A 72,089-nucleotide genomic window follows, 5' to 3' on the forward strand; every position below is an offset into this window, starting at 1 on the left:
AGTCACTAACCCCTCGATCGTTCCACTGTAATAACCCACACGTGACGGAATTGGCTTTCTGATCACGCTCCCTTGTCAAACATAAATAGGTTAATAACTTCTTCATTCCGATGGGTCACAAGAAATATCCACCAGACGACAAGAATGTGATTCTCCGCTGTCAATTTGCTTTAGCTGGCCCATACTCCAGTCTCTAGTCGTGTAATTCGCTAATGGGTTTGAACAATTTGCTAATGACCCCCCCCCCTTGGGTTAGACGCGTTGAACCACGTATAGTCATACCGGTCTCGACCTGCTCGGGTTGGGGTATCATTAGGTTAAGACTTCACGGCGGTGTTCTGTGGCTGCAACTGGGAATATTGTGTCAATATTGTGTAACCAGAGAATGGTACATCATATGGGGAGAGGAACTAATCTGTTAAACTTAAATGTTGCTTTTGAAAAAGTCTACGTCATGAAAATAATCCAAAATTTCTGTAATCACAATATTGACGTGAGTTGTCCATTAATGTTTTTGCCCTGGGTAGACCCCTGCATTCTCAGAATAGTAAGGAGAGTATACAAACAAACTTGGTGTTGACGTACATACATTTTGGTTTAATGCAGCGTCTAGTCGTTAAAGATAATCTTCTTTATTTTATTTTTACAAACAGCAAGGTGAAAGGGAAAATTATTTAAAGCATATGCGTAACATTGGTAATTATTAATGAGCGGTATCCACACATGTAAACCCTCTGAAAAATAACAAACCTATGAAAGTTTAAGCTAAATCGGTCATTGGAGTCACGAGAAAAAAAGAACAACTTTAATGTCTACACTGTTTTCAAACATTTAGACTTGCACGATCAAAATCGATTGTTTTACTCAGTGCTTGATAAAACTTCATGAACGAACTATTTGAAAGGGGGTTTCTTACCATGATCAATTTTGAATTTATTAATGAAAGATGTTGTAAAAGTAGAATACAATGATCCACATAAATATGCCTCAAAATTGCGTGGTTTTTGTTTTAACTAACACGGTCGGCCATTTATGGATAAAAGGCCGACCGTGTCAGTTCGCGACGTAAAAGGAAAACCGTGCAATTTTGTGTGATACTTGTGTGTATCATAATATTCTACTTTTAGAACATCTTTCTAACCATATGCGGTTTTTATAGACCAACTGGTCCGATCCAAGGCAACGAGTTCATCTAAGCATCGTGCAAATAATAAAATATATGACAATTTATATTGCTTATTCTTACCAATGCTATACACACCCTTTAAATTATAAAACATGGCACAACTTTCATGTTTGTCTTGTGGGATGTTTTATTTCTGGGTGATTGTGCCACATCGATTACCTCTCATCACTAAACCCCGAGTAGAGATGTACTGACAAACAATACTGATTGGCTCCTTAAGCTGCCAACAATTAGACATGTCACAAGATAAATAAAGAAGAGTGAGATGATACCAGTTATGGAGGCTAGACCGTACTGGATCACTACTGGAACGAGGTCGATTCAAACCCTCCAGTCTGCAAACGGATTTGAAACATATTATTCTGCTGGCACTAATTATGGGTCCTCGTAGTATAAAGCTTGCGAAAGCTGCGCGTAAAAGGTTTGTTTTCTTATCGGTTTCCCTACACAAAGGCATTATTGCATGCCAATAATAATCACGGCTAAATAATAAAGCAACATAAAACCAAGCCAACCTCCTCATCCGTCAAATCAGGCCAGTGCCAGATTAATTAAATAAACTAATTGAAAATCATTCATTTATCTTTTTTCCCGTAATGTTGTTTTATGTGTCACTCCTCTATGATAATTATTAAACGTGTGCGTAGACTTCGACAAGTCTATGTACTTAATCCACTTGACGGGGCAATAATATGCCAGTGTCATGTTTGAAAGGTTTTCAAAAGAGCATAATAGAACAAGGCTACCCATTAGGTAAATGATTAAGAAACTGTTCGTGCTGAAAACAGGCATGATAGCCCCCTTCTAGTACATGAAGGTTGTTTCCTTCTTATTGTTGTCCTGTTCGGTGCCATTCTCAGTGGGTAACCAAACAAATGCATAACTACTAGCCCTAATTGTTTACAATGCACACTCATGGTTTTCTTTGCGAATTATTGAAGATAAGCGATATGTAAATTTTAATCTAGGAGAAAAACTCAATGCTATTTTCCCCACAATTTTGTGGAAGCCTCATACAAAGTTTTGTATGCAATTTATTTCTCGATCATGTGAATGCAATTATAACCATTTTTGCAAATAAATCTCTCCAAACGACCATCTTCGTGTAATAGTCTTCTATTGGAAGAACAACAAGACAAATTCGAGGTGTTTTTCCGATCGAGTGAGAGAAAACATCTTGATTGTTATCTTCCGTGGCTCTCCTGCTTTGGCTTCTGTGACGGAAAAACATTGAACTTTATGGGGTGATGTTTTCATCATACCAGTCTGGCTGTGCTAAAATGCTGCTTCGTTTCAAAGACGTAGACACCCAATTCGATTAGACAACAAAATTACTCCCTAGGATTCTGCAGTTCATCCGAACCCTTGGAGATGGGTGGGGGTGTTATCATAGCAGCTACCGTTTGACAAGCCTTGTCAAAATCTGCTAATCTACTCATTTACTTGACTATTAAAAACACCCCTGCCGCCTGCAGCATCGATGGGAAATCGATCCAGGGGGTTGAGGGGAAAAACAAAAAGAAGGGTTGCGTTAGAAATTATTTGGAAAGAGGTCGGGTAGGGAAGGAGAGGACGAAGGACTCTGTAAGACAAACTGGGTCAATATATGTTCTTTGTCTTTACACATATTAAACGCCTGACTGATTGGAGACGCTATGAGGCACACGGTTGTCTATAATGAAGAAAGCGTTGATTGCTACTAGGCAAGTACACAAACCGCGGTCCAGACATTTTGTTCAGAAGTCCGAGTGGTAATTTACGCGTGACTTCTTCGCGCCAAAAGGAGTTCCATCTCGTCTTGCGAATCACACTTCATTATTGGACTTTTACATTCATCCATCGTTTATAACTCAATGAAACAGAAGGGTGAAATGAGGTCATCTTCAAGACCCCCCCCCCCACCCCGTCAATGACGTCATCACCAGTAGTTTGCAAGAGTACTTGGATTGCAGTGTGTTCTACATACACTCTGGTTCCTCTCATCAGTAAGGCAATGCGTTTATAAAGCGCTTGTGATACTGGAATGGCTTTCGTCGGTGGCTTTCGGGCTGCTGTTTAAATGCAAACAAGACAAATGAAGCTAGCCACAGTCAGAGCCGTATACATCTTAAACTCTGTTGTAATAACTGACACCCAGATAGTGTTATTATGTGTGTCAAAACTGCACAGGATCGACACTTAGAATGAGAGACCTACAACACAACTGATGATAAGATATTTAAGTGAACTGATCATCACGAGAAAAACATACACAATCAAGATGTTTGTGTTTGTTAACAAAAAGTAAACATTTTTTTTGTATTATTTTAAAGGTTCCTCAATCAACGGGTTTCAAACTGTGTTCTTGTTTAATTTTTTAATCATAAAGGGGAGTGATATACCGGAACCCTAGGGATAACAACACGGGGATAGCAATGTAATAAACCTTAGGTCCTTACTGGGGTAATGAGAAGATGCCGACGGAAATGTTGAAATATAAACCCGTCTCAACCTTCGCTATTTAATAAAGCAACTTCAGCAATGGGTCCTCCAGTCACCGATATACGGGTAATTATGTTAAGGTCGTTCCAAGTCGTCTAATTGTCTGAAGTAGTCTCTATCCAACCCTCACACAGTAACAGAGTCGAAGTAAGGAACGTAGAAGGTGCTTAATGATTGGTGTTGTCTATTGACGAGAAATCATTCAGTAAATCCAGTGCAGTTTCCACGCCGTGTGTGTGGTCATTGCCACAGTACGTGGTGTCTAGGTGGTGTGAAGTGGGTGTTCGCACCACCTCAAGAGGGCGTACCTGAGGAGGGGACGCCACTTAAACCACCCTTAACGAGCAGTCGCCTTTAAGTCTGCTGCCGTGTCTCGTGTAACGTGATGCCAGGGACTGGACGCTGCTTCCCGGTGTGGTGAAAGTCAGAGAGTGCGAGTTTAAAGGAGAATTCTCAAGCCGTCGACCCTATCCTGTCTAGAAATCAACAAGGCAATCGACCTTCTTCCATCAAGGGGATGCTTCTTAAAAGGCAGGGGGGGGGTTCTTTGGCTGCGTGACCACAAGCTGGTGAGCGCTTCAGAAGGATAACATGGTCAAGGAGACTAGACTTGCCATGAAAAGCAATATCCTACCCCAGTATAGCGAGACACGTATATACCATACTACACGCAACGTAACACCACAAGATAGAAATCCAAGCCCTACAAGCTTATTAACTTTGTGGATATTTTATGAAGTGCGGGTGATGAACCCTTTTCCCTTCTCTGTTGTAAATTGACATTAGAAAAGATTTTCAAATAAAAATGAGTGCATCTAAAAAAATTCTTATATCATTTGTGTAACCTGATAGGAGGAATGCTCACAAATTCGCATCCCATTTATCAGATATAACCTCATAAAACTGAAAAATGAACGGCAGCATGGCAGGATATGAACTTTGATTGATTTAATTATTTTCATTAAAACGGTGCGTGCGGTAAAACAAATGATAAAACACTGATGGAGGGCCATGATCTGGCAGATGAAATATCATACACTTTCAGCCACATTATTTGGAATGGGCGTGCTGTGATAAATGGCAAAATGTTCCAGCCTTTCCACAAGGGGCATAATCTGCACAATCTTGAAGGATGAAGGAATCTATCATTTGGAAAAGAGGTGAAATTCATCTTATTCATTCCTACTGAAGTTCTGAGGCAATAAGAGAGTGCACTTGTGTTGCTGTGACTGAAGGGGTATTTGATAAATCGCTCGATTTGATCCAGGATAGAATTATTGTTCAATTTTTCTTCGCATGTCGCTTTTCGTGTTTTAACATTTCAATTGTGATTCAGTTATATGTTTCCTATTTTTGACCCAAATCGCAGTAACTGCATCAGCGGAGTGTCATGCAATGTGTCTGGTTAAATTCACACTTTAAATGGGGTAATGTTCACAGATCTAAGCCTGCAAAGAAAGTGAGAACAGGTGAGAAATTCCACATCAAGTATTTTTGCTTGAAATGCAACACTTTTGAGAAATTGGTAACTGATCAGTTTTTATCTCCAAAACTGTTATAATTTTATAATCTTTAAGGACCCTTTTAAATGTGTTTTCGATATGGGCCTACTACTGTCTTCAATATCCCAAACACTATTCATAAAACACGCAGTGCCTCAAAAACAAGCAGATAGCTAATTTGTAAATTCCTGACGAAAACCCAAACGAACAGATAAAAGGAACTAGTTATTACCCATGCACCGAAATCGTTTTTACATTGTTACAAACAACCAAATAATAATAATAAATTTCCACAGTGACCTATAACCCATGCTTTATGCTGACTGTTTTTTGTTCAAATGATTTATATTATATGTAAGAGCATTTTCCTACTTCTCCTCTTTACTAGGTCAAATACGTATGAATGGAGGAAACTGGGGTCCAATTATTCATCTCTGTATGGAATTGTTCCAATTCAGCCAGGGCCGAAATTCAGAAATTACTTTGAATTACCAAACCTAATTGAAAGAAATAGGTAGGAGGACCGAGGTAGGTACATGTCCCTGTACTACGCCAGGGGCCAAATCAACTGCAAACCCACTTTCCATCCCCCAATTCCCAAACCTTGATTTGATCAATCAAAATCGTACACTCTTAGAGAGAAAGAAACAAAACAAAACCCGCCCATCCTTTTTCTCTGCTGATGTTCGCTTTAACACATAGGCTTTCTCTAAATAAAGAGCCCCTTGATAGATGGAACGCACAGCTTGGAGAATAAATTTTCTCTTTTTTTAGGTTTATTGCTTTCCTGACATCACGTAAATATGAAATAAAATCCATCATGGGTGTTTTTATTATAATCGTAAGGGAACCTAGCTTGTGTCTTTCAACCTTATCTATAAAATAAAGGGACAACATGTGATTCTGTTGGCACAGACCGGAATTAAATTAAGGATTTCTCATATCATTTAAATATTAGTGTCATCCGGGCCCCAAAACTGCCATACTACCTGTAGACATTATCCTTTAGGTCTGGTCACTTGACGTGCATAATTTACATCGCAATGATGAATTACCGTAAACCAATATGAAGAGATAAATTATTCCGGCGTGTTGGCTCCTTTAGTTCCAGAAAGTCCGGGTCCCGATAAGAGGCTATAAGGTGCCACATGAATAACGTAGGTGTTAAGCAGACAGTCTCTAATTTGGGTAATTGGTAAAGACCGTGGTTCAAACTTGTTAGTTCAGTTTCACTGTATTGTGAAGTTATTCGACTGCTCTATAACATACTAAAAAAAACTGAGAAATATGTTAACGCAAAGCCCTCCAACGGTAAAAACAACCTTACTAAAACAAAATGATATTTTGAGAAAGCAAGTACAGATAAGCTGCTGTTTTGTCATAATATAAAAGGCAAGCAAGTGTAAAAAGGGGCCGAGAAGGGACCAATTCACATCCAAACATAGTATGCACTTTAAAATTAAAAATGATAAAACTCTCTTAATTTACCCTGAAATGGTCTGAAAGAAACCACAGTTTTCGAATAGAACGTTGTTGGCATGGAAGGTCTCTGTAGTAAGGCACTGTTGAGCTACGCAATTTCGCAAATCGCAGCGAGAAAGCACTGCCTGAATACGTCAATTATGAATCTTTAAGAAGCTCTTGTAGACATTAATGATGAGACAGGGGATATCACAAGGGGTTTCCCCTTGGGGCTTTACTGACAGGTAAAGACTCGTCTCAGTCGGAACTATCAATAGAAGTGAGAAGGCGCGTTCCTTGACAGTCTGGATGCCTTCTACCTCTAAGGATGTTTTGTTAGTCGTCGTGGGTCTGTAATAACATAAACACTAGAGACTAACTTGAGGGGGTGCACGTCCTAATATTATAGGAACAATTACCAAATGAAAACATCTTTCTCGACACTTCATTAGTGAAAACGGAGGATAGTTTCTGATAAAATTTGTTTGCTTCTTCATATTAACTTGACAAAATATTTATTTAAAGGCAGTGGACACTATTGGTAATTACTCAAAATAATTATTAGCATAAAATCTTTCTTGGTGACGAGTAATGGGGAGAGGTTGATGGTATAAAACATTGTGAGAAACGGCACCCTCTGAAGTGCCATAGCTTTCGAGAAAGAAGTAATTTTCCATGAATTTGATTTCGAGACCTCAGGTTTAGAACTTGAGGTCTCGAAATCAACCATCTAAACGCACAAAACTTCGTGTGACAAGGGTGTTTTTTCATTCATTATTATCTCGCAAGTTCGATGACCGATTGAGCTCGAATTTTCACAGGTTTGTTATTTTATGCATAAGTTGAGATACGCCAACTGTGAAAGCTAGTCTTTGGCAATTACCAACAGTGTCCACTGCCTTTAAACAATGTATGTCATAGAGGAATGAATATTTAGGAGGAGTAGCTCGTACATGGTGAAACGACAGGGGTCGAAAACCTTGCTCCTGTGTTTTATCCCAGAGAGAGCATTTCGACATTTCAATCACCAAACTTAACATACAATCCTCTGTGATTTGAATAGATGTTCCTGGTTGCGATAAACTTTGGTTTACAGCTTACCGTCCAAATCAGACAGAGTAAATTTGCAATGAATTTATTTTCTTCTGTCGATGGTTTTCTAATTATCGTGTTTACGATCAGTTGATGACCAAGGTCAAACATTCAACTGCCGTGTCCATAAATCTAATGTGGTTACGTTTATTTTGATTTTTTTGATTATTTTACCAGGTAAATGAATTTCGGAAAAGCGTCGCTGATTGTCTTTTGCCCTTCTGTAAAAAAAACATTTTGCATAATATGTGACTAAAATACTCTCATTAACATTATTGCCTTACTCCAGTCTTCGTTTTAGTTGCACCAAACAAAAACATCTAAGAAAGAAATTAAAAATGTATGAAATTGTATTCGTCTATGGCATCATTATATTACAGATTACTTTAATTAAAACGAACAGATATCTCGACTGATTATTACTAACAAGCGTCTTCATGTAGCCACAACCACGAATCTAAATGTAGCCCGAATCTACATCTCATGTAGTCACAACCACGAATCTAAATGTAGCCCGAATCTACACCTCATGTAGTCACAACCACGAATCTAAAAGTAGCCCGAATCTACACCTCATATAGCCACAACCACGAATCTAAATGTAGCCCGAATCTACACCTCATGTAGCCACAACCACGAATCTAAAAGTAGCCCGAATCTACATCTCATGTAGCCACAACCACGAATCTAAAAGTAGCCCGAATCTACACCTCATGTAGCCACAACCACGAATCTAAATGTAGCCCGAATCTACATCTCATGTAGCCACAACCACCAAACTAAATGTAGCCCGAATCTACACCTCATGTAGTCACAACCACGAATCTAAATGTAGCCCGAATCTACACCTCATGTAGTCACAACCACGAATCTAAATGTAGCCCGAATCTACACCTCATGTAGTCACAACCACGAATCTAAAAGTAGCCCGAATCTACATCTCATGTAGTCACAACCACGAATCTAAATGTAGCCCGAATCTACACCTCATGTAGTCACAACCACGAATCTAAATGTAGCCCGAATCTACACCTCATGTAGCCACAACCACGAATCTAAATGTAGCCCGAATCTACATCTCATGTAGTCACAACCACGAATCTAAATGTAGCCCGAATCTACACCTCATGTAGTCACAACCACGAATCTAAATGTAGCCCGAATCTACACCTCATGTAGTCACAACCACGAATTTAAATGTAGCCCGAATCTACACCTCATGTAGTCACAACCACGAATCTAAATGTAGCCCGAATCTACACCTCATGTAGTCACAACCACGAATCTAAATGTAGCCCGAATCTACACCTCATGTAGTCACAACCACGAATTTAAATGTAGCCCGAATCTACATCTCATGTAGTCACAACCACGAATCTAAATGTAGCCCGAATCTACACCTCATGTAGTCACAACCACGAATTTAAATGTAGCCCGAATCTACACCTCATATAGCCACAAACGCGAATCTAAATGTAGCCCGAATCTACACCTCATGTAGTCACAACCACGAATCTAAATGTAGCCCGAATCTACACCTCATGTAGTCACAACCACGAATCTAAATGTAGCCCGAATCTATACCTCATGTAGTCACAACCACGAATCTAAATGTAGCCCGAATCTACACCTCATGTAGTCACAACCACGAATCTAAATGTAGCCCGAATCTACATCTCATGTAGTCACAACCACGATTTAAATGTAGCCCGAATCTACACCTCATGTAGTCACAACCACGAATTTAAATGTAGCCCGAATCTACACCTCATGTAGCCACAACCACGAATCTAAAAGTAGCCCGAATCTACACCTCATGTAGTCACAACCACGAATCTAAATGTAGCCCGAATCTACATCTCATGTAGTCACAACCACGAATCTAAATGTAGCCCGAATCTACACCTCATGTAGTCACAACCACGAATCTAAATGTAGCCCGAATCTACATCTCATGTAGTCACAACCACGAATTTAAATGTAGCCCGAATCTACACCTCATGTAGTCACAACCACGAATCTAAAAGTAGCCCGAATCTACATCTCATGTAGTCACAACCACGAATCTAAATGTAGCCCGAATCTACACCTCATATAGCCACAACCACGAATCTAAAAGTAGCCCGAATCTACATCTCATGTAGCCACAACCACGAATCTAAATGTAGCCCGAATCTACACCTCATGTAGTCACAACCACGAATCTAAATGTAGCCCGAATCTACACCTCATGTAGTCACAACCACGAATCTAAAAGTAGCCCGAATCTACATCTCATGTAGTCACAACCACGATTTAAATGTAGCCCGAATCTACACCTCATGTAGTCACAACCACGAATTTAAATGTAGCCCGAATCTACACCTCATGTAGCCACAACCACGAATCTAAAAGTAGCCCGAATCTACACCTCATGTAGTCACAACCACGAATTTAAATGTAGCCCGAATCTACACCTCATGTAGCCACAACCACGAATCTAAATGTAGCCCGAATCTACACCTCATGTAGCCACAACCACGAATCTAAATGTAGCCCGAATCTACACCTCATGTAGCCACAACCACGAATCTAAATGTAGCCCGAATCTACATCTCATGTAGTCACAACCACGAATCTAAAAGTAGCCCGAATCTACACCTCATGTAGTCACAACCACGAATCTAAATGTAGCCCGAATCTACACCTTATATAGCCACAACCACGAATTTAAATGTAGCCCGAATCTACATCTCATGTGATCACAACCACGAATCTAAAAGTAGCCCGAATCTACATCTCATGTAGCCACAACCACGAATTTAAATGTAGCCCGAATCTACACCTCATGTAGCCACAACCACGAATCTAAATGTAGCCCGAATCTACATCTCATGTAGTCACAACCACGAATTTAAATGTAGCCCGAATCTACACCTCATGTAGTCACAACCACGAATTTAAATGTAGCCCGAATCTACACCTCATGTAGTCACAACCACGAATCTAAAAGTAGCCCGAATCTACACCTCATGTAGCCACAACCACGAATCTAAAAGTAGCCCGAATCTACATCTCATGTAGCCACAACCACGAATTTAAAAGTAGCCCGAATCTACACCTCATGTAGTCACAACCACGAATCTAAATGTAGCCTGAATCTACACCTCATGTAGTCACAACCACGAATTTAAATGTAGCCCGAATCTACACCTCATGTAGTCACAACCACGAATCTAAATGTAGCCCGAATCTACATCTCATGTAGCCACAACCACGAATCTAAATGTAGCCCGAATCTACACCTCATGTAGCCACAACCACGAATCTAAATGTAGCCCGAATCTACACCTCATATAGCCACAACCACGAATCTAAATGTAGCCCGAATCTACATCTCATGTAGCCACAACCACGAATCTAAATGTAGCCCGAATCTACATCTCATGTAGTCACAACCACGAATCTAAATGTAGCCCGAATCTATACCTCATGTAGCCACAACCACGAATCTAAATGTAGCCCGAATCTACATCTTATGTAGCCACAACCACGAATCTAAAAGTAGCCCGAGTCTACATCTCATGTAGTCACAACCACGAATTTAAATGTAGCCCGAATCTACACCTCATGTAGTCACAACCACGAATCTAAATGTAGCCCGAATCTACACCTCATATAGCCACAAACGCGAATCTAAATGTAGCCCGAATCTACACCTCATGTAGTCACAACCACGAATCTAAAAGTAGCCCGAATCTACAACTCATGTAGTCACAACCACGAATTTAAATGTAGCCCGAATCTACACCTCATGTAGTCACAACCACGAATCTAAATGTAGCCCGAATCTACACCTCATATAGCCACAAACACGAATCTAAATGTAGCCCGAATCTACACCTCATGTAGTCACAACCACGAATCTAAAAGTAGCCCGAATCTACATCTCATGTAGTCACAACCACGAATCTAAATGTAGCCCGAATCTACACCTCATATAGCCACAAACGCGAATCTAAATGTAGCCCGAATCTACACCTCATATAGCCACAAACGCGAATCTAAATGTAGCCCGAATCTACACCTCATGTAGTCACAACCACGAATCTAAATGTAGCCCGAATCTACACCTCATGTAGCCACAACCACGAATTTAAATGTAGCCCGAATCTACACCTCATGTAGCCACAACCACGAATCTAAAAGTAGCCCGAATCTACATCTCATGTAGTCACAACCACGAATTTAAATGTAGCCCTAATCTACATCTCATGTAGTCACAACCACGAATCTAAATGTAGCCCGAATCTACATCTCATGTAGCCACAACCACGAATTTAAATGTAGCCCGAATCTACATCTCATGTAGTCACAACCACGAATTTAAATGTAGCCCGAATCTACACCTCATGTAGTCACAACCACGAATTTAAATGTAGCCCGAATTTACACCTCATGTAGTCACAACCACGAATCTAAAAGTAGCCCGAATCTACACCTCATGTAGTCACAACCACGAATTTAAAAGTAGCCCGAATCTACATCTCATGTAGCCACAACCACGAATTTAAAAGTAGCCCGAATCTACATCTCATGTAGCCACAACCACGAATCTAAATGTAGCCCGAATCTACACCTCATGTAGTCACAACCACGAATCTAAATGTAGCCCGAATCTACACCTCATGTAGTCACAACCACGAATCTAAATGTAGCCCGAATCTACACCTCATGTAGCCACAACCACGAATCTAAATGTAGCCCGAATCTACATCTCATGTAGCCACAACCACGAATCTAAATGTAGCCCGAATCTACACCTCATGTAGTCACAACCACAAATTTAAATGTAGCCCGAATCTACATCTCATAACCACATCCCCTTACAATAATGTTACCCGACTCTAAATATAGCAACGAGCCTGGCTCTATCATTAGCCTGGCTTTAATGTAACCCTTGATCTAGGTGAAGGTTGCCAACAGCTGTATTGCCACAACTACTCTTCTGTAACCTCAATTATATCCGGCGTTGTAAGGATTGTGCTAGAACGGCAAAAGACTTTCACCAAAAACGTCAGATATTTCCCTCACATTCACATTTTAAAAATAACACAAATCATTTGATGACGACCAGAGCACAGCTGTTGCGATGACGACCAGAGCAACGCTGTTGCAACGTTTAGAATAAAAAGACAACGGGCTCGATCTTGAAATGAATTAATAAGCTTCCAATTATTGAGTTAAATACAAAAAAAAAAACTATACGAACTGAATTGGTCAATAGCCCATTTGTTAGAATAATTAAAAACAAAATACATATAAAAATTTTTGGCACATATCGCAAATACATTAACAGTTCTTCCTACAAATGTGTATTCGTAATATTAATAAAAAAACTTATTTAAACCGCCGCAACTACAGCAGTTGTCATGTCTCATTTCCATTAACAACTAAACAGCAAAACCACAAGACTTGCCATAATGCAATCGCAAGACCATCGCTGCCCATTCAAAGGCTAACTTAATACTTACGTGACGAGTTTGTTTTAAGGTTTGTGATTTAATGCTCGGCAACAATATAACCTTTAACAACTTTGTTGCCTATAAAAGATTGATCATTCAAAATATGTACACTCCATTTAATGATTCGGTATTCAGATTTCCCTATTATGGTTGCCTCTGCATCTCTTAACGCATTGCTAGACGCAAACTATCTCCATGCCCTGTTTATCAGCAGCTTGACCCGTATTCCCTTTTTTTATTCAATGGTCTTTTAACGGTTGCTTGCCTAAACTCATTACAGAATCAATAGTTCGTTCTAACCATGGCCTCTTGATGCTGCCATGCCAGAGATCATAACCTCGTCCCCAATCGCATTATTCCCTTTCTTTATGTACAACCATGGTACAACCAACACTCTCCTTCACGTAAAATCAAATGCACTATGAGGTGTCACGATGTCTTATAAATATAGGACAGGTTTTAACTGGAGTTGACTACGTTTCAGATAACGCGTCTTACAAGACGGAGTGGGTTTTCCCTGGATGAATATTCTCGGTGGTTTTCTTCCAACATCTTAAACTGAAACCTCATTCACTGCCTTGACTCCATGTGTTTCGTTGCTATGTATAATAATTAAGTTCACTCTTTTGAGAGTTCTGTAAGCTTCACAACCAGACGTGATAAATGAAATAAAACGAAATGAAATTCTGCAAAATGTGTTGTCCCTCTTTCCACACTGCTTACCACTCTCTCTCCCTATCCCTACGAGCAGCTCATGGTGAACTCTGTGAAAATCTCACAATTACTATTGTAATTGCGGATTAGATCAATCGGAAACTACAAAGACAAATTATAAAGAACACAACAATTTACATGATTGGTTTGTCCAAACTGCATTTTAAACATAATTCACAGTCACTCAATCTCTCTTTCCTATGTATTTCGAGAAGTCGACACCTAACTGTATATGAGCATATAGAAAAAAGACTACGGATAGGAGATAATAAGTAATCACATGCTGTCGTCATGTTACGTTTATAAAGTCATCCTCCTACAGTAAAGTATCTGAACATTTTGGATGTCATCTTTAAAGCTCCGTACTTTACATGGTCTCACCGCAGGACAACGGCTTCGTCAAAAGTCGTATTTTTCATTGGTGGGCAAAATTGCTCGCCTTAACCGGTCTGAAGATGGCTGTGTAAGTGAGCTATAGTCTGTCCAGAATATAACACTTCCCACTATCAAGAGAAAAGCGTTCTTTCAGAGCACGTCTGCAATATTATTGTGTGAAGACACACGTCTTGGAGTCTGACTAGGAGCTCTACAGTATTCAACAACCCACACACGCCATTGACACCTTGTATGTGGACCGGAGCAAAACAACAATCTATTTCTTGGGATTTGCAAACCTAATATAATAACGTGTAAATAAATCTTGCAGATTTAAAAGATATGTATTCACAAAATCAAGTGAAAAATATTTCTACATGTTTTGGCAAGAAACACAAACCAAACCATCCGTTTCACAGCGTCACCATTCTCTCCCATGTTGTTATAAAAACAAAACAATAAGCAGTCATAAATCATACACGAGGAAAAACAATTGAACATTGTCAATGTTTATGTTCGTATACTACACTAAGGCCTATTTAATGTTGAGTTCGTGATGACATCGTGGTCTGATAAATTACTTGACCTACAGGCGCCGCTAAACTTCATGAGTTACATTTTTGACCAATATTTAGGATTGATTGTCTCGATGACAATTCTAGATCCAATATTCACGTAATGATTGATAGACAAACATAAATATAAATTTGACAACAAATACATAATTAACGCATTTCCAAGGACTCACAAAAGCCAAGCTCAATCCTAAATTAGACAATTTGATTTATTAATTTGATATCTTAAATCTCTTTATATTAATTCGTCAGCAGGAAATGAACAGAACGTTGTTTTAACTTACAATTCCACGGGAGTTTAATAAAAAAATAGAGATTGTCAAATTAATTTCCCGTCATTTATATTCGTCTCCCATGAGCTAAACCAATTTTCTTTAAGAGTCTCGCCCTCTCTTTATCTTTATCTACAAGAGGCGGAATCGTTTGGTTTCCTTCACTGTATTATAATCATTGAACGTCTTGATGTTAAACACTAATAGGCCTTGCTGTCTCTGAAGCTCATTAAAATTCAATATGAATATTCAAAAGGCTAGTGAGCCATAGAGATTTTTAAACTGATATACAAACCTGACCTAAGATCATGTGTATATTCGTATATTTGCTTACAAAAAGAGCTTATGCGGTTTAATTTTACGAAACCCTATACCATGATCCGTTTGGTTAACGCTTACTGTGATATTTCTGTATCAAAACAGGCACAAAGTCTATTCTCCAAACCGTCTCTCAGAATGGGTTTTATAACCCAGTAAACAACTTGTCCTCATTCACCACTAGATTCCCTTCAACGTGTCCCAATTATATAAAACAAATCCTACCTGAACCAAGTACAGAAGAAGAAGAGAAAAAAAGAAGAAGCAAAAAAACAGAAAGCACAGGAGGTTGCAATTAATTTGGTTTTCGTTTTCTATTGGGTCAAAACACTAATGCTTTTTTTTTTTTTAATTGTAGCATATCAAGGATAGGTTGTTAATTCGAGTCTGCTCGCACTACATTGGGGAGATTCCCGGATGAGGATCAAACCACAGAAAGGATGTCCGTCTCCCGGTTTTTCTTTCAAGGTACCTTGATAAAAGAGGACCACCTCACAGTTCTTGGAAATGTATGTAACAGCCTTGATGTAATGAGGGTTTTAACAGGATCTTTGGGATTAAAGAATCACCAGACTAAAATGTTACCTGCGTGCTATGAGATTGTAATTAATATTGTGTTTATTAATAAATTTATCTAATTATTTATTAAACGCAGTCAATTCATGTTCTTTACTTTCCACGTCAGATTGTTATTTGGGAAATAGCAGTCCTATGTTATTATTATTATTATTAGTTATTCGACCAATACAAACAATCAAGTTATGATGTTGTTTCAGGACAATGCAATTGTAAACTGGTTCCAATTTGCCTGAAGTATCCCCTGTTTAAAAATGGTACATCCCTAATTCCCACATCACCCTAAAATGTTAGGTAATCCTTATTTTGGACGTTGCTCGATATAATGGAGTGTCGCTGCTCTGATGTAATATTTCTTTAACATCGTATACAATGTGTTGACTAAAATATATATATATACATATTTAAAAAACGTCTTATTCCAAAGACAAATTTTGAAGAAACTAAATGAAAGTGCTCGCGATTGATACCTTTTAATTCTAATAAGATAAGCCAAGTGCCGTTACACATGGTCCAATTCAAACAACACATAACTCACATAGACCTATACCATTTCCAAGTTTTGTAATTTAAAACAGCAATATACACGAAGGAATGGTTGGAAACCTTAATAATGGAGGAGCCAAAAGCATGTTCCTCTCCATGTTGATTCAGACAACTTGAGGAGCTGGATATACCCCTCAAGCTAAGAACCAACCTTGATGACACCGAGTGGGAAGACATATCTGTAACAGCTCAAGAAAGTGTAGATATGCATAGCATCGATGCGATGTGACTGGTTAACGACTAGTTGCTCTATGTGGGTAATTCATCAATTTTAGCGATGGTGAAATGGAAAAATGAAAATCATAACTAACGGTCTGAGATAGAGGTTGGAGTAGAGGAACGTATCGGCTGTTTTATTGCCTCGATCCACGAGAACCTGATCTGGACAAATAGGGAAATAGAGACGAAGGGAAGTCAGAGAAAACATGGGATGAAATTACCAACGGTTACAGGCGATTCGTAAACTGCTGAAGTAAATGTCCTTTAAGAAAAACAAGACCAGTCAGCTGTCGACGAGCTAAGGCAAAACTGACAATCTCCTCTCGCCAAATTAAACTGCTTTGTTAATAATTGATCACTGCATACTTGGGGTGTGATACACGGAATAACCTGAGGGGGAAATATTGAAAATTAAACTCTTGTAAAATACAAAAGAGGAGGATTCTCTGAGATTGTAAATGTATGGAAGCCGATCCGGCGCTATGTTCATTTGATTCCTGCGTCTTGACGAAGCAGTGTTTTGTTTCAAATGGCGAATGGGGACTAGCGTTCATAACTCAATCCTATCTGATGGGCTTCCAGTTCCCCTCTCCCGCTACACACTAATTGTGTAGAGCCACTTTACATGCTGAGAGCAATTTAGACATGCTGAGTCCCAATGTGAAATCACAAAATTGAAAATAATCGAAATGTTGTTTATGATCCCAATTATACGTCACTGCAATCCACCAAAGGCCACAATGAGATTGAAACATGCAGTAAGTTATACTATAGGATGGGTTAGAAAACTCGGATCGATCGATGGCACTGCGGTGAGTCTTTCAATACCAGCAAGAGTTGAGAAACATGCAGTCAGTGATAGGATGAGCTAGTAACTCGGATCGATAGATGGCACTGCGGTGAGTCTTTCAATACCAGCAAGAGTTGAGAAACATGCAGTCAGTGATAGGATGAGCTAGTAACTCGGATCGATCGATGGCACTGCGGTGAGTCTTTCAATACCAGCAAGATTTCCAGCTTTAGAAAATTTGCACAGAGACAGAGTTTGTATCAATATATCCCATTCACTCATAAGCTTATAAAATTATCAGTGAGTTGAGATATAATCGACTAACCCCGTATATACAGACGTAAAAGCTCAATAATAGTTTATTCTATCAACAACAAAGATTCAAAACCTCTTGGACCCGACCCACCTGTTTAATGTGGAATGGTCCATTCTGGGATATCAATTAAAATGGTTAAATGTGAAGAAAAACAAGAAGAAAAGCATGGGCTGTTGCAAACTGCAACCTACTAAAATGACCTGTGGTGTTGATCAATTATTTCGACCCAAATACAACTCACACAGTATAGTTCGACTAGTTAAATGAATAATTGTCTGTGTGTATTTTGTTATCATTAAACACTTTTGAGAAAGACTCTTTTATGGTCAAAAGGTGGGAACATCAATATTTCACATTATAAAAATTGTAGAAAAAAATACTACTATTCAAAATTAAATAGACATTGACAGATGGTGACTCATGGCCCGATAAATATTATACATAGATGGTTGATTTATTGAATTCGGTTAAAGGTCTTTTCTGAAGGGTTTTCAAGTCAAGAGTTATAAGGAGACAAGCAGTGAAGATGGATGATGCATTGAGTGTTTGGTGTTGGCAACGTAGTTTCCTGGATTAGGTCAGGAGAGGGTTTATTCTTGCAGATTGGAAAATGTAAATCATCAGTTTCAAATTAGTTGTTACTTCATGTGTTATAGTTTAATAACTACCATGGGGAAACTGCTAATAGATGCATTGGAATCATAGAGTTATAAGCCAATGAAAGCTCTTCACGCGTGCACAATTCATCAAAGATGTCGGCCAATGACGTATTGCAAACAATCTTTAAAATAAGAGCTAAGGTATACAACTAAACCCATTTCGTCTTACTCACAACAAGTTTACATCTGCACACATAACGGTTTCAACCTTTCTCTTTCAACCTGTTCTTTTATAGAATCGTATCCAACATGCCCATTCGCTCGATTTTCAGCGTAGCGCTGCACAGGTCACATGCGACCTTAACCTTATCTAAGGACTACACTACTAGAGAAGAGCTGACTCCTTCATTAATCAATGCAACCCAATGCATCCTACGTGACATACGGTCCTACTGGGACTGATAAAAGTCTAACAGATAACTTGGTATCCAGGCAGGGCAAAATGGGCCCGGGCAACCCTCCTACCCCCCCCCCTTCTCTCTAATCAAAACGTGGTGCCGCCAACCTCTATTGATAAAATCACGGAATGGGACCAGACAAACGATTATTAATGGTTGCTAATATTTTCAATTTCTAGACAGGTATTTTGATAAACCGGAAAGCACGATGCTCGTATTTTTTATTTTATTCTTAAACAAAATAATGTCAACACACAAGAGGCAAACAGTTTGTGGGTCGTTAATAATTAGTTAAATTGAAAAATGAAACAAAACTAAAACTTTGGACGGGGGTTGTTATGTTTTTGAAACACCATTTGCCAATCTCGCCTGAGGTAAATTTAATAATGAAAACATGAACTTCAAAATTATCGGTTGTTTACAAGTAACGGATGTCTTGGTTTATTCTCGAGTTGTCTTTGTTAATTTGTTAAAACTATTTTACTTTCATCATGTTCCAAACCAAGCATGTTTTGCTTACCAAGCATCATGATGTAACTTGTATAATAGAGATACTGCGTTAATTTCCTTAACTTAAATTCCCTACCGACATACAAAACAAATGACCTGTAACTTCAAGGAATTGCTCACAATTTAACCATTGTTCTATGTTTACCACGTCTACCTGGCGACACATCAGTAATAGCTAGTTAGAGAGGCATCTATTAGTCTTGGGTCATTTGCACGAAGCTACACACAGACGGCGATCCTCCGTACAACTTGTCGGACTTTACGTGCTGTGTCCGGAATCGTGTTGATTTTATCCTCTCAGGAGAGAAGTTCAAATACAAGATCGATTCTAGCCTTTTTTGAGTCCCAAACTCACTCTGCTTTTTCTCTCTTTCTCTCCCTCCATTTAATAATGTCAAGGTAAAGTCGGCATGTTTGACGGTACATATGACAGCGTAAAAGCACGTTTAGAGAGAACCCACCCAATTACATGGAAACTCAATTCACTTAAGGTTTACTGAAGGAAAAGAGCCGCAATTGTTCGAGTTAAATTGTAAGGAATATTAAGGATGTGAAGTCGTTTCATCCGCACCGTCCAGCAGAACATACAATCTGCCTTATGTTTACCGAGGAAAACAATTTATATACTTTTATATTTAGAATTCATGATCAATCATTATTTGCAAAAACAATAACCCGTTCGTTGAACCAGTCAACATGCCTACTTAGTTGTTTTGCTGCAAGGTCTTGGTTAGAAGAAAAAGATAAGTTTGGCGTTGGGGGCTCAGGGATGTAATACTGTTATGCGATCAATATAAAGATGAACCCGTCCTCCCAAAGTGCAAGCAACAAGGAGCGAACCCTCCGGGTGCTTTAAACATAATCCCCCCTGGACTCAAACCAACACTTCTACTGATCTCTTGAAGTCTGAACCGTCACTCCACTCGATCTGTCACCCTGAATAAATGTTTAGATGGAAAGTAACGGCAAACACCTGATGCAAATCCTTTAAATGTGAGTTGTGAATTAAGAGTCGGGGGATGAAAGACGGATGGAAAACTCGGGGTATCTCTGCACCTGCCTCTCTAGCCTACGGGGCTGGAGCGTTTATCAACGGCGTATGGTCTGTCCTTCGCCCGCTGACTGGAACCAACCCCTAACACTCCAGTCCATCTTCAACAAGAATTATTCAATAAAAGCTTTTTATTTGAATAGGACTGAAATCTGACGATGTAGAATACGAGACCGGGATATGGGGGAGGAAGGGTAGAGTGAAAGAGAAGTAGACTAGATCTCATTTGCTGTCTGCGTTGTGTATTAGTAGATTCATTGATGACGGCAGCATTGGCGTCCGCAACCCCGATTGCGGACGCAGCATCGCATCATCAAAAGTCGCCGGGTAGAAAAAGGAAAGACAGTGAATCGTTCCCCCTCTCAGCCTAATACATTAATCAATCGGTACTGTAAGTAGAATCAACATTGTGCCCGGCTTGTTCAGCTTTGCCGCTGTTTTTATTTTTGTGTGGATAGAACTCGCAATAATATTATTGCATTTTGAGCCGAGCGTAGTTGACTTTCAATTTAAAATGCCTAGTGTATTTGGTCTTGAGACGTTAACTAAGCCAATCAGTTGCAGAACTCATTGACAGAGGCTTTCATTGTCATGTCAATGCACTTTTGAGGTCTGGGTAATATTTACTTTGCGCTATTTCAAGCCAATTAAAGGCACTTTAAAGCGCCTTAAATGATCACTGCCCGTCAGCTGGTTTTAAGCATGATGACGCTATTTCATCGACTCTGTATATCAATAATAATATTATTGATAATAAAAATAAAGCTCCTTAGAAGGAGGCACCGGCAATATATTGGAAGAGGGTGTCCATTTTCAAAATGTTACCTAAATACAATACCAATAATCACCCATTTTGTCGAGACGCAATAATAAACAGTTATATAAAACGCATCAGACCCCGATGTCCATAGTAAGTCCATACTAACTTTTGTGTGAATTGTATAGTTCAATGACTTACTTAAGGACACACAAGTGCAACGACCGGGACTCGAACCCTAACTCCAACAACGAACTCGAAAACCTGAACATGATCCTTAATGTTTATGGAGACGCTTGGCTGCACTCCCCGTTTACATGAACTCTTGAGCTTGCATATCGTCTCGTTGAGAAATCTGCAGCGGGGCCTATTCCATTCATTCATACAACAACAGGTCATCATCAGCTAAATAATCACATAGAAGAAAACAAGCTCTGAATGGGTTAGCATTTGGCCACTACAATTCTGATAACCCGTTTCTACTAAGCAAATTCCTTCATGCTGAGCGACACTTTTTCTCTTCTCTGATTTGGAGGTGCCTAAAGCTAAACCACTGCCTTATTACTTAAAGGTACAGAATATAACTGTGGTTTCGCAAACAAAACAGTTGCTGGCAGTGTAAGCAGTTTATATAAACCACCATATACATTAACTGACAAACATGTAAAAGGTTGGAATCGATCGGCCATCTGGGTCAGGAGTAAATAGTGAAAAAAAAAAAAAAAATTACACATTTTGCACGGCATTGATTTAAAGGCAGTGGACACTATTGGTAATTACTAAAAATAATTATTATCATAAACCTTTCTTGATTACGAGCAATGGGGAGAGGTTGATGGTATAAAACACTGTGAGAAACGGCTCCCTCTGAAGTGCCATAGTTTTCGAGAAAGAAGTAATTTTCCATGAATTTGATTTCGAGACCTCAAGTTTGGAACTTGAGGTCTCGAAATCATCCATCTAAACACACACAACTTCGTGTGACAAGGGTGTTTTTTCTTTCATTATTATCTCGCAAGTTCGATGACCGATTGAGCTCAAACTTTCACAGGTTTGTTATTTCATGCATATGTTGAGATACACCAACTGTGAAGGCTAGTCTTTAACAATTACCAATAGTGTCCACTGCCTTTAAATAAAAAATGAATAAAATGCTAATTGTGCGATAAACTCCAAACGGGACTACGTTTTAATTATTTCTCATCAAATGTGATATCTAGATAGAAATACTTAATTTTCTATGTAAATCTGTGAGTTTTAGACGAGTTTTTGTTTCTCTTTGTAATGTTCCATTAAATATCAATGTTTGAGAGTATGTTATTTACGCTGACGTGACAGAGTGCATTATTAGCCTGTTTTAATCATCATTTCACGCATTGGTGTCAAGTTCTGCATACTCATCACTTTGGCGATTAGAACAGTCATAAGTCTATGCAAGATAATGAGCTATAAAAATGACAGTCGTTGTATGTCTCTATACTGGCATCAAACCGCACAACAAATCAGCGAATCCCGAGCCGAAGGAATAATAATTATAATCGCGATGCATCATTTTTGCACTCACAAAGAAACCAAACTGATGTTAAAAAGTAAATTAGTCTGGGTCTTGTTATGTTTTATTTTTACTCGTAGTAGTAGTGTTATAGATGGGCAATGGAAAACAAAAGCAAATTCATACAATGGTCCGTAGATCTGTTGCCCCACATCTAGGGTAATTCAATTCAATCAATGTATTTCCATATCAATATGGATATTGAGAGCATCAATGTTCATTTGTTGTTGCTTATAATGCGTTTCTTCTTCTTCTTTTTGCGTATACGGGGAACCTTAGGCAAGATGAATTTCATAATTCAAACCATTTTTCATGATTGTCTGAAGTGGTAATTACACAGCCATCCCTGAGCTATTTTTCTGTTAACCTCTTTCTCTGATGGATTCCTACAAATATCAATTTTCCGCATGGTCGGATGACGGTTGCAACAGTGGCCTACAGGGACGGGTATCTGGTTTGTACTTCTATTATGGCCTAATAAACCACAGTGCATCTGTACTGATGCGGAAACATTTCAAATTTATTGCTCCGAAAACCAGGACTTGCACTTACAATTACCAGAGAATGTTCGAGGGATGAATCCTTGTATATCTGTTGGGCACAAAGCAACCAGGGCCCATGTTTTACAGAGCTGCTTCAACAGACAAATGTTGCCTATCAGCTTTCCACTTATAGCAGGAATGAGCAGGATACCAGTCTAACAATTGTTACACAACATGGTAGCTTGGCTGGTTAACCTGCTGAGATAACTTTGTTGTGCTTAGCTACTTTTGTGCTTAAGCAGCTCTATCACCCCCGCCCCCCGAGAATATTTTTTAATGTCATAAAAACACCTATTCCGTTTTGGGATCCGGTGCATGTTTAATCTACCTGAAGATTTTTTAGAAGATAGTTGGCTTACGAATAATCTTTTCGTAAGGTATTTGCATAAATACTGCTACGCAAACATTTATTATAAATCTTCTCATTATGTTTATATATCACGGTACTGTTGAGACAACATACCCACACCACCCTTCAAAGTACTCTTTGCATTTAAGTGGACGCATCCTATTCTCGAATGTATTTAAGATACACATTTACAATCTAAACATGTGTTCTGCAAGTTTTCCTGTTGAAAGACGCAAAATGTTTCAAACATCAAATGGGTTAACTGTACATAGTTTTTCTTCGTAGCACTCTAAGGGGATACCGAGGAACCGAGTAATCACAATTCATGGGTCTCTCAAGATGATCTCGACTCGTGGTCCGCTCCGTTTTTGAACCCCACTCTTCACTGGCTCAGCTTCAAGGGACCGTGCATTATTTTGGATGAACATTTATCTTTGACAGTCACATTTGATTGATAAATACCCAACTCGGCCACTGATCTCTGAGCTTTGTATAGATGATGTGCTGGTATCCTATGCATCCATTAGACTGATGAAAATAGCATTAGGTAAAGCAAGATCAGCTACTCCCACTGTACCATGACGTTCAATGCCGTATCTTTTTTCCCATTGAGCACATTAAGTAGTTGAGAAGTGATACCATTCAGTGATTTTCTGATTTGATTGAAGTCATCCATTTTAGAAGCAATTGCCCCCTACTGAGTATGTGACCATTGTTGATGATAAAGCTACGGGGTTTCCATCATGCTTTTGAGCATCGTACAATCAATTTACTGAGGCGAAAGCAAATGTCTGCCGATTTGTGGATCAAAAGATCGACAAGACAGTCTTCTGGGAATCTTTGTTGCTTCCTATCTACTGGTTTTCTTTATATAACATACAAATATTTTCCAAGGGACCATTCATTTGGAACGCATATTGGCTTATCTTTATAATACTACAGTCTGCACGCAATGTTTGTTGATGAAGAGAATCAAACAAACAGAAGAAATTGTTCAGACCCTAGCTGTTTAGATTGATTTATGGAAGGGGATTGACAGTAAATCAAGGTGATAACAGTTCCCCTAACCTGGATTAACAAGAGAGAAGAAACCACAAACAATATTTCCATATTGATTAACCCTTACTTTTAAAGTAAACAAGCCTCGGACGCAGTTGCAGCATTCGTGTCAACATGGCCATTGATGTACCTTATCTATAATAACGAGAGTAGCAAACTAGAAACAGCATTTGAGGCAAAACTACTGCCCCGTATTGAAACAGATGCTAATAGGCAAACAATTCAAAGACAGTAACACTACGGAAGTAGCAGCTTGGTAACTTGTGTACATTGCCTTGACTCAAAAGCGAATATTAAGAAGAATATATCTTATGTAACGACGTCTTGTCTCTGCAGAGTATGCCCTTCGGCGTAAGTGAATAATGTAACCACATTGCTTTAATTGAATCCGTAACGAATATATCTCATTGAAACTCAAATGGGCACACCTGAGGATAAACGTCTAGCCTTAAATTTGAATCAAATGAAAATTCGGCTATTCTTTCTTCATACTATTGACGTATTAGGCCACCTCCCAATCCTTCGAGCAAGAGCAAAGACAAATTAGAACATTTAATCGTCTAATCTTGGCTAGAAACAAGATTTCATATGAACACCTAGAGCCATATACATATATATGTAGATGTCAAAATTCTAGGAATAATAATATATGACTGAGGAAGTAAGTGATTTTGCTAATGGTCATACATTATGCCCTGCATTTAGCTCTCGGCATGGCGCCTTCATTTTAACAAGAGGCTCAGCAGCACCTAATAAATTTAGATATAGCGTCGTTTTGGAATATCCTGAAAGTTCCTGAAGTTCCTGAAAAAAAAGTGTTCATCTTATATTCACGAATCTAACTTTATTATAATGTTGTCGACCATGGGCGGTTTTGCCTGGTACCCATTATGCGCATGCGCATAGGTAACCATGGAATACTTACACAGTGGTTTTAAAATGGTCGCTGCTCAAACTTGCCAATGGATAAACATGACCGATAGACCTATGGCTTGATCAGGTTGCTGACACGAGCGTCGTGTTCCCTCAGTGCAATAGTGATGGTTCACTCATTCTTTAAAAGGCTAACGGGGACCTGACTGTTTCACCCTTCATGTGATTGGTTAGTTACTGGCGCCATCATTGAATGTTCGATGTTTACACTACAGTAGAATCCTCACTGATGCTCATTATAACGATGGAGACTCAGACTAATTTGTCCATCAAGCCTTGGTTAAGACACTATTCAATGAGAGAGAACCAGCAAGGCTGCACGGTCTATAATTGCTCCTCGCGGGCTTTAATTTTTAAATTCATCTCGAGTGTTTAATGAGCGAATACTGCTATAGCGACAACAACAAAACATCCCTGGGTTATATAAGTTTTCCCGCTCTGAGACACGGTTGCACGTTTTGCTGGAAGGTTGCATGCCTCTAACCTCGTTATTTGGTTTTAATCAAGAGCAAGCTACCGAACAGCAAAATGAGCACCGTATGTGGTTTTAATTGATATATCCTTCTATATCTCACACCTGGGACTTCATCTCACAACAAGCCATTAGTAAACAACACGAGAACAACACACTGTCTATCAGGTTTCAGAACATTCACATTTATTACACTATACCTTGTTACCTACAAATGCTTTGCTTTTGAGGTCCAAAATAGAGCAACCTGAATTCTCTGTGGATGAATGCAACTCAAATATTACACTCAAACAATAAGCAATATCATGTCTACAAGACACCTTAAGATGTTTCTTGTACGCAAACATGTTGTAGCAACTATAAGCAAAATATTTGTACAAATTCACTCGTGTGTTTAAGATTATACATCTATAATTAGTAATGCTATACAGTTAGAGTGTTTACATATTGTTGGTACCACATCAACATTTAAACTCGATATCATTGTACTACACCCACAGTGTGAAGCACTGATGTATATATATACACAATCTTCCAGCGTATTTAATTATACGTTAATTAGATTGAAAATAAAATACAGAATCACTGTGATTATTGAATACGTAACACATTTTTATAAAAAACTAACAATCTCATTAATAGATACTTATACAACCAGAATATTCGTGGACTTATATATATATAAATTCTTACAGAGCGCATTTCTGAGTTTGTTGATAGCTTCCTCAAACCCTTAGTCTGCCGTATTCCTTCCTTCATCAAGGATACCAAAGACTTTCTCCACAAACTAGATGAGGTCAAGCACCAAATACCTGACTCTGCTATTTTGGTTACTTTTGATGTTTCATCACTGTATACTAACATACCCCATCATGAAGGCATGAGTGCATGTGTCTCTGCCCTCAATGCTAGTAATCAGTCCCGCCCCTCAGTGAGTCATATTAAGGAACTCATGAGCCACATTCTAATGAAGAATAATTTCACATTTTCTGACAGGCATTTTCTACAGGTACAGGGTACTGCCATGGGTACCAAAATGGCACCCTCATATGCTAACCTATTCATGTCTCAGTTGGAGGACAGACTCCTGTCCTCCGCCCCCAACCGACCACTAGTTTGGTGGAGATTTATTGATGATATTTTCTCCATCTGGTGTGGTGACCAAGACAGCTTGGATGAGTTTATTGCCCATATCAACTCATTTCACCCCACCATAAAGTTCACTACCGCACAATCTCTCACCAGTGTGAACTTTCTAGATGTGACAATAACCAAGTCTCCTAATGGCCTTGTCACAGATGTTTACAGTAAACCCACCGACACCCACCAGTACCTTCTCTCCAATAGCTGTCACCCTAGTCACTGTAAGAAGGCAATTGCTTACAGTCAGGCCTTACGTATCAGGCGTATCTGTTCCACAGATACCCTGTACAAGAGGCGCTCATCAGAGCTAAGGAAACACCTTGTATCTAGGGGACACAGCGAACGTAGGGTCCAACTTGCTATCAACAGGGCTCTCAACGTACCTCGTCATACTCTGTTGACTAACACGGGAGCTAAAAAACCTCCTACCAATAGAGTTGCTTTGGTCACCACCTTCCACCCCAAACTACCCAAACTTCCCTCAATTCTCAATAATAACATGCCTATACTTCACTCCTCCAGCAGGTTACACTCAGCAATCACTGAGGTTCCCATGGTTGCATTCCGCCGCCCTAAGAACCTTGGTGACATACTAGTCAGGGCCAAACTTCCCCCAGGTACAGTCCAAACACAACCCCCGACAGATATACTGGGCTGTCACAAATGTACCCGTTCCAAATGCAAAACGTGTCTGCACATTAAGCCCTCACTTAAGGTGAAGAGTCATACCACTGGCTCTTCATACAACATCAAGACCGACTCTGAATGCAGCACGTCTAATGTAGTCTATGTCATATCATGTAAGAGATGTGGGCTACAATATGTGGGAGAGACTAAGACCAAACTTAGTCTTCGCTTTGCGAATCATGTCTCTTCCATAAAGACTAAGAAACCGTACCCAGTCTCTATCCACTTCAACAGCCCCAATCATAGTGTCATTGATGTTGAACTTCTGGTGATTGAAGCTTGCAATGGTGATGACACACACCGCAAGAATAGAGAATCACACTGGATTCACCAACTCAAGACAGTAAAACCCTTTGGACTTAACATAAACACTGGTGTTAAATAACTTCTCATTACCCTCCACTTCACTTCTGCCTAAGAACTCATATGTTGTATATATTCTGTACATAAAGTATAAATTAACCTAGTTTAAAGTTGTTTTTATAAATTCATCACTGTAACTATCTGATGTAAGTAACCCCCCCCCCTTTTTTTCCACAGGTCCCTCATACCTATTTTTAAAATCATCATACCTTTGATCTTGCTATTCTTATTAATTGACCATTGTTAGTTGCATCATGATGCAACTTGCTCTCTAATCCTACCCTTTCATGTCTCCCTCCATTGTTGTCGAACAATACATTTACCACTTTTATGGTCCAGTAACCCTTCCTTTCATTCTAAACATCCTTTGTCCTCGCCACTTCACTCCTATTGGTTCATAGCCCCCAATATTGTTTCTGAAATAGGAACTTTGATTGGCTGTTATTTTCCCGCTTCTTTCTGGATCCTTTCCTTAATCCCTTTCCCCCTCTCTTTTTCTATAAATGGATATGTATTTGTTTGTACTTGTCTTATGCCTCTGAAGAAGGTCCGGATTGGATCGAAAGCTAAGGCCATCTACCCTATTCATTATATATAAATTCTTACAGATATTTTACATATAAATATTTATACTGTTCAAGCAGTTTACATGTAGATACAGAATAGCATTCAACATTAGAACTACGCAGAAGGAAAGCGATGCCTCAATCATCGTCTGGTGCTATGGCTTACAGAGGGCCAGCTCAATGCATCTGTTTCATTTACTTTGACATTGAAATTACAGTCACCAAGCAGCCATATCCAAGTATTTCTTAATATTGTATCAAATTAAAATACATCAGAATCTTCGTGCCTTTATTTCTGTCTATATGCTTTACAACTGTTGTTCTATGGGTAGCCTACACTTGTTGGTACACGGACACCGAATGAACAACAAGTGCAGATCTAGTATTTGACAAACTTGAGCACTTTGTGTTATCATTGACACAGCAACTAATCATTTGTACACATTTATTTTTAGATATCAATGGTTGTTTAAACTGTTGTCACTAAAAAAGGACACAACAAAAATGAGACCTATGATTGTGGCTCGGCACTTATTTATTTATTTTTGGTCACACAAAAGTTCAAACCTCTGTGGTGTTATTTCGTCATTTATTACCAATGGCAGTATCGGATATAAGAACGAGACAAACGTTCAGGTAATTATCTAAAAGTTGTTAATTCTCTAAAGACCCATACTTATAGGAAGATGAAGCGCTAACAAACAAGCACACTTTTCAAATAGTGTGTAAAGATGAGGAATTGTGAAACAGGTGTGATTCCTCGTGTATCATGTCTTGTTCATGCCTTCTTGAAAGCCCACTCGCACTTCATACTTGAAAATGCACCTTTTTCGAAAAGACAATTGTAGCTTCTTTCCGATCGATACGCCAGTGTGTCCCACTAATGGTGCACGTTTAAGACGATGCTCTCCAAATATAGGATTGATAGTAGGTCTACACGTAATTGCACGAAAGTTCTTAATATGCCCCTAGGAGCGGGGATGCATGCACCGTCCCTCCTTACAGGCACTGGGGGCTTTCGATGCTTTTAGGGACATCGAGCATGACGCCATACGTGTTCCCCTACAGTGGACATCTACACAAATCATACAAGGAAACCTTCCCCTAACGTGCTTAGATGTGATCAATAATCACACTCACAAAGTGAAGCGACAGAATTTCTGGCGAGAGTTTTTGGCGGGAAACAGACTAGGAAGAGATACAAAACCGTCCGTGGCCCGGCATGCACTATCATCAGATAACGTTCTTTTTGTAAAAATATCAAAATCAGACGCAGTTTCATCTTTGAGGCCTTATTTTGAAGATTGTGGGTGGACGGGGCGATGAATTGTGACAGCTGGGTGACATGGTCGATAGTCAGATTTGTTCAAGTGGTTGTTTTGAGCGCGAATTGGTAAAGTTTGAGTGACAATGGCGGCACTTAAAACACTAGTCGATCGCTAAGAGCTGCTTTGGGATATCAGGCTTTATCTCACTACCATTTACGTTTTAGAATTACAATTTCTTGGTTGATTTAAAACAGATAAAACAAATATTTGCTCTACCGACCTGAGGGTTTTTATTCGAGCGATCCGTATACAACCACACGGACACGGAGTAAGGAGCGTCAGTCAATTCCTAGATCATTTATATACAGTCTTAAACGTGGAGAGAACAAGCCTAGAATTAACTCAGGACCATTTTATCCAATGAACTAGCAGTGGATTTTAAAACTCGGCAAATCATTGTGTTCATTATGTGATAACTTATTTACAGATCAGTAAAAATGATGAATACATATGTTGGATATGTTGGATGCCAAGTACGAGTGACCGGAAGGGTGTGGGAAGAGGTAAACTTTCTTTCAAAAGTTATTTTCATCCGATGTCGCGGATTCTTTGGGAGAACCCATTAACCCTGATTTTGGGTGAAATTAGCAGTTGGGATCTTGGAAACTTTCGACTGGTCGTAATTGAACACGTAACAGTCTGGATTTAGGTGATCAAATTGACGCTACTGGGTCATTCTTTTGTACCATTGTTATTTACTGTTGGCCATTTTTGTACGCAAATCCTAGTGTGGGTTTATCTCAAATAATAAAGGGAAATTTTACTATTGCGTAAAGGCGCCACACTGAATATTGTACACGTGCGATCTACAATCCAATAAAGTTTGCATCAATTGTAAGTAACAGCAGTCTAATTGAACTCCCTAATGTGACAATCTCAACTTCACCCCCGAAGTTGCTTCATATCGGTCCTCAAAGACGCGACCAGTTACTGTCGGCGATGCGGAAAGCTCAATAAGGGCATATTGAACAAGAAGCAAGTGGGACAAAATGGACACCCACTTGAGCCCACGATAAATGGCTAGATCGAGGGTACCTTAGACACCGGGTAAATGTCAAGAAGGCTGGCCTATATCTATTTTTAACTATATGTGGGAAATGATACGGAGTTGTATGTAATTCGAGAAGAGAACTATTAGAAAAGAAGGGAACAAACAGACAGAAACGGTTGCAATTCTGCTCCATTTTTTTTTTGGAAATCCAACTCTAACTGACAAACGTTCGGGGAAACAATCTTCTGCCTGGATCATACAAAGGAATTCTAAAGCAGTGGAATAAAGCATGGTGTAGAGTTAAGCACAAGAGTGATGTCAACAATGCCCGAACCGGACGAGGGCGTGGTCACTTGTTTCAAAGACCAAAAGAGAAACAACCACCACATGAGGGAGTAGCTTCAGCTTTCATTCAATACAAACGAAACTGCGTTCTAACAAAGTAAGTATTGGATATTTTTTAAACATATGATATTGTCGCGACTGACACATAAAGCAAATACAGTCGGTAGTTTGAAAGTATATGGTTTCAAAGTATAGATTTTCCTCTGTTCGAAAATATCTCATTTCAGAAAATAGTGCGTTTTAGGTTGAAGGGGATGCTTGCATACAAACGTCATTACAAAACCCATACTATGTGTCTTACCTACAAAGTTAACCATAAACCTTCAAGTCAGGAATTGACTCGGATTTCAGATTCCCCAGGGCCTGAACCGCTTCCGGGTCAAGATGACCTGAACATTTGATAAAGGTTTTTTTTTTTCTTATATTCTGCACCATTTTGACCCCTTTGTGTGTGGGTAAATTTGACCCCTTTGTGTGTGGGTAAATTTGACCCCTTTGTGTGTGGGTAAATTTAACACCGTTTTGGGGCTATACTGACGCACAAGTTTCGTTTTGATGACGAAATAAATGGTAAGTATAACTTTATTTTTAAGTTGCCATCCAGCAGTTTTTATGAAGCACAAACTGTGAAAACCTCATAACAGATTTCCGCATACCTCCCTCGCAGCGCCTCTCGATATACTCTAATATTTGAGCAGGGCGATATCAACAAACATCCCCCTCCCCCTTACCCCGCAGAGATGCAAAGCTATACAATTAGATCAATTCAAAGAAATTTTGTGGTTTCATTATCTCAAGCATTTGTTTTTCAATTCATCAAATTCAATTTATTAAACCGTGTGTGCCTCTCTTTGTCCTTCAGGCATGAAAACATTAAGAATGTGCAAACATCACTAGCAGGCAAAGTACCAACGAAAACATGGAGCATGTGCCACCAGTAATGCCAGTTTCAATGAAAACATTGAGCACGTGTCGATAACACTGGAAGGCATGGGACCAATGAAAACATCGAGCACGTGCTTTTTTTTGAAATTGAATTCCATCTTTAGCCGTTACACGGCAGGGTGTTTGGACATTATTAGGGTTGGAGTGGGTGTACGGGTGTCTTATGCCCTCTAGTTGAACCAAATTGGAGAGAGGAATATCTACTGTTGAGGTCAATGTATGGTAGTTCAGTTTTGGTATCTTTTAGAATGAACTTCATCATGTCTTTCGCCTGCCACGAATCCAGAAAAACTTCATCTGTGTCAGTTCAAATCGTAAAGCTTCGAAACAGCTTTGTTTTTTCTGATGATCATGCGCTCAATCGTATCCCCTCGTCTTCAATAAAGGCATCGTACAAACCAACCAATTAGATTCCACCAAGTTAGGTTGTCACGTTTTCTAGCGAAGGCAAACAAAGTGATGTTTTTGATCTGTTGGGGATTTTGTGCAAGTTCGTGCGTTTGCTTAGATTTAGTAAAAAATCGAACTTTGAAATGAGTGTGTTGGGACAAATCTCACGCACGTGACAGTATTTTCAAACCAAGAGAGATCGGTGTCTGGTTTATACAGGTGTACTATCATCAATACTTCTCCCGGTCGTACCCAATCTGGTAAATAATACCTGACCGTTTTTGATTGTTTTTGATAAGGCGAATTCGTCGCAACAGGCGCTTGCACTTTCTCCGTTGTGCAACTGCACTTACATTGTACACTAATACGGTCCCGGGGCGGGGTAATATTTTGAAATTAATAATGTCACACTAGACCAAGATGGATTGAGTGCCTATATAAGCCATGCCTAAAGAAGACATGTTTGGAACTGAAAGAGATCTTCATTTTAGCTTCTGTTAGCTTATATTATTGTTGATTGATAATCGTTAATGTCATAGTCCGACTGTGCGTCCATCAGTCAAGCGTCCGTGTCTGTAGAGCAGTTCATGTATTCAATGTTCGTCAGGTCCCTGTTAAAATTGTACCCGTTCACATCAGCAATACTTGCTACTGCTTCCAGGCCCCACTTCCCGACCCCACAACATCCCCTCCAAATCAATCATTTCATATCGTTGTATTATTGGTTTTTGGTTTGCTTTCCCGGGGTTTTAACTGCGAGAGTGCTTTCATATGCTTCCAATCTGTTTATCTGCATTAACCTGAATTATCGAATTCTGCATATATGCTACCGTCTGAAACATTTCAATAATGACAGTGCACTAAGAACGAGGTTTTTAAATAGAAAACGTGAACACCTTTCCCATGTTGATAGCATACTCTTTGTCTAATCAAATCATTGATCTTTAGCCTCACACAAAAGCCTCCCAAATGAGCCCAAAGTGCTGGAAGTCACGTTCAACATCGACTGCCTCTTTGAGACTATTCGGACCTGGCAAAGACACAGACTCTGCCCGCCATTTTAAAGCTGAGCCGAGCGCACACGGCTGCATCATGGCCACCGGTGCCGAAACCTGAATTCACGGTTAGAGATAAGGATTCAAACATGATGGATAGGCTCGGAGTAAAAACGTGACCCTCAACATTCACGCAATTCTGGGTTCGATTCAATAGAAACATGCATGTTCCGGGTTGAAAGATTGAAAAAGAGCGAGCCCGAAACGCCCCAGGCACCTCTCGGCCCATCAAGTTTGATTAACGTTTCTTGTTTTCCCTAACAGAGAGAAGTCGTAACTAACTATTCCAGTGTGGATCATGAACCTGTGAACTTAGAGCACTTCAAAGGAGCTGAAGATAGGGAGGATGACTCAGATTGTCGCCTGACCCATTTTCGGCTTCTCAATCACCTTGAAACTCACATGGCAAAAGGAAGCAGAATGAACACACAGAGCGATAAATCTGAATTATATATTATTCCGCACAGATTGAAAGATACATGCCCTGAATGCACCAGACACACACCTGGCGGGAATTGCCTCACTATTGTGATTGCCACTGGACGCAAAATAAAAACAGCTATTTCTGAAACTGTTGAATGGATTAGGTGAGTCTGCAATACTTATACAGTTAGAATGCAAATATAGTTCACTACAGCAATTCTTTACAGTTGTCATATTGACTGGGGCAACTCTCAGATTGAACAGTCACCCATAGATCATACCAATTATGTTCACATGGCAACTTTGATCTCAAAACGTCCCTAACCCGTTTAAAAACGCCAAGTGGTTTCACATTGAAATAATCTACACTGTGTTCGAAGTGTGGTGCACAACAAATTTGGAACAAGACCATCAGGGGTCATCTTCCTCACAGTGTGTCCACAGTGAGTCTACAGTGTTTCCTCAGTGTGTATACAGTGGGTCTACGGTAGGTCCACAGTGTGTCCACAGTGTATCCACAGTGTGTCTCAGAGAGTATACAGTGTGTCCACAGTGTGCCCACAGTGTGTCCACATTGTGTCCACAGTGTGTCAACAGTGTGTCCACAGTGTGTCCACAGTGAGTCCACAGTGGGTCAACATTTTGCACACAGTGTGTACAGTAGGTCCACAGTGGGTCCAAAGTGTGTCCACAGTGGCTCAAGTCACTGTGTCAAACTTCTACATCGTAATTAAACAATGTGTGACAGTAAAGAAAGGTACCCTTAGCATTGACAGCCAAGTGAACACCGTGAGAATTTGTCGGGATGTAGGGGACATTTATCTTGAACATCATAGTCTTCTTTAATCAAACTTATTCCTCAAGAAGTGATTTCTTAAATTAAAATTGCAAATAACTGCTTTGTTGGTTTGTTTTTGTGTGTGTGTTTTTTAATCAAAATCCCCCATTAATCATTCTTTTAAATACAAAGTATGTCGGCTAAAGTAATAACGAGGTCATGTTCCTTAGAGACTAGCCGCTAGAGAGGTTCACCAACTTCAATAACAAGGAATTGTGATTTATCTCGTACCGCTACAGCATTCCATCGGTGCATTATTGCTCACTTTGTGTAACACACTGCACAACAGCTCATAACATAACAGTAACCAAAAACTGCTGAATGTGCGGTAAGTGGTTGCACTCAGTCCAAACTACGTACCGAGCGGTAACAAAAACAGCCACATTTTCCTGTTGTTGTATATATGATACTTCACTTAAGGGTTTGTTAATGCAGAACAGGTCAAGTGGATTTTCTTTAAAAGGCATGGGTATATAATATCATAATTATATAAAATTCCTTTGATATGCTTGCAGGGTAGTATGTTTAAGGTAGGCGATTGATATATTTCCCACCGTAGTCCGGTCATTAGTCACTGTCTATGTATAGTTGGTCATTCTAAGTCACGTCATAAAAGACCCTTTAAACCTTGACTAGCCCCTCTCCTTAAAACAAAGGCAAGACTTCTTGATTCACACTCATCGGCAGATTGGAGTATGATCAAGTTGCCCAACCATACACCACATAAAGTTGAATATATATTGGAAACATAGAAGGTCGACATACTGGCGAATTAAATTGATAAAACACATTGCTCATTTCTAATGACGCGAGTCGAACCAGCCTCTCGTGATACGCTTGTTGGGATTCGCGATGCAAACTCTTAAATATTGTTCCCCCCCCCTCCTTCTAAAATTACTGGATCCGCCCCTGGCATTGAAATCGTACTTCAAAGTAAAGCTAACAAGCTAAGCATTTACCTTCAAAATCCGCAAGTTTTAGTGCGTGGAAAATGCATTGATGTTTGATTCATACATAAAACATAGAAGGCTTTGAATAAGTAGGTCTGAAAGAAAGAATTCATGCAACACAACTGTCTTCTTCTTTTGAAATAAGATATGGACCCCGTTGTATGTGACGTCACAATCTCATACAGCGCCCCCTATCACCAAGTGCATACTCTGCATACAGCGCCCCCTATCACCAAGTGCATACTCTGCATACAGCGCCCCCTATCACCAAGTGCATACTCTGCATGCGCGTTTTAACCTTCTGATGTGATGTGTATGGTAGCATATCAATAATAGTTAACTGCTTGTTGCAATAAATCATTTTACCGATTGTGTGTCCGCAAGGTATCAAAGACCGTCAGATTGTCACATTGTCAGTTAATGTCTCGATCCCCCAGTCCTTGAAGAGTCAAAAGATTCCTTGAAGTAAACTGTATAGGTCCGTCTCAGTCAGTCATTTTATTTCCTATCCCATCTCTTTCCTATCCCATGTTATTAGCTTATGTGTATGGTCAATCAATCCATCAGTCAGCATGACAATCTGTGGAGATATCATTAATAAAGCTAGTAGCTACTTGAGGCGCTAGCAATCTTACCCATCAACCAAGAAGGACTTCCCCGAGTCTCAGCAACAAACAACCCCCCTTCCGCATCGCAATGTCCCGAAATGAGAAGGGAAAAAGTACAGCGAACCAAAACGAGCCATTAAGTGCAACGACTTTGATGATATAAGTAATTACTGGACAAATTCAATTTTCAATTTTAAGATTGGAGATTTGCGGGAAAACGAAAATGGATTTTCAATTTGGACAATTACAAGGTATTTCATCATCCGGCGGAGAAGGGGATTCGCTGCAAGACGGTTAACGCCAGGGAAAAACACCCATGATCAAAAAGTGGCGTCTGTCTAGTAAGTCTTTGGGATTTCTGCAGCTCTTTGCCAGTTAGTGGTAAAACATGTAGGTCTGTTATAAAGGATATGTGATAGCTAGTGTGTCTCAAACTACGGCCTAGTAGACTGAAGGGTATTGTATCAAGCTCCAGAGTCAATTAAGAACATACTAGCGGGAGTCAGAGTAAATGCATTGTAGGTTCAATCAAAGTGTTTATTCCATTAAGCTATTCCACTACTCCACATCTACTTATTAGAATAAACCGAGAAATAATACGAAGGGGTCGAGTTTGTTGCCCGATGTGCCGATAAATGTTGAGGGTAGAGGGTAAGGCTTATGATGTTAATAGGGTAATGGCAGTGCGTGCTCCCGTGAACTGCCACAATTCGGCAGTTAGTCCAAACAACTGCCCGGGTGCCCTGATCTGTTATAAGTGATAATGCCTAGCCCTATTTAGGACTCTTCATCTGTGCTGTACACAGATACGAAGGTATGCAATATAAAAGTGAATGGCCGCAAGACCTAGAGTGGAGCCCCGCTGTTATTTTTTATTTTGTAAAGAATACTGTATTTTTGTCCGATTTCACGAGAGCTGAGACGGTATTTCAAGGAACTGATATCAGTTTGACGGAAATAATGCAGGCAAAGTCTTAAGAGAGGTAAATCGGATATATTGGTTCGGTCAAGCGATGGGCAGAGAATCGAGCGAGCGATTCTTTCTGTCAGCAGCCAGTCTTTTATCAAACCGTGATCGGGATACAGTATTACCACGCCGTGTGAAGTGGTGCATGATGCCGCCTTCGCTCGACTTCACTACGCAAGAAAAGAAAAATATAGACCTCGACCTTCGCATACTGCTCTTGGGGATTGTAAAAGACTGTCAATATTCCCCAGTGTGAGACAGGAATAGTTGTTTGATTAGAAAGGAGGGGAACCGAACTATGATCAATCCATGAGTTCGGCGCCGTCAGTGAACAAATCTAGCCGCGGGATTATGAAGGCATATGATAAAAATGTACGCACCAAAGAGGGTGAGCGTTTTGAATGAGGCAATAATAGTATCGACCACCGCAACCGGGATGCGTCACAACCGGGGCGGTTTTAAAGTGCGCTGCACTCCTTCTCATACAAAACATTTATATGTATTCAAACGGGTTGAGATACTCGAGCGGTCTAACCGATCCCATGCACTTACAGCTTCTCAAAAATGCATCCCTCTTGAACATGCTGTTTTCTTTTTCCTTATACTCAACAATTTCCCATAGAATTGGTACACAATATTTCTTGTTGAGCATCCCAGTCTTTAGAATTTCCCTTAGGAGTTTTCCCTTTGTTTTGACATTGGTGCCCATAAGGCGCCGATAATGGGCATACACGCAGTCATAATTTAATGTGATTAGTGGTCTTAACGCAATTTATTAAATAGTAGTCCACCCATTGGCAATTGCAAAATAGCATCAGACTCATATTGCAAGCAGGAAATCAGGGGGAAAGTATACCCGATAAAATCACGGAGCATGCATAATGCGCGCGTTAAATATTCTTTAATCGATTAGCTAGCAGTATGGATTTTGTTAACTGGGGTCAACAAGTTGCCCCGCCGACGGGCAGAGCGATGCGGGGAAATCGGTGTTAAACAACGGCGACGAATCTGATCGGACTTGGTCAGCGTTATGTGGGTTGAAAGAAAATAGTGTAAGGAAATATGGACGATAAAAAAAAAGAATCTCGCCAGGCTGCAGCTAAATATCACGTTTTTCCCATAATACAGAATCCAAATGCGTAATTCAATTAACCTTTTAAGAGGAACATGATTATTGATTGATATTAAACAATTTAAAAAGGGGGGGGGGTTCGCATTCGGATTTCTGACGCAAAGCCTGGGACGACAGTGTAATACGCTGAAAGACGCTGAATGACGCTCAATGACGCATCTTAATTTCGTGAAAAAACAAACATCGGATTGCCGCTTGTTTGTATTCTAAAACACCAGAGCCACATAATAAGTTTGTTGCATTTCGTAATAGATACGGTGTCCTTACATGGCCCTCTGCAGGGGCTAATATGCTGTGTTGTATACGCTGTCAAAATTGACATGCATTCTAGCTCGGTTCTGTAACAAAAATTACACATCATAACATTTCGGCCTTCGCAACATTATTTTCAAATTAAAAAGTAAAATTGAACCAGCCGTCTGTGTATGCCTTTGTACGCCTCATTATCAAGGCTAGATTGAGGGAGAATATAAATTGGAAGATGATATAATTATTGACATATCGATGGTTTTTGATTCTGCATTTAAATCTGCTTTCTGGCAAATTAGTCCCAGCTGCCGGGAACCCCAAAGGCCACTAAGCATTCATGAGGACCTTATTGATTTAAATTCAGTCTGAATGCATATAACCCACATGCGATAATATAGTCAAGTATTTTCACTGAAAACCCAGGGTTTTATCCATGGATAAATGTGTTCTGAAGAGAACTTGTGGTTGCCGCTCCAGATAATTAAAATGCTCCTACTCTACTGGGCATGTGTGTTTCTATTGCCAGGTATTATCTCTCATTAAAAAGAAATCTGAACATTTATTACTCCTCATCTCGCGGTTTGCTTGCCCGTTATTAAAAGTGTCGTGCTCCCGCTGTAGCCACTTGACACCGTGAATTTTTCCCCGTTGTGGGTTAGTTAGCATCAGACATACCAAGGTTTGTCGGCATTATCGGCATGGTAGGTGGATTGGAAATCGTCGCTTTGTTGTAGATGCAGCAGTCCCGTCGTGCATAAAACCCAATGCCTGGTTCACGCCAGCCACAGATCAGCATTCATTGGTGCTTGATTTTCTATCTTTTTAGCCCCGAGCGCGGAAAATTAGTGGAAGTATTTTCTCGTCTTCTCGTAGAGGATGAGAGTGTGTTAGGCTGTGGTTTATGGGTAGGTATGCACAAATGAATATAGAGTAGTGCTGTTTTCAACAAGCGAAACCTGGCTCTCGAGGCTTAGTAACTCTAACGACGTACGTTTTTTCCGAGCGTAAAATACCTCCCCCGTTCCCTTCATATGAAATTGAAAAATGCCTTACCTCTTTGTAAGTTCACCAAATCAGGTGACAATCACCGAGATTATTTAAAATTTATTTTTTTAAACAAATACATGCATATCGCATGTTTCCACTGAATGCTCTAGCACACATCTTTTGATAATTTCCCAATTTGGCATAGAAGGATTGCTACTCAATTGGCGCAATCCATCGCCCATCATCTTGACAAGCGACTCTTAAGAAGTTATTCCGAATAGCACCAGAGCGATCATCTGATTTTCAAATCACGATTTCTTAGATGCTACCGGCAAGTCCATCCCGTGTAATGCATTAAACGTTGATTGTGTCCTCTATGTTTCGTTGCATATTAAGATTCCTAATGAAGAAATAAACTGAATATGCATCGCTAAAAATAATTGGCGCCGACTGACTTGATACAGTTCTTCCGAATAAAGATTGAACTGTATAATTAGCTTGACAGATCTACATTTTGTGCGGCGTTTAAGGATCGGTGCTTTTCACAACAGATCTTTGCCTCCTCATTTCTCAATAGTTTGATGGAGATGCATTTATGTGTGTTAAGCACACGATGGTTCATACTGCATGCTCCATAAGTTTGTAGTAACCATGGACGCAATGTCGTTCATGTATGTTTAATCGTTTGTCTGTTGGGTTGTTAGGTTTGTTTGGTTGTTTGTGTATTGCTTTATCAGGGTTTATCGGGGATTATTAAATTTATTTTGATTTGTTTTTCTTTTCTTTGTCCTTTTTTAGGTTTGCAAGAAACATAAAAAGAGTTATGTTTACCACTCATGCCACTGGTCCTAAATAACACTTTACGTAACACATCTTTATCCATAATAATTACCGGTACACCACAATTCGGCTCAAATTGCTGTTAAATTATTATGTCCAAACATAAAACATGTGCACCCAACCAAATATAATGACGCTAATACTCTCTAATTATACGGATAATATGAGAGTAACCTACATGTAATGTTCGCCAGCCAATTAATGATCAGATAGTGACGTCAGAGCCAACGGGTGATGCGTGCAGTTTCTTCCAGACGAAATTGCAAGGCATGAATGAACATGACTTCCGCAGTTTAGTTATTGGATACTAACAGTGAAAACCGACTTCCATTTTAGTATTATACATGTAGCTTTAGAAAGTCGTATAGTACTTCAAAATCGGCATGAAACATCAGATTCAACCGAGAGTGTTTTTTTTCTTTCTTTTTCGTAAGCACCTTCTCCACGTAAATTTTTTTATCCACACGGTGATATCACACCGATGATGTTACACATCAGAACATTCATAAATCAGATCAACATTCTTCAAAGATACTACAAGGACATGCCTGGCCACGTTTTACTGTATAGACATTTAGCACCATAGGCAATCGGCGCATTCACAACGTGTTCAAGTGTGCAATATTCATTCTTGCATTTGTAGGAGTAAATAAAAAGGTGCAACTTCTTGGAAAGCACTCACGTTTTGTGCGTGAATAATGCTCATCTTCTATTTCCATAATGTACACTCGACTAATCCACTTCAATAATTACATTAACAAAAGGTAATACTCAAGTGGAAATTTTACTCTGCATTCAAAACCCAACAGTGTTAAAGGCACTGGACACTATGATAATTACTCAAAATAATTGTAAGCATAAAAACGTACTGCTGCTGATATCACAACACATTGTGAGAAACGACTCACTCTGAAATAAACGAGTTTCTGAGAAAGAAAAGGTTGTTTTTTTTTCTTTCATTATTCTCTTGCAATCTCGATGACCAATAAAGTCAAAATTTCCACAGATTTGTTGTTCTATGCAGATGTTGGGATGTACCAAGTGAGAGTACTAGTCTTTTACAACTACCAAAGGTGTCCAGTGTCTTTAAATTTATTATATGAGTACATGTATCTAAATGTCACAGCACCGACACCGTGTGTCACCAATCATATAGTAATGTGATTAATTGCAACACTTTGTCGGTTTGGTCATAATTTGATATAGAGTTAATTAATTCAACACCCAAGCTTGTGCAGTGGACCAGCTTCAAACCAAAATTGATTTTTCTATTGAGAACCCTAATTGAAAAATAATCTGTTCTGAATAAACCAACGGATTTCTTCTGAGAATCTCACTTTAAAAAAAAACTCGTTACATTTTGAAAAACATGAACAATGTAGCACAACTTTTCGACTGAATGGCTTGTTCAAACGTAGATGTAAAAGTGGGTAGCTTTATGTGTTATCAAGACTTGGTGACAGATGAAAATGGCTCCTTTTTTAGTAATCGTTCCCTAGCCCATTGTTCACACTGCGATGAGGGCACATTGTCGTAAGTGGTGCCCATGGTCACGAAATACAACTTAAAGGCGAGGCTTACAATATTTCTACATGAGTTAAAGTTGTAAGACAGGAGAAACAAGTAATTCTAAATAATAGTACCGAAGTAAAGTTTGGGGAGAAAAAAACTTCAAGCGTTATTTTTCTACGTTTTATGCTGAACTACGGAAGAGTATATGAAACATTTTTGTATGACTTTTGTTTGTGAAAGGAGAATTTTAAGCAGCATTTGTATACAGTTTTATCTTGAGTCTCTTTGCTCAAACATAATCGTCGATACGAATTCTTGAAATGACAATATCATTACATTTAGGTTCCCTTTAACACACAAGGTTCCACACAGTGTTTAAATGTTCAAACTTTACTTTCTACTAACTTACTAAAATACTAATTAAATAAACCTTAAACTTAGTGTAAACATTAATAGTTTTCTTTCTGTTTAACTTCCTTCGTGTTTACTCACCAATTCATGAAAGCCCATGACGATCAAAAAAGTTTATAGCGAACAGGTTCGTATTTCATCAGTTTTATTCTGTCCATGCTGCAAATTGAAAGCTGTTTTAGTTTGCGATGATTTTGGGAGGGATAAGTTTGATGAGTTTGCGTCACATAGTGGTATCATGCTCGCCACTCTTACCCGATGAGCTCTTCTCGACGGACGTTGGCTGTAGATATGTCGCCATACTCGGCTGTGAACGTTTATCGATCATGAAATTGGTCGTGGATGCCCCTGGCTGTGACGGCTTGACGCAGCCCACGTTCCGGGTTTCTTTCAAGCATGGAATGCAAGGCATCATTCGGTGGAACTCCTTGCGGAAATTGTCATTGAGCCAAGCGTAGAGAAGAGGATTTAACCACGTGCTCGATACGGCTAGTAAGTACACAGCAGCACCAGTAAAGTGACTGGGTGTGTCACCTTCTCCGAGTTCTTGTATGAGACTGACGACATTAAATGGTAACCAAGACACAGCGAAGACGGTAACTACTGCGGAGAGCATTCGATTCGTTCGCCTTCGACGGCGGTTTTCCATAGCGTCATTATCCCGACTACGGGCCCCAGGTTTGACGTTTCGCATGAGTTTGATTGCAATACTGGCGTGTGCAATACTTACCAGCAAAAGAGGGTAAGCAAACTGAACAACGAAGAGTGCAATGGTGTACTTTTTTCGATTTTCAGTGTAGTCCCAAATCTCAATGCAGACGATTGTATGTGTGGTTATGTTATAAATTTCTGCCAAGTCAATGATATAAGATTGCAGGGCAATGGGCAGTGTCATTGCAATGGCTATGATCCATATAATCACTATAGCAACAATACATTTGACTTTGTCAATGGGTCGAAGGAATGGGTAGACAACCAGACAAAATCGGTCAATAGCAACAGCAGTAAAAGTTAGTGACGAAACAAATACCATACAAGCTGTGATCATGCTGTAAATCCTACACGGTGCGAGACCCAGAGTCCATGATGAACTTAGCATTGCAACCAGCGTAAGTGGAGCTCCAAAGCTGCAAAGCACCAGATCAGACAGTGCAAGATTGCAGATGAATAAATTGATAACGGTCCGCATTTTGGGCCTTCGGATGACCACGAGGCAAATCAAGCCATTACCAAACATGCCCATTAAACAAGTAACAGTGTATAATATAATAACAATGGACATGGTCCCTGGTTCAACCAAGGGGTTGGTAGGCAGTTCATTGTAGAAACTACCCTCATCAGATTCATTTTCCTTCATCATGGTAGACATGGTTGTCATCTGCATGCTGCTGCAAAAAAAACTAGCTCCAGAAAAGTTTGTACTCACTCGGTCAAGTTAATCCCACACTTCTCATTAATACAACAGTCGTGTACATCAGTCATTGGTTATGGCATGTTTGATGTGTAGAATTGGTGGAAGTTTGATCATCCCCGATACAGGGTCGCTGGTCGATGGATCAACGATGTAGCCCGCGAGGAAAGAGAGCCGACTACCCCGCGATGGAGAAACATCTGCATCTAGCGAGTCGAGCAGCAGATATCACAGCAGGTAAATCTAGCACAGTCTATACAAATCTCACAGTCTGACTCGCACTGAAGCAATGACTGCTCCTTTCAGCACAGACTCTTTTTTATAAATAGACCTCACTGCATACTCTTCGTGCAGGAGGGAACGAGTTACTATGAAAAGCGCATCTTAATGAATGTTATGTTGTGGTGATTTTCTGTTAACCAATGAAGACACTGTGTACGCTAATTGGCATCTTAACATAGGTGTTTGGAAACACAGATACCGTCCGTCTGCTTCCCACTTAGTGACGGCGGGTGTAATGACTGGGCGGGAAAATAGATTCACCAGTCTCGCAGATATCACCTGTGTCGCGCGCGCGCGCACTGTCAAGAATCGCAGTGATTGGCTGTTCCGAGTGTGCATGTGATTTACATACCTTGCACATATCATGTGCTGATGCTAGCTCCACACAGTGTGTCTAACAATCGCAAGGTATGAGCAGATGAGAAATTACGCTGAAGCAAGTTGCTTCACAAAGACTCGCCTAATGCAGACTGATGAGTATGGTGTAGCAGTGCAATTGGATGTTTTTTATTTCTTTAGTCCCAAGATTTTCCTATTCTCGGTGTTTTTACTGGCAACTTAAAGGCAACGTGTATCATATCTTTTTACTCTGACTGTTTGTATTTTTTTTTACTAATGTTGTTGGTTTTTTTTTTTACCACAGGACAATAATGTTAAACAGTGCTGATTTTTGTATCCTGTATAAAAAAAAATTAAATAAATAATATTTTCAAGCCATCTGGTCTTAAAAAAAGTAATTTAATGCATAAAGTACCTAGTTGCATAATAACAACAATGATCATGTGATCAAGTAATGACGTATATTATGTACCGATATGCATGACGAAGCTTCATACTCATCATAGATACAATAGTATTTTTGTAAAGGGTCTGCAATGATGCTATCAGTGTTTGTATGCCAATTCCATGATACACTGTCATGAGCAACAAATAACAATGAATGACTGAATAGTAATTTCACATTGACTTGTTATGCTATAGTTATCTCAGTAAGTTTCCCTTGTAGTTTATAATATTTAAGTATATACATGTAAATTTACAAATTCAACCATGTTCCTCGCAAAATATATGAAATAGTTATACACAAACGGTTATAAATGTAAGCAAGTAAAGCCCCATGTTGCTTCGTCTTCGAAAGTATGTATATCAGCCATTCCATTGTGACTTGCGTGACAATCTCACTGTTTTTTCAACTTTTGAAAGATCTATACTCCAAAATATAACACATGGCTCTCATGTAACTCAATTTATATAAACTCAGTGAAGAGCCCTATAACAAAAAATAAAAAAGGAAAACAAATTGTGTAGGTATCATGTTTTTATAGGAGTTCCAAAAATGTGACTCGCGTGACTGCCAAAAAATGAAAGGTGTTGCATCCCTGTATGCCATTGCCCAGTCGTGAGAACTCAGAGGAACTTTTTAGTTCCAGATCACTTTTTTTTTAAGTACAAGAGAAGCACTATATTATACAATAAAAAGTACAAAATAAAAAGTTTTAATAAAATAGAAAATTTGTTAAATGCAACGTGACTCGCGTGACAGAAGTTTGTGACTCGCGTGACAAGTGAGAAAATATACAATAACTAAACAGGATACTGCATAACAAGAACATTTTATTTCATTCAGAACACTCAGAACTTGAAATTGAATCTTTTCATAAAAGGAAGAAACACCTGAAGCAACATTTAAAGGAAAAATAATCTGAACAGGCTTTGACTTAAACATGGTAATGTTGGGGTGGTTCTGAAAAGAATTGGTGGTTTAACAACACTGTCTGGTCGAAACGTTGAGTTGTTAAACCACCGGTTCTTTTCAGAACCACGCAAACCTATAGAGAGAACCCTTACTAGAAATTATTATATTGTTTTGTGATTGGGTAAAGGACTTTTTTCTCACTATGCTTAGCAGAGTGGTTAAGAAACCACAAATTTTGGTGTGAAGTTCTAATGGCATTAGACTGTGTTAGGCTGAGTACATGTAAATTCTGATAAGTAATTTCTTTATTGATGCCCCCCTCCAAATCTTACTTAAGAATACTGTCTTAAAATATCCAGTTTCATCAAATATTTTTGTTTGTTCTTGTTTTAAGTTTATCATTCCTTGTATTATTTAAATAATGCAGGTAAATTATTCAGATGTGAGCACATTGTACAGTGCAGTATGCAGTGTACATGTAGTTCAACATGATCTGCTGACAGTGTGCCAAGTTATAATTGTACACTAATAATTCCTTGTTCTAACAAAAAATTGGGCATAGTAGTATGTTCCAGTGGGCTGGGGGTGCTTTGGTAACATTCCATAGACATCATCCCCAGAATACTTTGGTAGCTTTTGCTAACCATGTGCATTAAGTGCATTTGCCGTGACTCGCGTGACAAACTCGAGGGTGTTTTTTTTTTTTAGGTAGAAGGCCTAAGTAAAAAAAACTAATTAATTCTTGAAAGACCCTTTGAAAAGACCACTATTATGAGAGAGAAGAAAAAAAATGTTATGGGTCTATAATAGAAAAAATACTATAATCATTGTTTTTGTGACTCGCGTGACAGTAAAACGAGGGTAAAAATTAACTCCCATTTTTCAAAAGTTAATAGTTCAAAAAGGCATATTTAATTTTGGCGGTCCTTACTAATGACTCTTTGTTGTTTATACATAATGATTAAATCTGAACACCTATTGCTTCATGATTTTTTTTTCAAAACCTGAATTTCAAGGATTTTTCAGACTTTTGTGTACACTTTTTACCCTTTACTCCCAAGGCTGTCGCAAAAAAAATAAAGAATATTTTTATAAAGTCTTTTTAGAAGAAGAAGCACTAGGTGTTCTTGTTCCAAAATAAATGTAAAAACTTCAACAATAACCATTTTAAATTGTTCACTATGAAGCGCAAATACCACGGAATGGCTGATATACTGCGCTCATGTAGGCCTACTGGAGAGGAAAACCCACCGAGTCGTTTAATGTTCATCTCTATGAATGCAGTTAATACACGACAGGATAATAACGATGATATCACTACAAATTCCCAACTGATGAGATTGGTTTCCATGTAGGCTACAACGTAATACCAACTAAGCTTCCAGACCACTAATAATGTTGCAGTATCTTCTATTATTATTATTTCATGGTAAGAAATGGTAATGCATTTTTGTTAACTCAATGATCCCGGATTCAAACTCTTTTGAAGGGTGTACGTTGATTGATTACAGTAAGATGCAAAGATGACATATTGGTCACAGCAAGCTTTAGGGTTTTTAGTGTTTGGTCGTAGTCAAAGCTAGGCATCCGTATTAAGGAGTGGATTAGTCCGATGACATTAAAGGGTAAAGCATCTTTAAGAGTTTAACTTTGGGTTTTGGAACCGGTCTGGCGATTGTTTAGATCCTATGTAGATGCACACGCTATAAAACAAGGTAATGCTTAGATTATTATTATTTGAAAGTTTCAATTAAAAAGGTTGTCGGGCTTTTCTGCAGTGAATAGTGTCCATGGAGTAACGTAGTGTTTTGAAACGATGGCAATGTGTCTGAGTATGAAATTATCACTTTCTGGAATTTAAAATACTCTTTAGCTAGCACCATTTCTGAAAACGTGAATAACTTTCAAAGTAACTGATAAATCAGGGATTGAAAGATAAACCATTTTTATGATTTTGAATATGGCATAATGCACAATGGATATGGATCTTAGTTTAATCTTGCATGTTAATCACGTAATGGAATCTCCTTTTGACTAAGAAAGTGTTTGGGGGATCTCAACCTTTCTACAAGTGTGCTCTTAGCTGTCGCCATGAGACATCTTGACTTTAAGTTTTCGACTCTGACCAATGCATTCACAATTAATGCATACTGTGAGGTTACCTACTTCACAAAGAAAGACGAATCATCGTCCGATGATGAATGTGACAAACGAGTCAGGGGCTCAATATTTGACGGTCAGTTTACTAGTTTTCAATAAGATGCCATATTGGGTAAACATTCCTTTAAGAACTGAGCATTAATTTAAACTTATTGACATTCTTCTTTTTATTGAGTAGTTCGGTATGGGGTAATGATATTAAAATTGTAAGCATCGACAGCGTTATTTAACATCTCAAGAAAGAGTATAACCTATTGGTCAAAAAAAATGATTCAAATGACTGTAAATCTATCCAGAGTGACAACGAAGAGCAACATCCTAAACGCAGTTTCCACTCAAGTGCATCCTTCATTCTGGTAGAAATCAGTGACAGAATCAAAGTGTCTTATTTTCCAGTTACCTTCTATTGTATAAGATCATCGCAAGGCGAGTCGTTCAATCGTGCTTCAGAAAAAACGCCAGGCGAAATAATGCACGGCCAGTTTGACACCAGTCATACGTGTAATGTTAAAAGATAATAAATTCACATCGAAAATCTATAGCGAATGAAAACAACCTTAACTGATTGTTGTGCGCTGGATTTTGAACCAATTTAAAAACGTTAGTCCAAGGGCTGTTCGTTTCTTACTACATCTTCTTGTGGTTGGTAAGCAGTTAGCAATTCTATGTTCTCCTGTCTAAAATGTTGCACACAGACGCAATCTGATATTGTGTAAATTGAAAGTAAGATCTAAAGATGGGCTCTTCGGAACATCCAGCCACCCAGGTTTACTTTTCGTAAAGTTTAAATATCTTGACACATCTTGTGAATGTCCCTTAATAATCATACAAATATATTCAGACCCAAGGGGCTTTTTTAGAATCAAATTAAGACTCTGAGAAGAAACATATTCGCAGTAGATTGTTAGCGGATGTCGGCGGTGAATAAACCAATAAATTTACGACGTGTGGATTGTACAATCATGTTTATAAACGTCCACATACACTCAGAAAAAGAATGGTAAAAAAAAGTTATGTTAAATGTGTTAAGTGAAAAAATACTTAACATAAGTAAAAATTAATGAAAAATTTAAACAAAATGTTTGTGTAAATAAAAAACTACTCAAATAGTTAGTAAAACTAATAGTTTACATAACTTAGCAACTTTAAACACATATTATGCAAATTTTACTGAACTGGTTGTAAAAGTTTACATGGTGTTTAGTAAACCACGATATTTTACTCAAGTATTGTGCAAAATACGCAGCGTGTGACTTGTCTGCTGGGGTCGCGCTCTGCAGTACCACAGTGTAACCACACACAACGTAACGAAATGGATCTCATGAAAAAAAAACCTTCTTGAGTGGAACTTCCCTCATTTAGTTGAGACGTTTGAAGGTAAGTACTATAACATATTTCTGTATTGATGTTATTATCTGTAGTGATAGACTATACACGACTCGTTAGCACGAGTTAGCACAGATAAAGGGACAGTTGAACGTCATATTTTGACTGACAACACTTTTGAACAGTGACTTGAATATCACAAATACATACGTAGGTCTGATCAATGGTCCCCGTATTGTGCACATAGTACACGTACAGCATGCATCGTTGAAGACCATTGTACACATGTACATCGCCACTGTGTTAAAGCACCACCACTGCATACAGCCACGGTGCATCAGGCCAATGATTGGGCTAACTTTAATCTCTCATTTGTTCAGAAGAACAATCAAATAACTTTTCAACATTTTGTCTTTACAAGATACTGACAAATGATACAACTGACTTAAAATGCAAATTCTGGGAGAGGGGAATCGCACAAACACATCTACCCTTTGTTTATTTTAACCTGTTAAAGGAATTATTCAAGAAATCTCACCCCCCCCCCCCACACAAAAAAAAAAGGACGAAAGAAAAAGAACAAAAAGAAAAATCAGATAAAGATCAAGAAAAATCAAAGTTTTCAGGTAGCCTACTGTTATGTGGGATTGCATATATAGCACCAAAATTATCTCTCCTCCTGGGATCCTATCACCTTATTCCAGAACTGCAAGTCTCCATCATTGAACCTTTTGTTAATTTGTTTATTTTTTAAGCCCCTATGTATTTGTTTATTTATTTTATTTTATTTCAATTTGTATTTGTACTTTTTTAAATTTATGTGCATGTACATCATGTACAAATTGTATTGCACATACATTGCAGTACTGGAACGTTGTCTCTATTGATCTATAAGTGTTGTAATATGATAATTAAACCACTATTGATATAAAATAATGGTTTAATCTGACATTGTGTGTACCCCATCCTTAAGACAATCAGATTAAATCATTATTTTACATCAAAATTGGTTTAAATGTAATATTACAATACTTTAAGTTCATTACAGACAATAAACACGTGTCATACAATTTGTACTGCACCCCCATTGAAATTTAACCTATTGTGTTTAATATTATTCCCCTTTATGCAGGAAAACACAAGTTTGGACCAGTATTTGAAAGACATCAACAGGGACACCAGATCGCAACCATGCTGATATTAGGTGGGTCTGCACTGGCTCCACAGCAAGTGTTCGTAATTTTTGAGCAAATGCATTTGAACAGTCATCCCTTGTGAAAGCACTGGATGTGTGTTTCAAAACACATTTTGTCTTCGACTTGAGCTACCAGGAGGAGTGTTCTGGCGTTTGGGAGTTCATTGAATTGGTTGTGTTTGAACTCAAAGGCGGTGTGAAGAGCAGCACTATTCGAGAGTTCAGAGCTTACTGTTCATCTCATGATGCATCTGATTAATGTTGACCATTCCATAAGCATTGTAGTTAAAGAAGTTCTTGCACAAAATGTTTGCAAATACGTATCAAAATCATAAGAGATGTGATAGTTGTGATAGTTTGGATTTATGGAACAACCTTACAGTTTAAATAGGAACTCAAAGGTCAAATTCAAATTTGTATTCAACACCCTTCCAGTTTTGTCAAATTTGTCAAAATGTCAAATTCAACGCCGTTTTGATTGCTTAGCGACAATGAGGATAAACCAATAATTCCCCATACAAATTGTTCAAACCCAAAATTGAATTTTTACCTTGGAGTTCTTCTTTAAGCTGTGTTAGCCTGGAAGTATTTATTCTGACCTTGCCAATTAATGTAATTTGACCATTCCAGAAGCATTGTAGTTAACCCTCTAGTCCCTGCACCGCCCGAGTTTCTGAAAACCAATTTTTCAAGATTCTTGCAGTAAATAACTGGAATCGTAGTTCAATTTTTAAAAGATAGCTTAATATTTATGCACAATTTTTTACCCTTTCGGTAATGTTTGTATAAAAGTACAAGCTCCCATTGGGAACAATAATCGGCTCTCGAATATTTTTTTGGAAGGATAAAATGGACACAATAGCTTTTCAAGGCTTTAATCTGACTCAATGCTCAAACTAATTAAATGCGAAGGCGTTAGTTTTCGACAATATCAATATTAATGATGAATAAATACAGTTTCCTTTGTGTTTACTAATTGGTATGAGCTAAATTATTTCATCGTCATTAGCTTCGATGAAATAATTTAGCTCATACTAATTAGTAAGCACAAAGGAAACTGTATTTATTCATCATTAATGATTGATGATATTGTCGAAAACTAACGCCTTCGCATTTAATTAGTATGAGCATTGAGCCAGATAAAAGCCTTGAAAAGCTATTGTGTCCATTTTATCCTTACAAAAAAATATTCGAGAGCTGATTATTGTTCCCAATGGGAGCTTGTACTTTTATACAAACATTACCAAAAGGGTAAAAAATTGTGCATAAATATTAAGCTATCTGTTAAAAATTGAACTACGATTCCAGTTGTTTACTGCAAGAATCTTGAAAAATTGGTTTTCAGAAACTCGGGTGGTGCAGTGAAAGTTCTTGCACAAAATGTTTGCAAATACGTATCAAAATCATAAGAGATGTGATAGTTGTGATAGTTTGGATTTATGGAACAACCTTACAGTTTAAATAGGAACTCAAAGGTCAAATTCAAATTTGTATTCAATACCCTTCCAGTTTTTGTCAAATTTGTCAAAATGTCAAATTCAACACCGTTTTGATTGCTTAGCGACAATTAGGATAAACCAATAATTCCCCATACAAATTGTTCAAACCCAAAATTGAATTTGACCTTGGAGTTCTTCTTTAAGCTGTGTTAGCCTGGAAGTATTTATTCTGACCTTGCCAATTAATGTAATTTGACCATTCCAGAAGCATTGTAGTTAAAGAAGTTCTTGCACAAATTGTTTGCAATAAAGTATCAAAATCATAAGAGATGTGATAGTTGTGATAGTTTTGATTTATGGAAAAACCTTACAGTTTAAACTGTGTTAGCCTGGAAGTATTTATTCTGACCTTGCCAATTACGTAGATTTTTTGTAATTTTTTAAATTCACTAAAATTGTTGACTGATTATGAAACATACAGAAAACCCCATTTTGCACATGTGATGTTTTGGATTGTTAATATTATTACCATTAAATTTTTATTAAAAGTTGTTATCTTTAAATTCATGTTGTAGTCGCCAAGTCTCAGTATTTATGATGTGTCCATTTATTACAGCCCTAAACTCCATGAAATAACACTTTGCTAGTATTCAACACAAGCATTGTGTATATTATTATCAGTTTTAAAGGCACACAGTTTACATTAAAAATCGGTAAAATCTATACTTCAAAATTGAGTAATTATTTTACATGAGTGGATTTATACCCAGCAATTCAGTAAAAAAAAATACCCAATATTGATGTAAAGTTTTACACAACTATTTACATTGTAAAGCGGTAAAGTCTTACGTCACAATTAAGTAATATTTTACATGAGTGGGTTTACCCAACAATTCAGTAAAGAAAACTACCCAATATTTATGTAAACTTTTACACAGCTATTAAGCAAGATATTACCCAACGCCTGTTGGGTAAAGTTTTACCTAATAGTTATGGTGTTCGCCCACTACATCTAAAACAGGTAATATTTTACACAAGTTGTGTAATCTTTCCTCTGTGTGTAGAATGTGATAAAGAACACGCAAGATAATTATGTGAAAACAAAAATAGCCTAAAGAAACACTGACCCGTACTTCGTTTACTAATAATTTACTCCATCTCTATACACATTGACGACAATTTGACACTCCATCATTAGGACAAAATGGCCACTGGGAATTCCGAAGATGCGTTCCTGAAGGAAATATTTACTGACGTGTCTGTTAAACATGAACCTGGGGTTGTCAGGAAGCCACCTTTACACGCGTTGGTAAACAGGGAACAGTCGACCGCAGTGTGAAAATGTCAAAGTGGACATAACTTATTTTGTACCACAAAAAAAAACCAGGGATTTGGATGACATAGGAAAAGAGGTTATGAGATTTGATACAGCACCGAGCCCATCGTACAAGGTAAAGGTTTTAAGTTGCCTGAGTATATCCAGTGTAATAAAGTTCAGTCAGTAAAGTCTTTCAGTCCACCGGATTTCCCCGGATTAATAGTTCCATGTCAACCGGTATCAGTACGTTGCAACGGGATTTGATCTCCTTTTGCATCCGTAATCAATAAGAAGAGGTCCGGTCAATCCGTAAATTGTTCCGCTTTTAGTTTTTCCGGTTGACGGGATCAGTGCGCTTAAGTTTCAAGGTGAACTTGTTTGTGTGGATCCATTATTTATGTTGTATATTATTTTGTATTGACTAATGTTTTCCTTTGTTTGATTTATTTACTTTTATTGCTTATTTATTTATTTTAAAAGAAGTATGTTTAATCATTATTTTGTTTTACTTATTAAATTAAACAACTATATATTTGATTTGCTTGTTATTGGTATATTTTATTACTTATTTTTTGGTGGGGATGGGGGTGAGTGTTGAACAACATTTTGATGGCTATAGCTTTAGCATGGTTAAGCGTATTCCACTAACTGCAACTAATACGCAATTGTGTTAAGACGAAACACAGAACTAGTCTTACAGATATAATGTTGATTTCTAGATCTAAGATTATCTGGTTATAAATCTTAATCCAGTACCAATCAACCGGGGGAAATGTTTCCATCTGAAAATACTGAGACAGTAAGGAAACATTCATTTAAAGACGACCAATGGTACCTTAAAGGAGCAGGATTTGGAACACTGAGATCTGGAAAGAAAATAAAGGAGCTAAGAATTGTCACTCATGACAAGAAGCAATGGACGCAAGTAACGAGGGACTCATTGTGACTTAGGGTAGTTTTTGTATACAAAGTACATAGTTTACATGACAACACTATCTGTGCGTATTTGAGTTGCAGCAATCGAAATAAAAACTAAATTACTCACTCTCAAAACAAAATTGAAATTAAAATTAAGGTAAACAAACCCCTGACAGAACAGCAAGCTGAATGTTTGGGTTGAGTTTCATTAACTCGAGACGACAAAACGTGATGATTTTTTTCACAGGTAGGTTGGATGTTGCGGTGTTTATTAAAATCCGACGTCAGGATGTGAATTTAAGGATGTTAATTGAATGTACAAACTAAAGACTAGACTGACAGTCTATTGAGAAGAGATGGAAAGGGACTTTATAATGTGGTGATAGCCTCAGCTACAGACGATGTTGTTTATCCAGAAGATTCGGTCAAGGTTAAACAACGAGGAGATTGTTGTCTATAATTGCTCGCTTTGTTTTTACTATAATATAATTAACCTTATATTAAAGGGGGACTGTCGTCATGATTAGAGATAGGCTTGTGGCGTAAATGGGAATGAACTTGTCCTGTGTAATATGCAACCCGCACATCACACGTGCGCATTAATAACGCTATACTGGTTGGCAACATAAGGAAATATACTGTTGTCTATTAAAAACTGTACACTTGCAATCATGGAGTTTATGTTTGAATTACAAATTTGCATTGAAAAGTGGTTTCAATTGTCAATATTTGGTCACAATATCAGTTAAAGGGTGGCTGCAGTGTTTTTTAATTTTTTTATTTAAACGATTAAACATGACTTTTTAAACCTGAAATATTTTTTTAAAATCTTTTTTATTTAATGTGCAAGTATTTTAAAAGTGGTTTTCAAGAGATTAGGGGAACCCATACCGCCCCTAAAAGGGAGCCCTCATGTGACGTCATGTTGGGAACCCGAGCCGTCGGGCCCCCTGGCTGTGTGCATATAGAGACGTGTGCACTGTGTGGCCTGATACCTAGGCGCGTGTAGTTAGGGACCAGACTCTTTTTGCCGACGATGTTTGAATTCCCGACGTGACGTCGATGGTAGGGGGGCGGTAACAATCCACAAAAGGGGGGGGGGGGCATGACTTATTCGCTAATTATGCAAGTGAGATATGTCGGGGAAAAAACAAAACACAATTTATTGATGTTCAATACATATATCAGAAATAAATGACAGCAAAATTAACTGTTTTATTTTAATTCACTGCAGCATCCCTTTAATAGGATCGAGTGTTTTGCTAATGTTTGGCGGTCAATGCCAACCAGCGCGTGTGTTTATCAACCAACAATTTTTTAATTTTCGTTTCATCTTTATTTTGATCTTTTTCACAAGATTTCTTCATATCAATGTTGGATTGTGCAGCAGCAAATGCAACGGCATTGCAATGCCATTAAGAAATTTACCGATGGGAAATGCGCAAAATTATTCTAAGGTTAGGCGTTACCGGCAGGATAACAAATGAATTCAAATATATTTTAGACATTAGCTGGGCATGTATTAAGTCACTTTCATGTCAAAATTGATATGAAATGCACATAAAATATTGTGTAAAAGATTATTTGATTACGATCTAATGGCCACTCAGGGATTTGTGTATAAATTAGGCTCTTAATGCATTTGAGTTAAAGATAAGTGCCCACCTTCAAAGCCTTTGTCGTAATAGTTCCAGCTCTATCATAACAAAGAGTTCAATCTGTCCTCGCAACTTAATAAGAGTATTGAATTCAAATGCTTCATTTTCTTAAAAGCGTCACCTAAAGAATTACCTTAATAAAGCTGCTCCTCAGGAACAACACGGCAGGGTATTGATATCCAATTCGCCACGAGTGGCACAAGTTTGTTCGAAAAGCTTCTCCAAAACTTCTTACGGAGAGCAAAAGAAAAAGCAAAGAAAGCTCCTAATGCCCTACGGTACGGCAGCTGCTTCTAACGGTATCATTACAACGACGAACTGCAACTGCCACGGGAGGTTTGTTGCTCGTAACAATAAACCCTGATAGCGTGTGTATTCATTCCCCGCTGATATCTATAAGATGTTATACCCAGGTTTCTCGATTTGCATCCAAACTTCCGCCCCTTTATTTCCCACTTCTCAGTGTCAAAGATGTAGAGGTTCCCCCAATACACAACAATCAGGTTTGAATGACATTTTCCTTTTCCGCTCTGTGTTTTGAGCAGAGATAGAATATCAACCATAACAAAATCAATTCAACAACTCTTGCTGTTGATTTAACACAGATGTAAAAATACTACTATCGAGTTGTAGGGAATCTCGTGGGAGCTTTTCTCTGAACTTGTAGCAGCGTTGCGTGCTTAACATGCTTTCTGAAGTACGCTTGGTGTTTACTGATATAAGTTTGACAGGTATCAAGTTGGAGTTCATGATGGGGATAAATCAATATAACCCTTTTTCCGTTAGATATTGTTTAGAATCTGGAGAGATGATTTCAATAACGCGCAATGAACTTTTGTGTCGCACAATAACGAAATGGTACAAGTATTACTGTATTAGCCCCTGAATTTGTCCCTTTATTATATGAATCGCTCTAGTTACGACAATGCAATGTGTTCATCAGTCGTACCTGTCTTTTTAATGACGGTGTACATTTTGATTGTGGTTGCTTTCTGTGACAGTTAACCGTGCCGTGGTACTACTTTTTGTGTTTATGTCGCAGGGATAATTTGAGTTCTATTTTGATATATGGAGTCTGGCTATACTTAACTCTAATGGCACACGTTTTGAGTCTCGGTAATGGCTGTTGCGCGTGGTCTCTGCGTTACATCTAATAAATCATGTATGCTTTGTCACCAAATACAAAATGTATTTACATTCAGCGTTCAAAATATCGTCATTGTATTTGTTTCGGACTAAAAGAGAACCTGCATTTCTTGTTTAAATAACATGCCTATCGAAGTACATTCATAATATACGCCTCTCTTAATACTTGCGCATGACGTCATAATTCTTACCCAAAATGAGGCTGTGGGCGCACGTTCCCCATCACTTGCAGTGGATGCGCCCCTCGCCTCGCTTTGAGTTAGCATTGTGACTTACCTCATGCATATATTAAGAGGTGTATACGCCATTACATAGAGTCAACTTGGAGCAAGTCACTGACAACTATATAAAATATACAGACTGAACAAAACCATGGACTGTTAATTTATAGATTTCAAGTGTTGGATTGTTGGATCTACACATGGATTGATGGATCAAAGAGATTGTTTGATCCTACACAGAGTGCTGCATCCACAACGATTATTGGATCACATTTAAACATAGACAGGCTAAAAAAGAAAAGAAAACATGGACTGTTGATTCAAAGATATTGTGGGATTGTTGGATCTACATGGATTGATGGATCCACAAAGATTATTGGATCAAGTAATCAAGCAATCGATCAGAAAGAGTATCAAACTGCAAAGTTGTAACATGACGTCATCAGAAACGTCACTGCCTTCTTCTAGCCTAGAGAAAGCACGCAGCAAACCAAACACCGTACAATACATCGACATTCAGTACAAACACACATTGGACAGTGGATAGTGCTTCCACTGGTACTCTGCGTACCATCTACGTATTGTTTGGGAACACAAGTGCTAGCCATTTGTATGACAAGAAAACCTGTGCTCTAGAAATGAAATTACATTTGCCCTTTCATATTTTAAAATTTTCCAATTTTCCACTGTCGCTTTACTCGAAGGGAAGCGAACTAATAGATAAATGGAGGTCTGGGAAAAGCAGCACATCTGTTTAAAATCAATGAATACGATAATATTTTCCAAACCGCATATATTTTTATAGTTGAACAATGTTATGACATACTTTAGCCAGTATTTTGACGCGCGATGGATTTCCATGTTTTGTTTTCAATCTATACAAAGATATTATTGCCTGTGGTTTAAAATAATACACAGCAAACGGGCACCCTCTTCTTTGTTGACTGTTTACTTTTAATAGACTGTTTAGTTATCGGCAGTAGGCAATATGGTTTGATGACGAATGAACTGTGAATAACATTTGGAATAACATGCACATGCCTTGTATTTTACACATGATTTGTAATAATGGCGGTTGCAATACTTAGAAGATACGTACTCTGTGTGTTTAACAGGCCATCTGGTTTCGTTTACTTAACATTTTAAGCAAATGCACGCATACGAGAGGAAAGCTATTCCTATGTAAATTTAGACCTGTATCATGCTGCCTCCATATTGTTAATGTTCCTCGTTTCGGATCACAATAATTAATGCAAATAATAATTTTGCAAAAAGGAACCAGACTATTAATTTTGTTCACCCAGCCTCGGTTGGGTAACATTGATCACAATGGGAGAAAGTAAAGATGGCTGCACCATGAAGGTCTATCGCACAATGAGTAAACGCACTTTTACTTGGCAAAAAGCACTGCAGCTGTTAATAATGTTTACACACAAATTGAGAAACGACTTATATTTCAATATTAGAAAGGTTTTTCCATTAGTTTCTCTCAGACTGTGTTTTCCAATTACGGATTATTCCTCCTGCATGGACATACAGATTTTGGGCGAAATCTCATAAACGCCGTTTGAATGGATTTCCACGGGTTAATTTGATTGTATATATGTTGTAAAGGGTTAGAACATTCGAACGGTTTCAACAACCAAAGTAGTTTTTTGTTTCCTTTAAGAGATGTGTATAATTGGAATGGGAGCTAATTGGATTAGAGAAACATTTGTAGGTGTTTGGGGTACATACCACACTGTGCTTTATTTTGGTTAAAAACTTGGTAGCCTATAAGCATTTTCTATCTTGCAACTTCGATGACCAACTGAGCCAACATTTTCACATTTTTTATGCATATTCTTGGATACACCCAGTGGAGAAAAAATACCAAAAGTATACCGTGGCTTTTTTAGATGAATCTTGGCGTTTTATTAAATCGAGCCCAAGCTTTCAGCTCTAAAGAAGTGCGTTCGGAAGTGATACGTGAATACACGTACGAATTTGAGTACTGAATAATTATTCTTTACCAGTCCGCCCATCACATGCCACACCGAAAGGGTATCTTCCATAAACTCACATCCTTTACTCTCCGGTATTACCCAAGAAGAAACAAGCTACACCCATAACTATATAGTTTGGAGTTCTGTAAAGGGCACATCAATAGTACACGCCACAAGGCTCCTGCTGTAAACGTAAAACGACTGGATCAAAATTAGATTCCTACACCGCCTGCGTGTTTATTCACTCCCAAGAGAGGCTGCTGATTTCTCGTGGGTTCCTCATTATTTATCATCTTTATAGCCTTATCTAGCAATCGATGGTTTGGGGGGAATTCGTCTCCAGATATGATAATTCCTTGCTCTATAATCGAATTGTTTTCGACAAAAAACACAGTTTTTGTTCTCTTTAGGGGGAACCAGCACTATCTGCCAATCTCTTTCTCGTGGCATTTAGAAATTTTCCTCTTCTAATTTATTTTTTATTTTTTTAGTATTTTCTTTTGTAGATGTGGTGATGATTTGACTCACAGGTCGCTGAACCAACTTAAAGATCGCGCAAGCACATTTCGAGTGAAATCTGATTGTAACGGGTGTTGGCTCAAACCAGGGAAAAGATGGATCATGCAGGAATGATAGTGACTTGTATATACACGGAGAGTGTTAAGCCCTTTCAGTTACTGGGGGTATGCACTGACGAAAGTGCAAAGTGGCGGATTGCCGACTCCATGTCAACTGTGACTTTTTACACCTCATGCATGTAGTAGGCTTACCCTGTACGCGTCAATACAGCTGAATGTGGGGATTTTCATTATTTGGCATCAAATTCTAAACACTTCTGGCTGACACATCTTAAGCTGCACGTAAGACATGATTGTATAATGCCATGCAAAGAAACATAAACAGAACTGAGTATGGCGTTAGGGAAATGTAGGCAAGTTATTTTCCAAATCGGGTATGATATTTGCCAGTTTGCAATGCATTAGTCCTTTAAGGCATTGTGAGTCTTTGATAAATCCAAGTCCATTGGTGACTTTACAGAACGTTCGTATGTTACCCGAGTCTCAGTCTTATTACAATTGATATGAGATACCCGGGAACATGCAACTGGTACCCACAAGGGAGTGATTTGGTTGCATACAGCAGAGTACATAAGTTGACCACCAGAGTCAAATGCAGTGATAGACCTGATCAGGCATTGTGGGCCTTGTGCATTCAAACTACAGACCTGGTTATTGCTACTCCTACTCGATCTTTCTAGGGAAACAATAACTTTATTTTCAGTTCCTTGGAAATTCATGCATCTAGACCTGCCCAGAAAACTTACATGATTTCCCGGAACATACCCCCCCCCCCCCCACCCACCAACGATTGTTAATAATAAAAGTGGTCGGAGCTGAGAGGGACCGGGGAATCAGAATGAGGTTGCGAACAAACAGATGACAAAGATGTATGGTGTGGCCTCGTAGTCACCCCGAGCAAGGTTTTCACACCGAAATAAAAGCCCCTGACTACACTTCACGAAATTAGCATAGTACCGCTTGAGGGCGCTCAACCCCCACACGGCATCCGTTTTTGCCTCTCTAAAAGCAGCCACGCCGAGACGTGTTTAAATACGTCATTGAGTACACTACGTGAAGTGCTTTGCCCTCCAGTGAAAACACACATTTTGTGTTTGAACTTCGATCAGATAATAACCAAATATCGTCAAAAGGTATCCGAGTGCCTTTATGCTGGATGTCTCGAAGACAGTGTTGTGTCACGACCTTTTTTGAAATCACGAAAACACACATGTAAGGCAGGGATGTGATTTCTACAAACTTGATTTAATTGAAAGGACGGAACGTTTTTTGGTGTTCAAGTAAACTCTAACAAAGTATTTTTTCTTTTTGGTTTGACTACATTACTCTCACTGTTGTGCGTATCTATGATTTTTGTTTGGCCCGTCGCTGATAACGTGTTTTTCATACTTTGCGAGATTTTATCACAGGGGAGTGAGTGTGTCTGGCAAAGCCGTATTTCTGAGTGGAACCACAATAGGACCAAGGAAAAAGAAATGATCAAAGAATAGCCTTAAACCATCACTATAGACTCCGTTAGGGTCCTTACAGAAAAACGGCAACACAAAACAACAAGAAATAGAAATGCCAAAAGAAAAGTTACGGACCTAGCCAAGACCACAAAGATGAGTCATTCATTGAAAAAGGGCAAGAGAAGACACAGTCAAAACAAATATTAAGAAATTAAATTCAACAAAAATTATTGTAATTTGCACAGGCAGTACCACCAACTCGCTTGACCTATTTTGTGTAGTCACAAATACACACAGTGTCTACGTAAAATCTGTTGCTTGCAGCAGGGGATAACCCAAATCTTTATAAATATAACCCATCTCCCGGGTCTGTTGCGTAGTTCCGAGAGGGCCTGGCCATTACGAGCTAGACCTCCGAGGCCTAGCTCGGGATCACATTTCCTATTGGCCCTAGTTAGCCGCGGTAAACTGGAGACGTGAGCTTTATAATGTCTGTCTTGGGTGAAGAAACAGCATTTGGGGCTGTGGAGGTTGTATAAGAGTATGGGGAGAGGAAACAAGGACGGGAAAGGGAGAGAAGTGATGTAGTATTGAAGTGAAATCTCCAGGGCTGTTGGCAAAACGCTGAGAGAGACAAGAAGGCTATGAACTGCCTTATTCAAGAGTTAATTACTATAGGATCATTATGAACCTCAAATGGTTTTTATGGTAAACAAAAACGAAGATATTGTTGCAAAGATACAAAAGTGCTGGAACGAAACGCTTTACTACATAATGGTTTTTCCTGACATTTTCAGCAAAAGGGGGGTTTAGTTTCATCATCATGTTTCGTACAAATACGCGGATCTTTTGAAATTCTACACCCAAGAATTTCGTGGTTAATATTCAAGTTAATTAATTTCGTTTTCGTGCACAAAAAGTCAAGTCAATTTCATTATTTCACTCAAGATTGTTTCGGCAACTCTATTTGAGTCTTTGGAACTCAATACCACTTCTACACCATTCTTAAGTTTACCTATAGTAAGTGCTTACTTAGCTGTGTGCAAAAACTTAACAACCTATTGTATTTTGAATCTTCCTTTAAATTGATATCCTCGGTTATCCACTCCTTGGTTATGTTAGCAATTGCCTACTTAAGGTGACAGTTGTAACAGATCGTGTGTACTTCTATCTTCTGAGACATTAAGAAATCTTAAGAGACATGAACTCGCTGATGTTATTCCAAAATCAGGGTACAGGTTCTAGAATGGATTTATGCATTACGCACACAGCTTTATGTTGCAGTCACTGTGTATGTGTGGACATTCATTGTTCTGTACAATAATAAATCCCGTTCTACAATACAGTAAGGAACAATGTGTGGGCGTGTGTAAGTCCACATAGTGTTTCAAGTCCCTACATTCTGTGGAATTCTGTTGCTCTCAGGTTCACACTTCTGCAGAGGCAAAACCATCACTGTAAGACCACAATAAGTTGGTGTCTCAGTCCAACTTTACAGCAAAAGAAGGCAAGTGTTTCTTCAGGAACGTAGGTCTACTGCATACTAACAACCATGAAAACTGAGTGAGCATTTACAAATATTGATCAAGAACCTATCCCGACTCTAGGATGCATGAACAACACCTGACCCACCGATAGTGTTGATTCAAGCCGGGGTAGGGTCGTAAAACAAGACCGTGGTAAGCAAACCACCTTAATTACATTTCCCTTGTGTCCTTCTCTCAGAATTAGACATTATTTTATCAACTGGCGCATCTCCTTTTTACTCAGGAACAATCCTGTTTTTCATCTAGCACTGAAAAAACACTACAATTCTGATTATCGCGCAATTATTCGCTATCTTTGAAATGGATCATAATCGCCTTACACACGAGTATAAGTACCTGGTTATTACAGATTTAAAGTTCTTCAATCTCCTGACGATGACTAGAGCAAGCTAGTCTAAACCATAGTATAAAGCAGGAACATGTTTTTAATTGTTTTAAGCATGCACTTTAAATGTAAACAAGGAGTGCTCATGGTTGATGTGATAACGCAGGGACGTTGTGGGGTACTTGCATTTGCAATAAAAATATTACCGTGTCACAAATTCATTGTAATGCGGGAGCTTTAAATGATTGCGTCATGTGTCTGCGTGCAAGACAAGTGGCACTACCTGACGTCCTACCAGGGCTAGGTGTGGTGTATGTTTTGCATTCTGTACACACTCTATCACCAGCTGTAGCCGTTGTTCATGCAGAGAATACACAAATTAGAAATGTGGCTACACAAATAGGCACCCAAGCTGTTTGAAAATGGCCTATTAATTAAGCGTCCATTACTCGGCAGGTGGTGTCTGTTTTGTTTGGTTACTAAAATATCCCCATTGGGACCGATGAACCAGGTTCAAATCGGGCTAAATGAGTCTGAGATTTCGTGACCTGCTGATTTTCCCGATTGTTCTGTCACAGATTAGTGTAAAATTAAAATGAATCCTCAATCGGGAAACATTCGATGACCACTTAATGGTCTTCCTGTTGCAAATCTTCAGTATAAATATATTCCATGGAAGTTATATTCCAAGTTGGGAATTATTGGACGACCAACTAGCAAAGTCTTCCGGTTAATGATCTTTAGTGGGATGATTATTACAGTCGGTAAAAACGTGTAATCAAAGTTGGGTACATTATAACGCACCAATGGTGTGAATTGTAGAAAAGTTGTAAAAAATGTTTGTAATAATTTCATGGTTTTGCAAAATTCTCAATATTCTGTGTTTTCTAGACGGCTCATGTTATCGTTTAAAAAGGTAAAGTATCGGATGTGTTTAGAATTTTTAACATGTGGGTGGGCCCTTATTTATTCGATAAATAAGGGCCCCCGTGTTTTCTCGCAATTCGTGATTGGCAGTGTTTGTTTTTGAAAAGCTTGTAAATGTGAAGCGAATCCGCATTTTCAGGCATCAGTTTTGATAAACAAATAGATACATCTAATGGAAGAAGCCGGTTTCCATTTCCCTGCGTAAACATCACTGCGAGAGGAGCGTGGGTCTTTGTTGAAACATCGTGGAACACTTAGCAGAGATTTGGAAGGCCAAGAGTTTGGTAAAACGCAACAACAAGTCAGTAAGAAATGTGCACTGTAAGACTTCGAGAAAAGGGTCTCTGGCGCTATCAATATTTTAATTTTCGATTTTGTTTAATACTTTTCTAGAATAGGATTTAAAACTTTGCACGATGGGAGTATATTTAGGTGGGATTTGCGGTACCACCCTATGGATATCTCTGTTGGGTAGTGTTAGTTCTAGAAAGAACCGGTTCTGTTGGGTAGTGTTAGTTCTAGAAAGAACCGGTTCTGTTGGGTAGTGTTAGTTCTAGAAAGAACCGGTTCTGTTGGGTAGTGTTAGTTCTAGAAAGGACCGGTTCTGTTGGGTAGTGTTAGTTCTAGAAAGAACCGGTTCTGTTGGGTAGTGTTAGTTCTAGAAAGAACCGGTTCTGTTGGGTAGTGTTAGTTCTAGAAAGAACCGGTTCTGTTGGGTAGTGTTAGTTCTAGAAAGAACCGGTTCTGTTGGGTAGTGTTAGTTCTAGAAAGAACCGGTTCTCTTGGGTAGTGTTAGTTCTAGAAAGAACCGGTTCTGTTGGGTAGTGTTAGTTCTAGAAAGAACCGGTTGTTGACAACTCAACTCAACGATCAGTATGCTCTGATCTTCTTCAGAAGAAGACGATACTTTATTTTCAAACTTTGTTTTACTCGTCCACATTCCCATGTTTTCATTTGTTTTTAATTGAATATCAATTTTTGTTTCTTCAATTTATTTAATAAAGACAATAATAAAAAGTATAATAAAGATAATTGTGAGTGACTCCAGTATACTATTTGGTTATATGCATGGTTTATTGAGATAATAAATAAATTTGTTATTAAAGTATAGGCCTATAATAAATATTGTTACAATGTCTAGTCAGTCTAAATGTTGCTTTAGTCCCAGGGTAGTAATAGATCAGATACGGTAGAAGCTCCAAGTCCCTTGAGAACATTGAGTTTTCCATCTTATAAAATCCAGAGAACATAAATCATAACATAACTTCGTTTTGACTAGAATCACCAACGTTGTAATACCAATAACTTCAGCTACACATAAATTCATCTTAAGTATTATTTGTTGTTCCGTGAAGGGAAAGTACATGTTTGATAATCACTTTTAAAAATAACGGCAAAAACAAACTACTACTTGAAGCCTACAGCCAGGCCCGCGAAAGCGGGGGTGGGGGTGCTGTGGGTGCTGCAGCACCCCTAGTAAAAATGAAGGGGGTGCTGGAATATTATGCTATAGCACCCCTACTTTTCGAACGTTAATGGTTGTAACATAATAACTATTTTTAACTCACCCCTAAAATCCCCGAGTGAACAATGTGTAACACTTTATAACAAATCAATTTTTAACTCCCACTATTTAGCCGGCGCCGCTACGCTAAAATCATGCAACAAGAATCGGGTAGAACTGCTTTTAAAAACACGCTATACATGTACAGTTCCATACGTGAGGAGTGAGGGAGACGGCTAGCTGTGTGTATGGCGATCGCGAGGTTGTGAAGTCCGTGCACATACGCAAGCGCCAAACCATTATGATCGGTTCTTAGTACGACTGTCAGACAACTCGTCCGTTCGGATAACTCGACGGTTCAGACAACTCGACTGTGAGACAACTCGACGGATGGCCAAGACAAGTCGACGGTGAGCGGCCGACCTCCGTTACTGTCATGTTTACACGATGTTTGTCTGTATAGCCTAAATCCTGCGATTCTATAATTTATCATTATCATTATGGTGTCCCGGCGATCGACATACGTGGAAGAAACATCTGTTATGACTATTGTCCTGTAAGACTTTGTGTATGACTCTATTACTTAGCCAGCTGCAGTTCTCTTCAACTTATTCAAGACAGGTTTAACAAAAAAAAAATCATTAAAACATTTTTATACAGCTCTATAGTATTATTAGAAAACTTACTTTTGTTTCAAATTACTTATTGGCCTAAGATTGCACTACAGAGCATCTAGAATGCAAAATTTTCCCGGGCCCTTACCCCAGGCCGCAAAAGGCTTCGCGTTCCATTTTATAGCAGGCTCCATCTTTAATAGATCTAACCACACTCACCAACCCCCACCCAAACCCACCAACCCCCACACCTCCCCTAAAATGTCTTGTCTTTGACGATGCTGGTGACGGTGGGGATGCAACGCCGTCTGAGCATTTTAATGCAGAAACAATATGGATATTACGAATCTATAATTGTTTTTTATCTTGGTACAATAACCATGATAGCAAAAATAGGTGTATATTATACCTTGAAATAGGCATTAAATTCCTGAGAGGGGGTCATTATCACCTCTCAGACTCCCTAAATTGCACCAGAGAGCATCTACGGCCTAAACAAATTCCCGGGGCCCTAAAGCGGGCCCCGGACCCCACGCCGTAAATGTTTTGCCCTCCCAACCAAGACGGATTGACGCCCCTGGTTTGTCGGAACATAGCTGTCGATGCTGTTAAAAAAAGAAAAACTTTTGTAGAATATATAGGGCCTTTGTGTTGTGTTAAATAAAATGCATTGTGGGGTTATTTTTTATTTTAATTTTAAATTGCCAATAATATCCTGCCTCCTAAAGATACATTTAAGTGCCAAATAATGGCTCAGAACGCACGACAGAGCATCTATGACCAAAAAACTTCCGGGGCCTTTAAGCGGGCCCCGGTGTGGCGGTTTCAACTTTCCGCTGTGTTCAGTTTTCCGAATGACCAAATACGGTAGCATTACGTCATGCGATGCCTGCGCACTCAAGCGAAAGTAGTCCATTTTTAGTGCCGTATTGAGTCGTCCATTACCCTCCGGTAGCTGTCATGGCGGCGTCCACGCGTCGAGTACAACTAGCGGCAAACGCGTGGATCGTATGAGTTGTTTTTTATGCAAGCAGAGTGTGACCTGCCTAAAGTTGTACCCATGAATATTTGTGGGTCACTGCTGAGAGAACTACAGTACTCGCCAGGGTACTCGCGGCGGTATCTGACAGGTCACCCGGAAAACTGAACACGCCGGAAAGCTAAAACCGTTCGAACAACGTGCTGATATGTCCGACTATGTCACCCGGAAAACTGAACACGGCGGAAGACTGAAACCGCCACACCGGACCCCACGCCGAAATGGCTTCGCATACCGCGCTCGCCGATTCTCTGGAAAATCCAGCACCCCTTGGCAAGCATCTGAAAGCATACAACTTCGTGTATCTCGCAACTTCGATGACCGATTGAGCTCAAATTTTCACAGGTTCGTTAATTTGTGCATATTTTGAGATAAAGCAAGTCAGATGACTGGCCTTTGACAATTACCAATAGTGTCGAGTATATTTAAAGTACTGTAAAAACCATACCAGTTTTATGCCTCAAAATGTTGATCTGAGAAGCATTACTATGGGATCACCTACTAAAACCAAATTTCAAATGTTATGAATTGAGAAGACCTACATTTAGAGTGCTAAAAAATTGGACCGTTTCAATTCATTTATATTTCTTTTCATTTTGTTTCTACTATAACCTCTAAAGAGGCATAAATTATGTTAACCGATGGCGTTGAAAGTACGATACACTAACAAATGAACGATTTACAATCGGGGAAAACACTGCAATTTTTTTTAAAGTCCTTTTACACAAACAACCAAATCATGTTTCTTCTACCTTAAAGTCATGACAGTGCACCATGTGAGTAATGGTCAAAGATTAGCTTAAACGTCATTTTTAACTATCTACGCTAAATTCAATAAAAGAGGTTTAATTGTTTAAATGGCTCCTAATGCCTGCGTCGTTCCTATTTAGAATGATGTCATCAACCATTATAACCACTGAGATGATTTAAGTCAATTAAACAATTATAGCCTGCCCTCAAGGGGCGCATTTGACCAGTCAACGGTTAAACTTTGTTTGGGTATATTAGGAGATGGCTTTGATGAGCAGATAAATGAGATTGAAATGACAACATGCGTGCGATCATGCAAAACAAACTCAAGCAATTTGACATGCTTGGCTGCTTTCAATGACTTGGGATGGGATACTGTTTTCATCACAAGACGCTTTGAAAATCAAGGGCTTCTTTAAGACATCTTATCGCATGGTCTCATTCTGAGGGATTACGGATTATTCAGCTCCTACCCGAACCGATCGTCCTGCAATATAAAATCTTCCCAACCGAAATTCTTTGCTTATTCCGACTGTGGCAATTGAAATAGCCGAAATGAAATAAACGAGCAAACAAATTTCAGCCAAACCGTTCTAGTTTACACTGAGACGTGACGACCTAATTTGATACGCTTTTCACAGATTGACTGTGTCTTAATTGAAATCTAGAAGATGTATATACAATAAGACTCTTTTCTTTTGAGAAGAAGGTGCAGTTATCATTAAGAGAAGGAGCTCGCCCTTGATATCTTAGTATGGTCGGCTGCCGATTGCACCACACCACCTTGTAAACCGTTACAAGGTGCTATAAATAATAAAGGGTGGCATAATTTAAACGATAACACAGCCTACCATTTGATTCCTTTCATAATGCTTTAAATCATATTATGGCAAAGACATTACTTATTTAGAAAGACTATGATTAAATACAATATTATTAAAGTGATGTACACAACACATGGGACTCAAAGCTTGATGTCCCATCCAAAGGACGAAGCAATAATTGGCCTTGCCCCCCCCCCCCCCTTTACCCCACAAGTAGCGCCAGTTTCCAAATTATTTCACAAGATGACACTCATGTTAGTCTGCATTAATAACTTGATACATTTCTTCAACTGAAGCCTAAGCCAAAGCCGGAGCCTAAGCCCAATCCATGGTTTCATAAAGGGCATATTGGCGTAATAGAATAGTAGGCAGCATAAGGACCGTATATCGGCCTACAACTTAAATATTACACAAGTATTTTGAATGCACAAAAAACCATCTGATAACGCCGATAAATAATTTATATTACCAACAGTAAGGTTTCATAGTTGTTTTGGAATCATCTATTCTCCTTACAGGCAGTGGACACTATTGGTAATTACTCAAAATAATTATTAGCATAAAACCTTACTTGGTAACGAGTAATGGGGAGACTACTCAGAATTAGATTTTGATGTCTCGACGATCAAATTTTCACAGGTTTGTTATTTTGTGCATATTTTGTTGAGATTCACCAAGTGAGAAGACTGGTCTTTGACAATTACCAATAGTGTCCAGTGACTTTAAAGATTATACTGTGATGACTGCACAGTGTGCGTTTCATTAAGGCCATCTGGCCAGTGTGTAGTAATGCTTAGCAAAGGTAATAGATGACTATAAATACATCATCCATTTGGTTTACCTTTTGTTTCTTGTAGTAAATCATAAGTTCCGCATGCGGTAATGAGACACCATGAAGACACTATGAAGAGTATCTAGAAGCTTGTTTGTTTAGTTTATTTCCATGCGCACGACAACTTGAAAAAACCCACAAAATAGTAAAATGTAAAATGTAAAGCGTAATAAATATACATGGATGTAAAATTTCAGAGGAGATGTGAACTTCCTGTAGTGGAGTATCCAAGCTGTTCGTTATTTATACTAATTGCATGTGCTAAATGCATACAAATAGTAACAAGCAATATTATCTATAAGTCAGCTAATAATCAGACTTAAAAATGGCTGAAGGATTAAACCTAGAACTTTCCTTTAAAGGCAGTGGACACTATTGGTAATTGTCAAAGACTAGCCTTCACAGTTGGTGTATCTCAACATGTGCATAAAATAACTAACCTATGAAAACTTGAGCTCAATCGGTCATCGAAGTTGCGAGATAATAATGAAAGAACAAAACACCCTTGTCACACAAAGTTTTGTTCGTTTAATAGATGGTTGATTTCGAGACCTCAAATTCTAAATCTGAGGTCTCGAAATCAAATTCGTGGAAAATTACTTCTTTCTCGAAAACTATGGCACTTCAGAGGGAGCCGTTTCTCAGGTTTTATGCTAATAATCATTTTGAGTAATTACCAATAGTGTCCACTGCCTTTAACGTTGAGTATATATATATAGGACATTATTCCCTAACGCTCTTAGCAACACCACTAGCCATAGTTTCAGGGCTGATATACAATCTGATCTAGGAATACATCATTACAACATGAAAGGGGCTGTAGTTGAAGTCTCGTTACGCGTGACATTAAGGGACATTCAGATTGAATTGATTTTATGTAACCATGACTTGATTTAAACTAATAGTGTTAGTTGTATAAGGGTGAGGTGGTGGAGTGTCAATCATAATGCTAGATAGGAACATAGACTTTGAGGCAGTCTGGGAGTGGTATCCCTAGAGTCACCCGATCCTAACATAAGTGCGTGTTAAGTTACACTGCATAAATTGACACCATGGGGGTCAATTATTTGTGTTTTTTAACACTCAATGTTGTTAATTTTGATTCTCATCTCTGTATCTATTTTATGTGACATCACCACCCAAATTGTAAATGTTAACGCCCAAGTGTTTGCAGTGTACAAAGCTCTCTCGATTATCAGGTTGCAGCAGGTGTGGATTGTTAACGCAAAATGTTATTATTTTACCTTACAGTACACGAATGCGCCCCCATAATCATGTCGCACTCACTGTGGTCGAAAAACCTTGTCATTGTCAACCAACCTCGTCATTGACGACAAGTATTGTCATTGTCAATATGTCATTAGGGAGGTTTCCCATGCCAATGGATACGGTTAGTGCGACAGATACGTCATCATTATGACGTCATGATGACGTCATACCCTATACTTGCTACCGCTATACGTGCATCCTGCTTGCTATACACGTGAAAGTGGGTTACGGATAACTAAACGTATGCGTATCCGTCCGATAGACTTGTAACTGTCCAAACTTCGCCATCTCTCTCATAATCTAGGCCCTACGTCATCGTCGCTACCGTAACTGTTTAGATGTTGTTTCCATCCATTTGTTATACCTCTTGCGAAGGGGATTTCGTTTGTACTCATGATTTCTTTTATTTTTGACAAATAAAGCAGTTTACCTTTTTAAGCATGCATGAAATAAACCCTCCATGTTTGACACTTGTCTTGTTTGACATTTTAAGCGATTAATTCCAAACATAAATATTAGCCCGGTGTTATTTTCCAGTGACTAGCACCCCGCTGTATGGTGCATTAGGTATGATGTATAGATGGTTACAAACTCTGACAGCAATCGGTGAAGATTACGTTTTCATGTATCAAATTGAAACACAAAGTTTAATTTGCTGCAGTCTCTGCAAGAAATTTGCGTTCGTTAACTTCTCGATAGTGCACACTAACATAGAGACGTGACCTCAGCGCATAC

General features: G+C 38.8%; 1 protein-coding gene and 1 long non-coding RNA gene across 2 annotated transcripts; both read right to left on the reverse strand.

Annotated features, from left to right (window-relative positions):
- Positions 1 to 32,048: 32,048 nt before the first annotated feature.
- Positions 32,049 to 41,894, reverse strand: LOC117294425. The gene is made up of 2 exons (XR_004519529.1): positions 32,151 to 41,894; positions 32,049 to 32,100 (listed from the first exon to the last, which is right to left on the reverse strand). It is a non-coding gene; the product is annotated as an uncharacterized LOC117294425 (long non-coding RNA).
- Positions 41,895 to 42,041: 147 nt separating this feature from the next.
- Positions 42,042 to 44,847, reverse strand: LOC117294357 (neuropeptide F receptor-like). Its single transcript, XM_033776727.1, has one exon. It carries the CDS (start codon positions 44,321 to 44,323, stop codon positions 43,163 to 43,165), a length of 1,161 nt encoding a protein of 386 aa, XP_033632618.1. The 5' UTR covers positions 44,324 to 44,847; the 3' UTR covers positions 42,042 to 43,162.
- Positions 44,848 to 72,089: the final 27,242 nt, after the last annotated feature.

Source organism: Asterias rubens, chromosome 9 (genome assembly GCF_902459465.1).
Source record: "Asterias rubens chromosome 9, eAstRub1.3, whole genome shotgun sequence".
Classification (NCBI taxonomy): domain Eukaryota; kingdom Metazoa; phylum Echinodermata; class Asteroidea; order Forcipulatida; family Asteriidae; genus Asterias; species Asterias rubens.

What these genes read in the sequence shown, in the direction of transcription:
- LOC117294357 (XM_033776727.1), bottom strand. Translation starts at nt 44,323, where the DNA reads ATGCAGATGACAACCATGTCTACCATGATGAAGGAAAATGAATCTGAT.